The 72,089-nt window shown below is 41.3% G+C and overlaps 1 protein-coding gene across 1 annotated transcript; it reads right to left on the bottom strand.

Moving 5' to 3' along the window:
* Positions 1-10,148: 10,148 nt before the first annotated feature.
* samhd1.L (SAM domain and HD domain 1 L homeolog) lies at positions 10,149-45,086 on the bottom strand. Its single transcript, XM_018235243.2, has 16 exons — positions 44,810-45,086; positions 42,025-42,091; positions 39,823-39,895; positions 37,525-37,685; positions 35,211-35,326; positions 32,521-32,591; positions 32,049-32,228; positions 25,170-25,270; positions 23,157-23,265; positions 22,603-22,694; positions 20,447-20,562; positions 17,982-18,121; positions 16,893-16,988; positions 14,801-14,905; positions 14,277-14,414; positions 10,149-11,981 (listed from the first exon to the last, which is right to left on the bottom strand). Exons 1-16 carry the CDS (start codon positions 45,006-45,008, stop codon positions 11,847-11,849), a joined length of 1,899 nt encoding a protein of 632 aa, XP_018090732.1. The 5' UTR covers positions 45,009-45,086; the 3' UTR covers positions 10,149-11,846.
* Positions 45,087-72,089: the final 27,003 nt, after the last annotated feature.

Consider the following 72,089-nt stretch of genomic DNA (forward strand, 5'->3'; position numbering starts at 1 on the left):
GTGAATTGGTATATGGAGGTATGCATCTTTGATGTCTACTACCGCCAAAAATTCCTCGTAGGGGCATTAGTACAGACTGGATGGATTCCATCTTGAAGTGGCATCTCTTGACATGGTTGTTTAGCTCCTTGAGGTCTAGGACTGGATGATTGGAGCCGTCCTTTTTTTGGCACTATGAATAGATTCAAATAGAACCCTTGGCCCTTTTCCTTGGGAGGCACTGGTTCGACCACTCTGGAGGATGCGAGGTTGCACAGAACCTCCTGGAAGGCTGAGCCTTTGGGCTCTGCATGTGGGAACCTCCTTGGGGGGAGATGGGTGAACTCGATGAGGTAACCCTGGCTTATGATTTGAAGGACCCAGGTGTCCTGCATGTTTTGTGACCACACCTCCCGAAAGCTGTGAAGACGGCCGCCTAATCGAGTGCCCTCGGAAGTGGGCACCCCTTCATGTGGAGGTGGGCTTGTCCTGGGAGGGAATGGTGGATGTTTTGGATGAGTTCCAGTTGGCGCAGTGTCTGGATTGGAACCTTGAACGACCTGATGTCTGGTGCTTTTCCGTCTGTGCCCTTAGTATCTGGTCAAAAGGGACGAAAGAAGGGTCTTCTCTTGAAGGTGGGTCTTTTAGGTCTGTTCTGTGGTAGTAGGGTGCTTTTTCCACCAGTAGCTTGAGATTTTCTCCAGTTCCGTGCCAAAGAGTTGTTTTCCCAAGAAGGGAAGACTGACTAGGGACCTCTTAGAGTCGCCGACCAAGTTTTGAGCCATAAGAATCTTCTGGCCGCTATGGACTGGGCTGAGGCGACTAGCTTGGCTGCGTCCAGGGCTGCCTCGCATATGTATGTGTTTGAATCTGCTATCTGTGCCAGAAGTAAGTCAGTGGATGGGTCCTCAGACCCTATGAGTTGGGCTACCCGCTCTACCCAGACCTCCATTGCTCTGCAGACCCATGCAGTGGCGAATATAGGTCTGAGAGCCCCACCAGCTGCCATAAAGATGGCCTTGCAGAAACCTTCGAGCCATTTGTCAATAGGGTCTTTAAAGGAGGCTGCGTCTGGAATTGTGGTGGTTTTTGACAGTCTTGATACTGGAGGTCCATACATTCTTGTGGGAAGGGGTATGTCTGTGTGAATCTTCTAGACATTTGGACCTTTTGGTCTGTAGACTTCCATTGTGCCTTGACAATTTCGTCCAGCTGTTCGTAGGCTGGGAAGACGCAAGCTGACTTGCGTTGTCTCTTAAAAAGGTTTTTATTGGGTTCAGTGTTAGTGGGGGAATCTTCTAGACACAAGGCCTGGAGGACTGCTTAAATTAAATTATCTACCTCCTTCTACACTTGGGAGTGTCTTGTTCAGGGTCAGATTCCTCTTCAGAGAGGAGTTGTCCCTCTTCCCCAGAAAATTCCTCCTCCTGAGGGGGGGGGGAGGGAGCTGGCCGTTTTGGGGCAGAATGTTGTGTGCCCTGTCTCGGTGGTTGTGAGGAAATGTGTTCCAATACCCTGTCCAGGGTCTCTGGTATCTTGGCTAGGTTTTGGAGACCTGCCAATAACAGAGTTAGCGTATGCACCAATTCTGCGTCAGAGCGCGATTGAGTGAACGTGGCAGGTGCAGAGGAGGGTGGAGGGTCTGCCTTTGTTTTACAAGATCCACACAGGGAATCAGAGGAAGCATTGGAAACATTTTTCATACAGAAAGAGCATGCCCAATAGGTAACTAAGGCGTGGCGGGTGGTAGCCTGTGCCTTAGGAATGGGCTGATCTTGAGATTGGTTTAGCATGATGTCAGGGGTAACCTCACTTGCTGTGAAGGGGTGAAAACCCTAGTAGGGTAGGCAAGGGATAGGAACCCAGATTGTGAGGAGAAGCTGCTCCCCTTTAGTCTGGATGAGGCGCTATTGAGTTCTAGGGGGAGGTGCAGATGAGAGATAAGGATCATCGTGCAGAATTCCCCCCCTTTGCAATAAAAGTAAGGATTACCTAGTGCAGTAGGTTTGTGCGCTGGAATAATGAGTGTCAGCCGCGAGTGATGCAATCATCAGGCAGTTGCGAGTCCAAGATGGCCACCGGAGGAGTGCGCGTCAGTGGAGGCACCTGGTATTAAGGCGTGCAGTGTAAGTGCGCTGTGTCACCTTTACCAAGGTGGCCTCCGGCAGCTTCATGGAGCCTGCACGAGTGAATATGGGTGCGCGAAGAGAGGAAGGAAGGAGGCGAAGGCCTCTGAATCTAGAGTTTTTACTCCTGCATATCGCCTAACTGTGTTGGAGGGAGATGAAGTGTCCCTAGGCTACAGGGTAGGAGGGGAACAGAATCCCTTTGGGGGCTACGATTCCAGCAGAAAGAAGAGAGGGGGGTAGGGGTAAGTACTTACCTCCTATGCCAGCCATCTGTGCCCAAAGGTACTCGGCCCTGCCTTGGCAGCTGGTGCAGCCTCCGTGGAGCGGAAACCAGTTACCCAGGGGTGTTGGAGGAAGCTCTCCAGCCAATTCGATGAACAGACAGCACCACACGTGAGATATATTCTTAAAAGGCCTTTATTCCAAAAGGGCTTATTTTAAGACAGACAAACAGCAGCTGTTTGTCTTTCTTGAAATAAGCCCTTTTGGAATAAAGGCCTTTTAAGAATATATCTCACATGTGGTGCTGTCTGTTCATCGAATTGTCTACAGAACGGGTGGAAGTGGCCACCTCAGACTTGCACCTGCATCTAATATACCCTAAGGATGAGTGCTGACTTCTTATCTACATTTTGGAAGCTCTCCAGCCTGCACACCTCCGTGGAGCGGGAAGGCTAATGGCACTTGGAGTAATGGGAAAAAAATGTTCCCGTCTGGAGGGGCACTGGAACCAGAATCACTGACCCCTTGTTGTGGCTATGATACTTAGTACCACTGTTTCAGCCAATCCGTGGCAGTCCTCCTTCTGAGGACACTAAAAGAAAACTGAAGATTGAGGAAGTAGGCAGGGGATAAAGCCCAGAGCAGGAGGAGGAGCTTCTTTAACCTTTTAGTGTCCTTCTTCAAGCAACTGGATCTTATCCCCATGGTGCCTGTGTCCCCCAATCTAGGCAAGAGAAAGAAGGGGTTCGAAGGCACAACATTCAATCACATAAGTGGAGGGACTAATCCATACGGGACTCCCCATCAGAGGCACAAAGTCCTTGTAATCATTCCTAAAGTGAAGATTGCACACTCAAACGGCAAAAATTTAAATTTGTTTTATTCCATGAATAGTCCAAAATAGAAACATTAGCCCTACGTGTTACAACAGTAAGACGTCTACATCAGGGACAAGATATCAAAAATAATGCAATAGTAAACAATGAGAAAAAAAGCTGTTTTTTTCTCTTTGTTTATTATTGCATTATTTTTTCCCGTCTGGAACACAGGATTTTTTGATACTCACCGTTAAATCTGTTTCTCTGTAATCGATAGGGGGACACAGGGAACTCTTAGGGGTTTAAGCTCCACCCTCCAGGAGGCAGGATCCGGCTTAACCCCACACACTGTAACCATACCTCAGTTTGTACCAAAGAGACTGCTGAATAACATAACATAATAACTCAACTGGCAGCACTGGTAAACCAAGGAAACATTTCCGTAAGACCAACAGGTCAGCATTTCGCTAGGGACGGGAAGCCCTGTGTCCCCCTATCGATTACAGAGAAACAGATTTAACGGTGAGTATCAAAAAATCCTGTTTTCTCTGTCATCTCAGGGGGACACAGGGAACTCTAGGGGACTTAAAGCAGCCCCAGAACAGCAGGGAGGGAGCGAAACAAGGTAAGATAGCAGACAGAGACACGTTACTGCACAACAGATTGCAGTACTTTGCGGCCAAAGGCGGCTTCCGCTGAAGAAAATGTTTGGAATTTTAGCCACCAGAGAAGAGTTTTTTGTAGTAGGGAAATTCTTTGTGTTAGAGGACCTCCTTTCCAAGCTAACAGGATGTTGGCCTGCAGTGGGCGTAGATGTATCTGAGCAAATGGCACCGCTTCGATGATGAAACCATCAGTCCTAGTACCCTCATAGCTAAGTGGAATGTGGGTCGCTGACCGTTCTGGCCTTCAGAAGCAGATCGTCGAGATACAGAGTCACCGAGATTCCCTGAAGGCGCAAGGTTGCAGCCGTTACTGCCATTAGTTTGATGAATACCCGAATGGGAGTGCCACAAACTGGAAGTGGCGGTTCTTGAAGGCAAATCTGAGGAAACGGTGGTGAGGAGGCCAAATAGGGACGTGGAGATATGCATCCTTGATGTCCAGGGACATAAGTAGTTGTCCTGGCTCCATCCCTCGGATGACTGATCGTAGGGTTTCCATCTTGAATCGTACTGAACGTATGTGTTTGTGGAGGAATTTCAGATCCAGTACTGGTCGGAATGAGCCGTCCTTTTTGGGGACCAGGAACAGGTTGGAGTAAAAACCGGAGAATGTCTCTGACGGGAACAGGTATGATCACTCCATTCTGTTCCATGTTTGCAATACAGTCCAGGAAGGCCCGAGCCTTGTTGGAATTGGATGGAACTCTGGAAATGAGGAATTTTCTGGGGGGAGGGGAAGAAAAATCCAGATGGTAACCTTCGGAGATGATTTCGTTGACCCAAGCGTCTGACGAATATTGTTTCCACGCCTCCCCGAATCCTAGCAATCTGCCCCCTATTGGTTGCTGTGACCCCGGAAGGAGTAACCCATCAGCCCGATGTGGACTTGTCGACCGAAGACTTATTGTGGAACTTGTTGGATTTCCATGGTGTGCGCCCCTTATCACCTGGCTTTGAGCGAAACTGGGAGCGGTGAGGAGGGCTGTTTCTTCTGGAGGATCTTCCGCTGTGGCCACGAAAAGGCTTTCCTCGTCTGGAAGATGTTGTATTTCTGTGCTTGTTTTTCCCTCCTGTGGCCTGGGAAATGATCTTTTCAAGTTCTCCCCCAAAGAGTCGTTGTCCGTTGAAGGGTAGTGATGTGCGGGATTTCTTGGAGCTATCAGCTGTCCAGTTTTTCAGCCATAGAGTTGGCTGCCACAGATAGTGCTGAAGTGCGTGCGGTAATCTGAGTTACCTGCGCCTCCGCGATGGACTGAGCGGATGACATGAGATCAGTTCTGGGAACACCCTCTTGAATGTCCGCAATTAGTAATTCAGACCAAGTCTGTATGGCTTGGGCTACCCAGGCTGAAGCCAGGGCTGGCCGGAAGGTTGATCCTGCGGATGAGTACACTGCCCTCAGGAATTCTCTAGACGTAGATCAGATGGGTCCTTTAAGGCTGTGGCATCTGTGACTGGCAAGGTAGTGGACTTCGAGAGTCTGGAGACAGGTGCGTCTACTGATGGGGGCATGGACCATTTTTCCACCAAATCCTTGGGGAACGGATAGGACTTGGAAAATTTTCGCGTAGCCTGAAACTTACGTTCAGGGGAGTTCCATTTGTCGTGTATTATACTGGTTAGTTGATCACGTGATGGGAAACATGCAGAGGATGTGTGTTTACTCTTGAATAAATTGGTAGATGAAGTTTGTTGCCCTGTTGTCTGTGTGATTTTTACAATGTCCATCACACCCTTGATTATGTTGTCCACATCATGAGGAACCTCTCTGCTCTTGGTCTCCTCATTTTCCCCCTCTTCCTCTGAGGAAACATCAGATGGGGCAAGTTCGCCCTCTGAGTGAGAAGCATCCCCTCCCGCTGAAGACCCATCAGAGAAAGTATGGGTGTCATCATCAGCTTTGGGGCTGGGATGTCTTTTGCGCTTTCCGCTGGGTCTTTGACCTAACTTGGCGATGGCCCTGCCCAGATTATCAGCAATGGAAGGTAGACTCTGTAATGATGCCAGAGACTGTGAAAGCTGAATGGCCCATAAAGGGGCTGGGGGGTCAGATGATGCCTGCAGCCCCATCCTGTGTCACAATATCTTGTGAAGACTCTCCAAATTGAGCAATTGTGGGAGGGGTGAGTTCCTGAGAAGGTGCTGACCCCTGTCCCTTGGAGCAAGATCTGCAGAGGGACACAGCCTGGCCCCCAGGAATTTTTGACTGGTAATTTTCGCAGGCAAAGTAGGTGACCTGTGCTGCTGGTGCTCTCCCCCCTCCCTTGGGAAAAGTCCCCCTGACTTACCTTCTGCCATGTGTGCAGTGTCTGTGGTACCTGCTGAGGAATGGCTGGTTGGAAGGTGGTTTGAATCCCTGACCCTTTAAGGAGCGGCTGTTTTTGAAGGTGCCTCCTGAAGGGAGAGAGTGGTACCCAAAGGATAGGGTCGACCTCCACTAGGTGTAAGGGAGACGAGGTAGTTATGCCTGCCAGGCAGGAGAGGCTTTGCAGAGTGAGATTCTCCCCCTCAGAATGTGCAGGGATGGTGCGCGGGATCTCCCGTGCAGCGCGGCACTTCCTCCTGCGTTCCTGCCGAAGACAATATGGCGCTGATGAAAATGTCGCCTGGAACGCATCATATGCGATGCGTTCCAAGAGCGGCGCGGAGGAAGGTGCTGTGCGCGGGAGCCGCCTAATGCTGTTGTGCTGTCCCAGTGTGCGGAAGGAAGGCGCAGAGAGGACACATCGAGAAAGGCATGAGGCAGAGGGCTCCACTTGTAGTAAGGGCCTGTGAGTGGCGCAAGGAGCACAGGGGCCATGATTACATGGTACTCTCCCATAGTTAGACAGACACGTTTTTTATCTATGTGTCCTGCCTCCTGGAGGGTGGAGCTTAAACCGCTAGAGTTCCCTGTGTCCCCCTGAGATGACAGAGAAAAATCACTAGTCCCCAAGGTGTTTTATTTAAGCATGAGCCAAAGTGCTGGCGTTCGGTAAAGCTCTAGATGGATCCAATTCTTATTCCCCCATAACGGGGTCCACTTAGACCAGGTATTTAATTTCTGGTTGGCCAATACTACGGTTTTCTGAAATACTTGGGTTACTTTTTTTTCATAGGGGGGGGGGCATCAGTAAATACACAGACAAGGGGCCCTCTATGTAATTGGTTCATTAGCGCTTCAAAAGAGGAAATCACTTCGGCCTCTAATACCGTAGCTGGATTATTAGGGTCTGGGTTAAGCCACCACCAGGCATGCTCTAGCGGACTAGTGTAGTAGCGCAGTAAAAGATTAGGGGGGGGGGGGACCGCCTTTCTTAACTGGGGCTTGGAGCATCTGCATACAGCTGAGATTTTTAAATGAGTTTACAAGACATATGGATGCTTAAAAAAAAATAAAATTGGATTTCATGTTTAATTTGAAAAGGACTTTTATTATTCATATTTTCATGTCTGGGTAACAGGTCCGCTTTAACTACAACTTCCCATTTAAAGGGATACTGTCATGAGAATTTTTTTTTTCAAAATGAATCAGTTAATAGTGCTACTCCAGCAGAATTCTGCCCTGAAATCCATTTCTCAAAAGAGCAAACAGATTTTTTTATATTCAATTTTGAAATCTGACATGGGGCTAGACATACTGTACATGCTTTTTATCCAGCAAACCATAAACTCAATAAAACGCAAATGAAATAAGTAAATAAATACACAGCAAACTTGATATGGGGGGATTCAGCCTACGTTCTTTATTTCCTATCTCACACAGGGCTTTTAAACTGAAAAAGATATGAACCCTCAGCAGATCCATGGACACAACCAAACATACAAATAAAACAATCCACTCTAGAAATATATATTAGAAATTTGCATAAAATGTAATTGTAGGGAGGAAGCAATAAAGTGTACAATTGTGTCAAATACTGAAAAAAATTTAGGGATGCACTGAATCCACTATTTTGGATTGGGCCGAACCCCGAATCCTTCACAAACGTTTCAGCCGAATACTGAACCCTAATTTGCATATGCAAATTAGGGATGGAAGGGGAAAACATTTTTTTACTTCCTTGTTTTGTGACAAAAAGTCACGCAATTTACCTCCACACCCCTAATTTGCATATGCTAATTAGGATTTGGATTTGGTTGGACCGGGCAGAAGGATTCAGCCGAATCCGAATCCTGCTGAAAAAGCCCGAATCCCGGATTCGTTGCATCCCTAGAAAATGCAAGTATTTTAAAGCCCAGAGCTGGTTACACTGTGTTTGTTTCTAATTTCAATATTGACTGCTCTCCATAAGCCTCACCATTGTCCTCCCATTTACACACAAACACAATGGAGGCCGTTCATTCTCATTCTGTGCATATGAGAGAAACACATTCACAATGTCACACTGTTGCAGCTGGGGTGCTAATTCTGATTTACAGTCAAACACGGTCATTTTTTTAACTTTTGGGTTGTCACCCCTTTGAGGGGTTAATAAGTCCAGCAAATAGGCTTTCCCTTTAGATCCCACCCAAACGGAGATACAGGATGAGCCAGACTGGGAACCTCTGGGAAATGGAATCCAATGATGCTGCTGTGACATGAAGAAGTCCCACTCTCTGTACTGTATATTATATACATTGTAAGAAAGGATGATGTCTACAGAATAGATTCATAGGCCAAAAATGGAGAGCAAAGTCTTAATGCCAACACAATAAGGCCAACCCAAATGTAGGGACTGCACGTAATACTTGCAACTAAGGTCAAGGATAGACCCCTCTTGGAACCGGAGATCAGGAAGGCTCGGAGTAGGGGCATGTGTGGGGTCAGCAGAAAAACCCTGCTATTTAAAGGATAAGTAAACGTTTAAAATAAGTGAATGTACAATTGATGATGGTGCTATTCTAAGCACTTTTGTCATTCACATTCATTATTTATTTTTCTTTCATTCCAAGATATTAAGGAAGTCTGTTAAAGAACCCGTAACATCATTTTTTTTTAAAAAAAAATAAAAAATTCATTAGTATACATAAAAAAAAAGACAAATTGAACATTAAAATCAGTCTTTATTAAGAAATAACATCGCAACTCTGCTTGCGGTCCATCGTGCGGACCTCTATTTCTCCTCCATGCTTTCCTTATAGGAGATAGCCAGGGAGGAGAAATCGAGTGCCGCACAATGGATCATCGCCTGAAGAGGAGTTTCGATTAGTTATTTCTTAATAAAGGCTTTGCGATTTTAAAGGGTTTCCCCCCCCATGTATACTATAAATTTTTTGATGTTACTGTTTTTTTAAAATGAATGAATCTGGTTACAACAGCACCACCTACTGGTCTGACCACCAAGTAGTCAAGGAAGTTGTCAGGACAAAGAAAGAGGCTGCTCTGATGTTCTTCTGGTTAGGAAATAACCTTTCTCAAATCTTCCCTAAGCAGAAGAACATCAGAGCAGCCTCTTTCTTTCTCCTGACAACTTCCTTGACTACTTGCTGGTCAGACTGGTGGCGCTGTTGCAACAAAATTCATACATATTAACAGCACGTGTATCCTTTGATATCGTGGAATTAAAAAAAAAAAAATAATGAATGTAAATCACAAAAGTGCTTAGAATAGCGCCCTCCTCATTTTTACATTCACTTATTTTCAAAGTTTACTTATCCTTTAACTGCCCAGCCTACTAATGGTAGAAGCTACGGCCAGCCTGAACAAGTGTCTGCAAATGAACATTTTAGATACTTCAGATTTTAATACTCTGGTGTTACATTAAACTGCACACTCTCTGTTACATGATGTGATTATGGCAGAATATACAAGAAAAGCAGATGTGTAAGTCATATCCTTCAGCGTGAGCTACAGAATTCTGTAAGCATTTGTATATTACACTGAGAAGGGCAGCCATTACTATACAACGGCATTAGGTAATTGATGCAAGTAGCAGAGACAAAATTACTTGTACAGGTATGGAATCCATTATCCGGAAACCTCTGAATTACAGAAAGGCCTCTCCTATAGACTCCACTTTATCCAATTTTTTAATAATTTCTTTTCTCTGTAATAATAAAACAGTAGCTTGTACTTGATCCAAACTAAACATTAAATAAGTTGGTTTTGCTTCCAATAAGGATTATTTCTTAAACAATTTTCTAGTAGACAAGCAATGAAGATCCAAATTACAGAAAGACCTGTATCCGGAAAACCCCAGCATTCTGGATAACAGGTCCCATACCTGTACAATGTTATAATGTATAATAAAGTTCTTTTCATAAGTAGGCTGCACAGTACTATACCTGTACAACTGAAATAACTAATGTCACACACACACTATGTATAAATGAGTCGAATTAGAAGCTGCTCAGAATCAAGTTGGATCATTTCCAATGTCACACTAGCAACGACCATAAAAACGACATCCCTAAATTAACTGGAGTGTGTGTGTAAATACTTTATACAGTATTTATTAGGCATCAAAACAAAAAACAAACAACCCAACGTTTTGGCCTTTGTCCAAAATGAATGTTTTTTTAACCCTAAAATTTGGTTTCATTTTTAAAAGGGATGCACCGAATCCACTATTTTAGATTCAGCCGAATCCTTTGCAAAAGGTTTGGCCAAATACCGAACCGAAGCCTAATTTGCATATGCAAATTAGACGTGGGAAGGGGAAACCATTTTTTCACTTCCTTGTTTTGTGTCTAATAGTCATGCGATTTCCCTCCCTGCCCCTAATTTGCATATGCAAATTAGAATTCAGATTCGGTTCAGGCCGAATCCAAATCCTGCTGAAAAAGGCTGAATCCTGGATTCAGTGCATCCCTAATTTTTAATGCGTGCAAAGCTGAGAGTGCACCTCTATGTATGTGAATATAACTTTTTCTTCCCCCGTAATGTTCTACTCTGCATGAACTAGGGATGAACCGAATCCAGGAATCGGGGATTCGACCAGGACACAGCCTTTTTCAGCAGGATTCGGCTTTTTCGGCTTTTTCGACTTTTTGTCACAAAACAAGGAAGTAAAATAAATTTCCCCTTCTCACCCCTAATTTGCATATACAAATTAGGATTAGGTATTCGGCCTAATCTTTCAAGAAAGATTCAGGGGTTCGGCCGAATCCAAAAGAGTGGATTTGGTACATCCCTAGAATGAACTGAAATGCAAGACTTTCATCGTACACCGCCGCATTTGCACAGGGCAAATAAATGACGAATTCCATATAGATATTTTCCCTTACTCCCTTTATAATTTTAAAATTAAATAATATTTTTTCTTTCAAAAAAAAAAAAAAAAAAAAGATTTGTTCTGGGTGTTGTGAGTTGAACTGAATGATTTAAAGGGTCACTTCCGATAAAGAGAGTCATGATGCACGGCCACTGTGTATAAGCCTATTGGTTATCGATTGATTAAAATAATAATGATAAAAAACCTAAACCACACAAATATTAAAATAAAGAACCAAGCAAACAATAACAGGGGGTGCCCATAGTAAGACACTCCCACATTATAGAACACTGGTTAGGAACAAGCCTGGAGCCCCAGAAGTCTCATACAAAATAAAAAAAAAGCACAAACATTATTTAGACTAAGGAAAGCAGCGGTGGGCAACTTCTACAATTCCAGATGTTCTTGAACTGTAATCCTCGGATGTGAGAGTTGTAGTTCAAAGCCACCTGATAGGAAGTTGTTCCCATGCCCAATATTACCTTTGCTTTTGAGCAGTGAGTACTGTGATTCTTCAGGTTTCCATGATAAACACGGAGCTGTTCCGGAGCTGTGAGTAAAATCAAGGAGTACATTCAGAGATGGAGTAAAACCGATTTCAGCATCGATTCTTACTGCAGGAGGAAACACTGGCACTTACTCCATGACATTCACTCTGTCGTATTGGAGGAGGTAAAAGGAACACATTTGAGGTCCTGGAAATAGGGGGGAAGGAACAATAGACTTCAACTGGGACTGAGAGTGCAGCATTTGTGATAGTCTAGGTGCAAGTTCTATGTAGGACAACAGAATCCAGGCATGAACTTTCCGGTGCATGAAAATGGATATTTAAAAGCAGCTTGCCCCATACACAGGCTATTAGTTAGTAAACAGCTTCACTCTGGATTTGTGCAGAAGCTCTGTCTGTTGTGGGCCTTCATTATCTTCATCATCATCGTCATCAACCCAACTGGCTTTCAGGGGAGTCATATCTGGAGCTACAACATCCCCATCCTGCAAAAGAGAACAAAAAAAAGGCTCTTACATCAATTTCACCCTTAAGGCTTCATCTCAAACAACCTTCCCTGTAATATCGATACTAAACTAAGGGAGTAGAGGAGTGAAAGGGGTGGTTCACTTTTATGTTTCAATAGTTTTTTTAAAAAAGTTTTCCCGAAAAGTTTCTTTTTTTTACTAATAAAGTTGCATATAGCCGTTATGTTAACAGAAAAAAAAATAAGCAGTTTTAACTTCAAGGGGCAGATTTACATAGGGTCGAATATCGAGGGTTAATTAACCGTCGATATTCGACTGGGGAATGTAAATCGAATATCGAAGGATTTACCGCAAATAGTTCAATCGAACGATTAAATCCTTCGAATCAAATGATTCAGCACCAATCCTCCTTTTAGGCTTATCAATAGGTCAACATGGAACGATCAAATCCACTTGGATAGTGATACTGGATCCCAAACCTTCATGCTACACTAGTTAATTTTTCCATAATGAATACTTTATCTATTCTTGCCTTGACCTCCGGAAAACACAGGCGAGGGGTGTGCCAGGCCTTTCCGATTACTTGATTGGTGCCAGTAAAAAGAAGTGTGTAATTAAGGTACATTGTGCTCTGGAAATTGCATCGATTATTTTATTTAAGAGGGCCTCCTCTGGACATTTGGGTATAATAACCTGTAATACTGTGTAAATTAATTGGTAAACCCTGATCCATGGGGTGGTTCACCTTTTAAGTAAAAGAATCAGTAGTATAAAAAAAAAAAAAAATGTAAAACATTTTTTTGTATACTATGAAAAAAAAAAAACCCAACACATTAAATTTTAAAATTGCAAAGTCTTTAATTAGAAATAATTTACAGAATCTCCGCTTGCGCTCCTCTTCAGAAAAGGTGATCTGGTGATCCATCGTGCAGTGCTGGATTTCTCGAGATAGCCAGGGAGGAGAAATCGAGCGCCGCACAATGGATTGTTGCCCTGTCGTAGTATACATACAAATTTTTTTAATGTTACCGGTCCTTTAACTTTTAGTATGTTATAGAATGGCCGGTTCTAAGCAACTTTTTAATTGGTCTTCATTTTTAAAGTTTCTGATTTCTGATCTGATTTCTGATTTTTAAAGTTTCTGATTTCTCTTTCCAGCTTTCAAATTGGGGTCCTTATCTAGAAACAAATGCTCTGTAAAGCTACAAATGGATTGTTTTTGTTACGTTTCATTACTCATCCTGGCCTCTCCTATTCATATTCCAGTCACCTATTCAAATCAATTCATTGTTGTTGGGCTAATTTGGACCGGATTGCTGAAATTGCTGAATAAAACGCTTAATAACGCAAAAAACCCCACAAATAATAAAAAATGAAAACCAATTGCAAATTGTCTCAGAATATCACCCTCTACATCATACTAAAAGTTAACTTAAAGGTGAACAACCCATTTAAATATATTTTGTTGTACCATGTGACACACAAATAAAATAATGGATAATTGAGTGGACACTGAAATGAGTCATTTATAAGATATACTGCTCATTACTAATAGTAAGTGGCAACATATCCTGGAGTAAAGTACAATAGAATTGTGTATAAATCAAACATACAAATACTAATGGATACAGGAAGGGCCCTGCTTATTACAGCTCAAGCTCATACCTAGGCTAGTGGTGTTTTCTTTATCAATTCATGCAACAAAATAGGGTTATTGGGTGAGCGGATTCTTTAAAGAGAATCACCCCATTCCCCCCCAAAAAAAAACAAACTGTGGATAAAGACAACGAAAGGATGTAATTTTAAGCATCATTTTGATATAAATTAATTAGAAATGTTCAAAAGTGAATGTTATCAAAAGTAGTGTGCTACACCATTTCAGGAGTTAGAACCAGCAGTGCAGAGAATATCAACAGCAAGAAAGACAATCATTTCAGTAGGAACTTCACCCCCCCCCCCACACACACACACTTGGGGGTTTTAAGTAACGTATGAATGAACGGGGAGATACATGGGGATACGCCTTTATTCACGTCCGTGATGTCAGTGGAGGTTTGTACCAAACCAGGTATTTAGCAGGATGGATGTATATACTTTTTGTATTTTGGAAAAGGCTGAAGGAGCAGCACGAAACGTCTGTATGTGCCAAATAAAAATACATTATTTTTTTTTTATAAGTCCTGAGATGTGCAGTTTGTGTAACTGTAGGTTGATGGAACCTTTTGAAAACGGAATGTTTATATATGCACCAGCCGACAAGCAAAGCTGAACGAATGCTAGCACAGAGAAAGGTGTCAGAAGTCACATACAAACCTGTGGTTTAGAGAAATCCTTGTTCATGCACCACTGAATAAAGTATCTTTTTGCAGTCTCCAAGCTCTTTTCGTCAGTTTTCTTGCAATAAACACGGATAATCTGCTCAGCAAATTTCTCTGGCAGGAGCTGGGAAACCTGATATAGAGATAAGATAGGAGGTTGGTAGATGTGAAATATATACTGTATACTGTACGAAGCACACGGACTGGCCATTTATTCGATTTCGACACATCAGTAAAAAACCGGAAGAGATAACATTGTCTACTGGACTGGAATTTTGATCAGTTCTCATTCTGCTCCCTTTGCACAGAGATAGCTGGTTGGTCAGAAATAACCAGACTGGCCACATCATACTGGGAATAGTATGGAAAAATAGAATCCATTTGGGAATTTATAAGAAGTTCCACACAGTCCAGACCTAAGTGCATCTCATTCCTGCCTCATCGGGTTCCCACAACGGCAACACAATCCCATTTATCCACATGGCTCGATGCAAAGAAGATCCACTGGACTTTACTTACCTGATCTCTTCTGATCTTAATTGCTTTGCGTGGATCAGCCTTGCAGTAGAAGCGCACGTTGTTTATCGGATTCTGCTCTTTCATTCCATAGTCCATATGGATTACCTACAAAAATGCAATAAACACCTTTAAGGCTAACTAAACTGACACATGGTCTCAAATACAGGGGGGCAGTACAGGTATGGGATCAGTTATCCTGAAATCCGTTATCCAGAAAGAATAACGAATATGGAAAGTTTGTCTCCTATAGACTAAATTTTTTAAAATTAATTTTCCTTTTTCTCTGTAATAATAAAACAGTATCTTGTACTTGATCCAAACTAAGATATAATTCATCCTTATTGGAACCAAAACCAGCCTATTGGGTTTATTTAATATTTACACGTTTTTCTAGTAGACTTAGGGGCAGATTCACTAAGGGTCGAATTTCAAAGTAAAAAATACTTCGAAATTCGACCCTCGAATTGAAATCCTTCGACTTCGAATATCGAAGTCGAAGGATTTAGCGCTAATCCTTCGATCGAAGGATTTTTCGTTCGATCGAACGATTAAATCCTTCGAATCGAACGATTCGAAGGATTTTAATCCAAAGATCGAACGAAAATCCTTCGATCAAAAAAAGGTTAGCAAGCCTATGGGGACCTTCCCCATAGGCTAACATTGACTTCGGTAGCTTTTAGCTGCCGAAGTAGGGGGTCGAAGTTTTTTTTAAAGGGCAAGTACTTCGACTATCGAATGGTCGAATAGTCGAACGATTTTTCGTTCGATTTCGTTCGACTTCGATCGAATTTAACCAATTCGATGGTCGAAGTACCCAAAAAATACTTCGAAATTCAAAGTATTTTTCATTCGAATCCTTCACTCGAGCTTAGTGAATCTGCCCCTTAAGGTATGAAGATTCAAATTATGGAAAGATCTGTTATCCGGAAAACCCCAGGTCCCGAGCATTCTGTATAACAGGTCCCATACCTGTATTTTTAAAAGTACATATTTATAAGTTGCACATGGAATACAAGTATCATGATGCTTTAGTCAAATAACGCTGATATATGATGCAGAGCTTTAATGAGAACTTTCAATCACTGACATCAGTCCGTGGCCTCAGTGGAGCTCTCAGTCTCTGTGTTTTCCACAAAAAACATTTGCAGTTGGGTGGGATGAAAAAGTATACAGATAGGGAGGAAGTAAAAAACACTGGTCTTTTCCCAGCATATTAGTGAATAAAAGGTGGTTCAAAGCCTGCTTTTAAGCTTGCCATCTGTTGTAATAGAGATCTTTTTACAGAAACATACCTCCCAACATTTGAAACCAGGCCAACAACAGGTTAATATACAATAAAGGCAGTCACACTTTGGCCAATCCGGCTCCGCCTACTGCTGGGGGTATAGCCAGAGGAGGAGTCACATTTTTATTCTGTTGTGTCCTGCCTCCTAGTGGCATTAGCTATACCCCCCGTCTCCTGTGCCCCCCCCAAGCCGACATGGAGAAAAGAAGGTGCATTTCTTTGGCTCTTCTTGTTCCAGTCATTTGTAGAGTCAGTGTTAATAAATGAAATAGAAAGCTGGCTGTGCATGTGTATGGCTCATATTATAGTTTCAGTTCATTTGGACTATGGGCCAATTGGTCAGATATCATACTGGTCAGGTCTGTGTGTGGCCACCTTTACCCAGCAGCTCCCATGGATGGATAGGGGACATCCCTTTGACTAATTCCGTAGGCATATTTTGCACAATAAAAAGTAGGGATGCACCGAATCCACTATTTCGGATTCGCCCGAATCCTCGCAAAAGATTCAGCCAAATACCGAACTGAATCCTAATTTGCATATGCAAATTAGGGGTCGGATTCGGCCGAATCTGAATCCAGCTGAAAATGGTTGAATTCCGAACCGAATCCTGGATTCAGTGCATCCCTAATAAAGACACTTTTATCAGGTATGAGACTGCACATTGTGTATTTTCAAGCATGCTGCAACTGACATAAACTTATATAGTAAACCTCTTAATGTTAATCCCCATGACATGAGCAGCCTTCCTTTTCATTATCCAATCAATTAATTCAGTACACAATCCAATACAACAAAGCTACTTACATCTACTATGAAATCCTCTGCGTGAAGTTCTACATCTTTTGCTGATGTTTGTGGAACTGAACTTGCCAGATCAGCTGGTAATTTATCATACTTATCCTGCGGAAGAAACGCACATACTGTAATTGTATTGTACAAAATGGAAACATCGGACACAATCGAAATCCTTCATCTGCATGAGACAGTTTCAATGGGCCAACTACCTGCAGTGTTCCCTGGCCCTGGTGATCCTCACTTGTAGATAGGATAAACTTTATAGTTAGTGCAGCACATAACTGACTCAAGGAAACAATGTAAAACAACATGGTGCTCACAGACTCTGTACTCTGCACTGAGATAGTGACATGCCACGCAGCTGTTTCTATTGTGATTAAAGGAACAGTAACATCAACAAATTTAAGTATTTTAAAGTAATAAAAATATCATGTAGTGTTGCCCTGCACTGGTAAAACTGGTGTGTTTGCTTCAGAAACACTACTATTATTTATATAAATAAGCTGCTGTGTAGCAATAGGGAAAGACATTCAAAGGAGAAAAGGCTCAGGTTACACAGCAGATAAGCTCTGTAGAATATAATGGTGTTATAGGTTATCCACTATTTAACCTGTGCCATATATATTTTACCAAATGCATTATTCACCCGACAACATCCTGCCCAATTTGACATCACTTTCTGTTTTACAGTGCTTTCAGCAACTACTTGACAATTTCAAGCATCTAAACAATAGCCAGAGGGTCCCACGCTGCCCTAAAAACAATGTCCCACCTTTCACAACAGTCATATGTATATAGTGTTGTCGCTTCTAGAGGACGAAGGGAGGTGCAAACCCCCCGAAATGTTGTGCTGTACTTGGAGTGGTAAAACTGGCTAAAATAAAGGATTATTTGCACAGTAAGAAGTGGTGAAGTGCTTGCCTTCCCTGGGAAATTTTGCCTTCTAGCTATAGGTAATAGCAAATACCAGTTCTGCCCTATGATTGTAATGGCTGAGCAAGCAACACCATTTACACTGACACAATCATACAAAAAAAAAAAAAAAAAAGCCAGTAGTAGTGCAGCATGCAGTTCCCAGCTGATTAGGTTAATCCTCACCGGTTCAATTCTGGAGTTGCTGTGCGGGTGCGTTTGTCCTATGTATTTGTACAGGTGTCGCCGTTCTACTTTTTGCAAGATTTCTCTGGCTTCCTTCAGATTGGGATCATTAGAATACAGGATCTGATGGTATATGTTATCTGGAAGAAAAGAGCAGCAATAGATTATTCATTTGCCCTTCAGTCGGCCTCAATTGAAAGTTGAAATAAAAGGCTCACTGATTTCAACATTACCCGGTACAATGAGTTTCCAAAAATCTCCCTAATATTAAATTTTAAAAAAGGCATCCTACATCCCTAAAGGGTAAGGAACAATCTTTGAACTGCCTGATTTATGAATGCCTCAAAGGGGAACTCCGGCTTCCAAACCAAAATTTGATAGAGAGGCCCACATAACGCAGAAACCCCTAATATACCCATCGCAGTTACCAGTTTCTCCCAAAAGTATGAATAAATGGCATTTTCTATGCTGAAATCCAGCTGTGTAACAGTTCTTCTCTTTCTGCATCATTTGAAATCCTGGCAGGGATGGAGGGACTAAACACTGATGTTACAAATTGTAACAATTACTGCACAGTTTACAGCAGGGGTGTCCAAACTTTTTGCAACGAGGGCCAGATTTGGTGAGGTTTTGGTGACCATTCAGCGTATGCACTTTAGATACCTTATTGAAGACGGTCAATTAATTGCACTAATAATTCATTGTTGATTGACAATCATATTAGCACAAGCTGCTTTAGAATTAATGATTGAAGTCTAATGAATTATTTATTGATTTAAGCTCTGGCACTTTAGATACCTCAATTAATTGAAGGAGGTTTAATTAATTGCACTAATAATAACGACCAACACCTCATTAATCAATTTACTTAAATATAAATCCCTTTTTTGGGGTTAAAATAATTTTAAGAATCATTAGTGCTCTATGATTCGACTCTCAATTAAAAAAAAGGAAATTGTGCCAACTGTATATTTTGCCAATATATCCCCAAAACGACCCAACAATGATTATTCGTGTTATCAGTAATTAATCAACAATGAATTAGTGATTAATGATTCTTAAAATTATTTTAACCCAAACAAGGGATTTATTAAGTAAATTGATTAATAAGGGGTTCCTTTTTCTAATCTACAATATACAAATCTCAATTGGCACGGACGTATGTTAGACCCTGGTAATCAATAATATTGAAAGTGGTTATTGCAGACAGATCTAAATTACACCAATTTAAATCACCTCTTTTGCCAAAAAGACTTTTGGTATCCAAAACACAGGAGTAGTTGTTGTACAGGTCTTGTATTCATTTGCGGTGCTGAAGGTGCAAATAATAGACTGTGCTACTTGCTGGCAGCGACGCGCCACTCTCACATACGCAGCACGTTATGGCATACATAAGACGTCTTTAACGTGCCTCTTTACTGCACTACTGGAACGTTAGTGCGTCTATTCAACTTCGGCCCTAAAGATGTATGGCTGCATATGTGAGCAGCGCGTCACTGCCAGCTGGTAGCACAGTCTATATTGAACCTTCAGCACCACAGGTCACAAGCGAGGTGGGGTGGGCCGCAATATTATGGGTTTCTGGAGAGACACTGTGGGCCGGTGCAAATTTGTCTGCAGACCGGACTTTGGACATGGCTGGCTTACAGACAGCATGCAGGAACTACATAACCCACAATGCATTGCACTGTGATGTTCTGTTCCTTATTGAAATCACATGTGCAGGGAATTGTGGGGTTTGGAGGAAGCAGTCTAAGGACAGCTGGCTGCTGATACAAAGTAACAGTAGTCAGCCAGCTCAGCAAAGTAGTTAGACAGATGAGAAGGGGGCTAGGATTAGGGAACTGTTCCAAACCATTAAAAATTATGAAAAGTCTGCATATTTTTTAATTAATGTATATTGCAAAGTTGCTTGAAATTATGTTTATTTTTCAAAAAGCTTAAGTTATGTTTATGTGGAGTTCACCTTTAAACTGAATAATATTGGATCATCTTTTACAAGGATAGTTGAACAAACTTTGGGCCATGTTCTGTTTGTAGGAAACAGTAACTCACACCCCAAGTTCCCTGCTGATCTCACTTTGTTGAGGGATACAGAGCACTTGATATGAACGCACTTCTGCTAAGGTGAAGAAGAGAGGGTGGGCCTCACCAGTGAAACCAAGTAGACAAGTGGGGGCAAACGAGGACTCAAGGGGATGCAATGTGTGCCTCGTAGCACAGCAGCCCTCTACCTTGTTTTAACTGCAGATGCATTGTTGTCATCATTAGGTCCCCCCTCAACATACAATACCAGCCTCTCCCATTCACAAGTTTGCCCACCCCGTTTTCTTTCTTTCTTTCTTTTATTATACCCATTTATATTAATGGATCATTCTAGCCCTCATTAGACAAGGAGGCTATTACCATCCAAACAAAACAGAGCAACAATCAGGCAAAGAGCCGAGTGGTAATTAATGGTTTACCTGTGAGTTTGGTATAAGCCACCATATCATCCACTGAACCAGAGATTGAATAATACTTTCCATTGGCCCCTTCTATTTTGATGTGAGGGTCTGCCTTTACAAAAGCATCTGTGATCCTGTTAAAAAAAAGGAACAGTCTATACAGTGAAATACAATAAAATGATGCTCGCATATGTATTCTTCTGTACAGGTATAGGATCCCTTATCCAGAAACCAGATATCCAGAAAGCTCCAAATTACGGAATGGCTGTCTCCCATAGACTACATTTTATCCAAATAATCCAAATTTTTAAAATTGATTTCCTTTTTCTCTGTAATAATAAAACAGTAGCTTGTACTTGATCCCAACTAAGATATAATTAATCCTTATTGGAAGCAAAACCAGCCTATTGGGTTTATTTAATGTTTAAATTAATTTCTAGTAGAGTTAAGGCATGAAGACCCAAATTATGGAAAGATCCGTTATCCGGAAAACCTCAGGTCCCGAGCATTCTGGATAACAGGTCCCATACCTGTAATAAGCACCGTTCTGCAGGGACAATCCTTGAAGTCTACTTAGGGTGGTGGCACACGGGGAGATTTAGAGGCCCATTTATCAGAGGTTGAATTTTGAATTCATGTGAATTTTTTGTTAATTCAAATATACTCACAATTTGACTGGGAGGTTATTTGTGAAAAAATTCTAATGTCTAATATTCGATCGAATGCTTCCGACCCGTAAATTCGTATCGTATTCAATTTGTACGAATCAAGTTTTTCTTCTGAAAATGGACTTGTGTCAGGAACGATATTAACATCTCGAAATGGCTCAACGGACCTCTGCCATTGACTTGTACATGAACTTGGCAGGATTTAGGTGCTGAATATTCGAATTAGTACGGTTTCCATGGTCAACGTGTAATACATCTCACATTCACATTCAAATAGGGGGATTAAAATTTGAATGTGTGAATTTTGACACTTGAAAATTAGAATTCAAATTTACTATTCGACCCTTAAATAAGTCTCCTGCGATAAATGGCACAAGGAAACTTCAGGCAACTTCAACTGAAGCAACACGTATGCCATCCTGCAGGTGATTCACATTGTTACCATCAGAAAGGCATTTTGGGGGGATTAGTTGCCCGCAGTATTGAAAATTTCCCTGTGTGCCAATGTCCTTATAGCCTGTACAAAAGATATCATAAAAACTAAAGCGGCAGTCTGGCTTTCTTTCAAAGCCAGACTGAAGGATGATAGCATTTTATATATACCCTCACATTGTATGAGAAAATGCATATTCATATAGGGGAACTATATGAATATGCATTTTCTCATACAATGTGAGGGTATATATAAAATGCTATCATCCTTCAGTCTGGCTTTGAAAGAAATGATTGCTTGCTTGGCTCAAGGAACCAAAGAGATTAAAATTTAAACAAAAAAGTTCCAGAACAATAAATGCAAGCAGTTTACAGTTTTAGTTTACAGCTGCTTATCCCAACAACTGGCCAAGCTATCAACAGAGATACTGTATCTGCCAGTGATCATTAAGATAAGGGGGGGGGGAGAAGCACAAGCCATAAGGGCAGACACACACGCTGAGATTCTGGGAGATTAGTCTTCTTCGGGGCGAAGCCTCCCCGCTGGCTAGAATGTAAATCCCAGGCGGGATGGCACTTAGATCGATACGTTTTCCAAAGTTATGAGGAAACTTCAGGCGACTTCGGAAAACGAAGAGCTCCGAGTTCCATCCCATCGGCGATTTACATTCTAGCCAGCGGAAGGCAGTTCGGAGGGATTAGTCGCCCCGAAGAAGAGATTTGTCGCCCGGGCGACTAAGGGTGAAGACACACTGAGCTACTAGTTGCAGCTACAAAATGCAAAAAATATGCTTGCCATAGACAATGCAGGTATAGGATCTGTTATCCAGAATGCTAGGGACCTGGGGTATTCCAGATAACAGATCTTTCCGTAATTTGGATCTTCATACCTTAAGTCTACTAGAAAATCATGGAAACATTAAATAAACCCAATAGGATTGTTTTGCTTCCAATAAGGATTGCCAAATAGCTGCTACTAGTAGTTCTCTGTGTCTTCTAAGGTGTGTGTTTGGAGGGTGCAAGAATACAATTCAATTCATGTCAAATTCAATTCCCACATTGTCCCTGTCTTACATTGTCTCAATGATGTTGCCCACTTTGTGCTGGTACGCCCGTCGGTGGAGACAATTGCGGGTATGGAACATGTCATACAGATTTCCAACTTCCTACATAGAGAATGGGAAAAAAAACGTTAATTTATGGCAGGTCTAATGATTAGGACACGTGTTGAGTTTTTACCACCGCTATACTAGAATGGAGAAGGCAGTGGTGAAACCAGCATTAATCCCTTGTTGTGGTTTCCCTCTGATTATAGAGACACTGATGGTGAAATGCCAACTTCATTGTTCCCTAGTTGTGTACACCTCTCATTTTCATAAAAACCCTTTATGTGCTTAACAATTAAAAGCAGCAACGGGTGAATAGAGGGATTTTTGTCATACTTGAAAAATCCTGTTCTCTCACCCCTGAAATGAAAGAGAAAAGGGCAACTCTCCCACAGATACTGCAGCTGTCAAAACAGAACTTGTGCCAAAACACACAATACATGAGACACAACTATAACAAGAACAAGCAAACAGGCCCTTAAGTTTACAGGAAGCACTGGCAACAAAAACAGGCGGCTTTACCTTGTCTCGGGTGCAGATGTGCTTCTTGCTGCCGACTTCACAAACTCGGGCAAATTTTAAAAATCGCTTGTAGTCAAAGTTGTTTTGAATGCCCAGATGGTGACAATCCCTGCGGAAAATGTCTAATTATTTTACAGGAAAAAAAAAAAAAACTGAAAAAGATGCAAAATGTAGATTTATAAAAATGATGCTATATTCCACGACGTGGCCAGCGTTTCTTTTTATGGCCGACAATATTCGCCCTTCACACCACTAGTTGACAGTAACATCAAAAAATTAAAGTGTTTTAAAGTAATGAAAATATTATGTACTGTTGCCCTGCACTGGTAAAACTGATGTGTTTGCTTCAGAAACACTACTATAGTTCATACAAACAAGCTGATGTGTAGCAATGGAGGCAGACATTCAAATAAGAAAAGGCTCAGGTTACACAGCAGATAAGCTCTGTAGAACATAATGGTGTTATCCACTATTTAAAGGGATACTGTCATGGGGAAAAAAAAAATTCCAAATGAATCAGTTAATAGTGCTGCTCCAGCAGAATTCTGCACTAAAATCCATTTCTCAAAAGAGCAAACAGATTTTTTTATATTCAATTTTGTAATCTGACATGGGGCTAGACATATTGTCAATTTCCCAGCTGCCCCAAGTCATGTGACTTGTGCTCTGATAAACTTCAATCACTCTTTACTGCAAGTCGGAGTGATATCACCCCCTCCCCTTTTCCCCCCAGCAGCCAAACAAAAGAACAATGGGAAGGTAACCAGATAGCAGCTCCCTAACACAATATAACAGCTGCCTGGTAGATCTAAGAACAACACTCAATAGTAAAAACCCATGTCCCACTGAGACACATTCAGTTACATTGAGAAGGAAAAACAGCAGCCTGCCAGAAAGCATTTCTCTCCTAAAGTGCAGGCACAAATCACATGACCAGGGGCAGCTGGGAAATTGACAAAATGTCTAGCCCCATGTCGGATTTCAAAACTGAATATAAAAAAATCTGTTTGCTCTTTTGAGAAATGGATTTCAGTACAGAATTCTGCTGGAGTAGCACTATTAACCGATGCATTTTGAAAAAAACGTTTTCTGATGACAGGATCCCTTTAACCTGTGCCATATAGCCTTTTTTTCAATTACCGCCATTGCTACACAGCAGCTTGTTTATATGAACTATAGTAGTGTTTCTGAAGCAACATCAGTTTTACCAGTGGAGGGCAACACTACATTATATTTTTATTACTCTTAAACACTTTAATTTTTTGGTGTTACTGTTCCTTTAAGCCTCTGTAATAATTCGATGTTGGTTCACAAACAGACTGAACAGACAAACCACCTGAGACTAGTAACAACATGGAACATGCAGACAACATTTTCACGATTGTATGGCAGCGGTGGCTCCTTTTCATAGTTCACAATGATTAAAATTTATTTTAGCTTAGCAATATGACTACACAGACAAATCATTAACAACATACAAAACAAGATACTGTATCGCTGCAAGAGATAACACTTTCTCTCAAGAATGAGCCCATTCTAGTTCTACACAAGCTTAAAGGTGCCGTACAACTTTCAGGATGTTATAGAATGGTCATTTATATGTTACTTTTCAATTGGTCTTCAGTATTTATTTTTTTTTAGTTATTGAATTATTTGCCTGTTTCTTCTGACTCTTTCCAGCTTTCAATGGGGGTCACTGATCCCATCTAAAAACAAAATGCTCTTTAAAGCTACAAATGTATTGTTATTTAACTTTTTTAACTCATCTTTCTTTTTTCAGGCCTCTCCTGTTTTTAATATTCCAGTCTTTAATTAAAATCGATGCATACAAGATACCTAAAATTTGCAAACTGGAGAGCCGCTGAATAAAAAGCTAAATAACTCAAAAACCACAAGTAATAAAAAATGAAAACCAATTGCAAATTGTCTCAGGATATCTCTCTCTACATCAGGGGTGTCCAACCTGTGGCCCTAGGGCTTGAACAAGAATATAAACTACTTCCAGACATGTACCTGGCAAAATAGTCCCACTTATCCACATCAATGCCATTTCTTTTGTTAGCCACAATTTCATAGAGGAAGCTTTTCTCTTCTGTCCGACCTCGATACGGCCACTGCAAGTTGTCAAAAATTAATAGAACAATTATAATTCAAATACCTGTTAAGCCCAAGCAAGGTGCATATATAATTAGATGCAACAGCAAATTTCTAGCCTGCATTAATGGAGGTGTCCACACTTACTTTAAATTGCAATATATACCCACACCAATATGGGACTTAACCTCCAAATGCAATTCTAACAATATTAGATAACCAATGGCCATACAAAGCAATTGAGTTAAAAGGCAATATTTATTTTCACCATGCCATATATACTAAAACCATTTAAAATAAAGAGCGCTGCTTAGGGGGTAGGGATCCCTCTACCCCATTTAAAGGAGAAGGAAACCTAGTCGGCGCAAAAACCCTCCCCTCCTCCCATGTGTTGCTTCCCCTCTCTCCTCCCCCCCTGGCCTACCCGTCCCTCTGGGCAAATGCGTCCCTCTGGGCAAATGCCCCTAACTTGTTACTTACCCTTCTGCGCAGGTCCAGTCCAGGGAGTTCACAGACGACATCTTCTTCCACGCGATCTTCTTCCTGCTTTGACCGGCGCATGCGCAATAGGAGCATTTCACCAGTACGATCTACTGCGCATGCGCCAAAAGTCACTAAGTGATATCGGAAAACTTTGTGACTTTTGGTGCATGCGCAGTAGATCCGTACCAGCGAAATGCTCCTACTGCGCATGCGGCAAAACGCTGTTCAAAGCAGGAAGAAGATCGCGTGGAAGAAGATGGTGCCTTTGAACTCCGTGGACTGGACCTGTGCAGAAGGGTAAGTAACAAGTTAGGGTCATTTGCCAACCGGGACGGGTAGGCCAGGGGGGAGGAGGGAGGGTGGGCAACACACGGGAGGGGGGGGGTTTGCGCCGACTAGGTTTCCTTCTCCTTTAACTCTCACTATTGAATGCAATTAGATATGTGGAACTATGTGCAAACTGTTAGTTGAAACCGCCAAGTTGTTCCCAATTGTAACGTGTTTTAGAGCGGTGCACAAAGCATCAGTCCAAACGAATCCGTGAGTGGATGCTCATATAAGGAGGATAACAGTGTGCCGTCACATCTGACATCAATATATGGAGACATCCAAAGTGGTTTATGTCGCCAATCCAATCCAAAGTGGTTTATGTCGCCTTACGGTGTAAAGGAGCGGTGACCAGGTGTGGGGGTTGAGTATTTATTCACCAATATAGTTCACGCTGTGCTATATGGATATTCAATGTAGAATGGTTCTTTAGCCAGTTATATGCATCCGGTGAAAAAACAAGATCACACAGCCTTCATGATATAGCGATCGCTACATAATCATGTTCGTCCAACCATAGCCTCATGTGCTGTGGCAAACTGGTTAAGTCCCATATTGGTGTGGGTATATATTACAATTATAATTCAGCTGATATAATACAGAGTGCATCTAATACCTGCTTCCCTGACTACCTGCTGTGGTCTAATGTTCGGTTTGCAGTAGTGATGTCCGGGCCGGCCCGATACTCGCAGGACCCACGGGTCGGTCGGGCCGAGCTTGCACCCCCAATTGTGGGTCGAGGGCTCTTCTTCCTACTCTCGCCGTCTGCCTCCTTAAACTGCTGGCGGGGCAGGTCTATAAAAGTAACCCAGAAGTCGGACTCGGGCAGACGGGGTTGTGTTTTACCCGATACGCACATCACTAGTCTGCAGTCATTTAAAGGAAACCTATACCCCCTTGGGAGTCTAGGATTCACGATGCACACAAGCAAACCGTACATGTTAGGTCACATGAGCCAATTAACAGACAGAGTTCTGTCTTTTGACAGAGGACTCAGAGCAGCATTACTTTGAGGGTTTATTGGATAAAGCTTACTTAGTTTTAGCCTTTCCTGCTAATCCATAGAGTGCATTCTTGCATTGGTATTTACAATAGGTATATTGCCGTTCAAAACGTTTAATAAACAATTAGAGGCAAAATGTAATGTAACATTTTTATGTATATCCCATTTATTTCCCCAAAGCACCAACTGTATTTTACACTGTCATAGTAACAGTTCTAGATTCTAGATGGGGCCCATGAATTATACTTTCATGCGAATATCCTGGACTCTGAATATTTATTTTCATTTAAATTTATTTAAAATTATTTTTTGTCACAGACTACAATGTTTCAAGACCTTTTATAAAGTCTGACCGTACACGGTCACATTACTCTAGGAATGTTACATTATTAAAGTTGAAGCTAGGGATAAATTTGGGCCCAAACTCCAGCACTGTACAGCATGGAAGAAAAGACAAGGATGGGAGCTGCAAAAGAATGCAGCCCAATTAAAGAGTGTGCACAATCAATGCCGCAAGTAATTGTATTGGGGTTATTTATGAGGAATTTTCTCTGTTTGCTACCACTCCACTCTTAGCTTATACTCCACTCAGTGACCCCACTAAGGGATCTATGCAGCAATAAGAAATCGTTTGCAGTTTCAGCAATCTGGTTGCTAGGGGTAGCAGTCTCTTATTCAAATCAATGCAGGTTTGCTAGGTTAATTGATTTGAATAAGACTGCTAACCCTAGCAACCAGATTGCTGAAACTGCAGAGCTGCTGAATAAAAAGCTAAATAACTCAAAAACTAAAAATTATATTTAAAAAATGGTCTTCAGTATTTATTTTTTTAAATCTTTTTTTAATGATTTGCCTGTGTTTTCTGACTCTTTCTAAATTTCCATGGGGGTCACTGACCCAATCTAAAAAACAAATGCTCTGTAAGGCTACAAACGTATTGTAATTGGTACTTTTTCAACTCATCATTCTTTTCAGGCCTCTCCTGTTCAAATGAATGCATGGTTGCTAGGGAAATGTAAACCCTAGCAATAAGATATCTAAAATTTGCAAACTGGAGAGCCGCTGAATAAAAAGCTAAAGAACTCAAAAACCACAAGTAAAGGTGGCCATACATGGGCAGATAATGCTGCCGATACCGGTCGTTTGGACCGATTTGACAGCTTATCTGCCTGTGTATGGGGGCTTCCCGATCGATATCTGGCCACGATATCGTTCGGGAAGGTTTGATTTTTACCCGACCGACCCGTCGGAGCCCCTTGGCGCATCGTAATTTGATCATTCGGCCATACGGCCGAACGTTCAAATTACCCCCGATATAGCCATGCCGTTAATGGCATATCGGGGAAAGATCCGTTCGTTTGCCGATGTCGCCAAATGAGCGGATTTTTGAGTCTATGGCCACCTTAACAGAAAATGAAAACCAGCTGCAAATTGACTGGGAATATCACGCTCTAAATCATACTAAAAGTTAATTTAAAGGTGAACAACCACTTTAATCAGCCTAGCTTTGGAACGGTTTATCCATCAGAGGCACCAGTACATAATAAACATACGTAAAGTAATTACATGCAGATTATTTCATTACAGTAAATTGAATCAGATCTCAACATTGAAAAACACTCCGTGCCAGATGGATTTTGTGCTCTCACTTTAGGGGCATTTCCTGGAGGGGATTTTTAGTTTACTTTAGGACAATGGCACAGGGGAAGATTTGTCGACTGCGATTTTATATGCGCGGCTGCAGGCGACAAATCTCCAGAAAATGTCTCTTTTTTTTTTTTTTTTTTGCGCATTGTATCGCTCAAGGTTGCAGAAACACATTCCATGGGGCCCAAATTTGCATATGTCTCTCTACCCTGTCTTCTAATACAGCTGTTAAATACAACATATTCTGTGTTTGAGTAATTTTTGCAGTGACAGCATGAATATCTATAGCGTGTTGTAGCCAGTGTTTCGCTAAATTGGTTCGTGCAGCAGCTAAGATTTGTTCTGGAGTTTCGTAAGGGCTTTGGATGGGCAGGCTAAAAGAGCCGTAGTCGCTTCAGGGACTATATGCGTTTGAAATACTCGCTCAAGTAATCTATAAACCTCTGCCCAATATTGTTTTGCCACCGGACATGTCCACCAGATATGTAGATAATCCCCAACTGCTGTACAACCCCTGAAGCAAGAATCGGGAGTGGAAGGATCAAAGCGATGTTTCCTAGCTGGTGTGAGGTGCCAACGCATCAGCACTTTATATGTAGATTCTCTAATGGCAGTGTTAGGGGACCATTCTTGTTGAGATATAGAACGCCCCAAATCTTTCTCCCAGTCCAGCATGTATTTAAGGGGCTTTTCCACATCTATAGAGACTAAATATTTATATAGTAAAGAAATGGTACCTCGCAGTTTCCCAGCTCGTTGAGAGCAGGTTTCCAACAGGGTTGGAGGTCTAGATTAAAAAGAGGGATCAACAGAACGAATGAAGTGTAGTAACTGTGAGTATCTATAAGTCTCGCTCTCTGGCATAGATTTTACAAATTGCAAATACTGAAATGATTTAATACCCATAGTCAGTAACATATCTTGTATTCTATTGATGCCATTTGCTTTCCACCATTGAAACGCCGGAGTAGCATAGCCAGGGAGAAAGAGCGGGTTATTGTGTAATGGAGTGAGAATACTAAGAGATCCGGCCGGTTGGAATTTCCCGCAGCTGTCGTGCCATGTCCAAATGGTGTGTTTCAGCTAAGCACGGGGACAGATTTAACCTGTGTTCTATCTGCCCACAAATAAAAAGACAGGTCAGTGGGGTGTGCTAAAAGTGTCTCTAACTGGACCCATCTATTCTCATGAGGCGGTAGATGCCATTGGGTGGTCTGGGAGATCCTCGCAGCCTTATAGTACAATAATAAATTCGGTAAACCTAGACCACCTTGTAATGGAGGCCTATACATAGTCCTCTTATTGATACGTGGTGGTTTATGGGTCCAAATGAATTTGTTAAGTTTAGTTTGAAGATAATTAATATCTCTTATCTTAATCGTCACCGGTAGTGTACGAAACCGATACAAAATTCTGGGTACTAAAGTCATTTTTACTGAGTGGATTCTCCCAAACCACGATATAGCGTACCTGGACCACTCCTCAAGGTCCTTTGCCAATTTTTTAATTAGGTTGGGGTAATTACATTTGTAAAGAGACGTATATACCGGTGTGATAGACCCCCAAGTATTCAATGAAGGAATGTCTCCAGATAAATGGGAAATTAAGTTCCAATAGTTTAAAGGGATACTGTCATGGGAAAAATTTTTTTTATCAAAATGAATCAGTTAATAGTGCTGCTCCAGCAGAATTGTGCACTGAAATCCATTTCTCAAAAGAGCAAACAGATTTTTTTATATTCAATTTTAAAATCTGACATGGGGCTAGACATTTTGTCAATTTCCCAGCTGCCCCTGGTCATGTGACTTGTGCCTGCACTTTAGGAGAGAAATGCTTTCTGGCAGGCTGCTGTTTTTCCTTCTCAATGTAACTGAATGTGTCTCAGTGGGACATGGGTTTTTACTATTGAGTGTTGTTCTTAGATCTACCAGGCAGCTGTTATCTTGTGTTAGGCAGCTGTTATCTTGTGTTAGGGAGCTGTTATCTGGTTACCTTCCCATTGTTCTTTTGTTTGGCTGCTGGGGGGAAAAAGGGAGGGGGTGATATCACTCTAACTTGCAGTACAGCAGTAAAGAGCGATTGAAGTTTATCAGAGCACATGACTTGGGGCAGCTGGGAAATTGAATATAAAAAAATCTGTTTGCTCTTTTGAGAAATGGATTTCAGTGCAGAATTCTACTGGAGCAGCACTATTAACTGATTCATTTTGAAAAAAAAATTTTTTCCCATGACAGTATCCCTTTAATCACATGTTTAGGGGTGTTTAAAGGTAAGGCCTGGGATTTAGAAATGTTTACAGACAAACCTGATACAGAAAATGTCTCTTCATTTCCGATAACTGAAATCGCTGGAGGAATGCCCAATTATCGCTAAATAGCCCAGGAAGGCTGGAGGAAGCAGATTTCTCAGTGATCTGGAGGAAGTCTGGGCAGCAGCACACACCTTAGCCATGCACTCCCCTGCTTTGCTTCACCCACTTTTGATTTTTCATATGTGAATTTTCATAAACTTGGATTTTTACTTTTATCCTTACCTATATGGTAATCTCTACCCCTACGATTAAAAAGAGCCAGTGAATGCTCTTTTGCTTTAACTGAATCGTTTGTACTACGTGACCAGAGTGGAACGACTGGACGGAGGGATAGAGCTCTCACCTTACCCCATATGTGGAGTTTGCCTGCACTCATTTGCTTCAGCAGCACACACCTGTTTGCTGTGCTTATGGGGCCCCTGGGCGTTCGTGCCGAAGGGGCCTCTCCCCCCTGCCGTTGCTTAAAATTAACTTTTAGTATAATGTAGAGTAATATTTAGAGAGAATTTGCACTTGTTTTTTTGTCGTTTTTGCATTATTTATCTTTTTTATTCAGCAGCTCTCCAGTTTGCAAATTAAACAATCTGGTTGCTAGGGTCCAAATAACCCTAGCAACCATGCACTTACTTGAATAAGAGACAAATAGAAATAGGAGGTGGGTCTGAATAGAAAAATGACTAGCGATAAAAATACATTTGGAGCTTTACAGAGTATTTATTCTTTAGATGGGGTCAGTGACCCCCAATTAAAAGCTGGAAAGAGGAAACAAAGAGCAAAAACTATAAAATATAAATAAGATCAATAGGGATTGGATATTCTATAACATACTAAAAGTGATCTCAAACGTGAACTACCCCTTTGGTGGCAATTCCCCCGGCAGATAAAAGCTGCAGAGAGACCAAGTTGGCAGTTTATTAGCCCGAGTACGAGTGCCATTTAATAACACGAGGAGCAGTCACAGGCAAAATTCTGCTGCTTTCAGCAAGCCAGTTAGTGTTTTCAATAATATATATTTCTAAATCCTTACCGAAGAGCTATTTGGGCTGGAGTTAAACTGCTGCTCAGCTTCTGATGACAGAGGCCCTGCTATTTGCTCTTTGATAAAGGTTAAGTCGTCGGGTAAGCAAAGTCCGTTCTCTTTCATCGCTTCCTCTAAACCATTGGATTGTATAAGGTGGTCAAACATTGCTACTGATGCAGACTCATGCTGAAAGAAATAAAACCCACGTCCTTCTATGAGCTTTGCAATAACATTTTACATGTATTAGTTATGGAATACATGCCTGTATGTTGGATTAGCTGGTGTATAGTTTACATGATACAAAACAGAGGTCAAAGGACTTACATAATTAAATATGGCTTTTCTATCTGGCCAAGAAATAAACAAACTTCAGACAATCTTCCATCTTTCCAAAGTAATTTATACATTGCTTCTGCAAGGGTCTGTGACGAGGATAGTAAGAAACACAATTCTGGATCAATTAAAAGAAAATACACACCTTAAACTTTTTTTGGGGGCAGGCAAGGGGCATAAATCTCCCATCAAACATATGGGAAAAGGGTCCATGTCCTGAAATAAACGGAAAAAAAAAAATATATTATATTGGAAAATGTCATCAGAAACATTATGAGGTTATAGCACAAACAACTTTAAAGGGGGTGGTTCACCTTGAAGTTAACAAAATGGCTAATTCGAACCAACTTTTCAGCTAGTCTTCATATTTTATTTTTTATAGTTTTTTAAATTATTTACATTCTTTCCATGTTTCAAATGGGGGTCACTGACCCCATCTAAACAACAAATGCTCTCTAAGGCTACCAATTTATTATTATTGCTTATTTTTATTACCAATTTTTCTATTCAGACCCTTTCCTATTTCAGTCTCTTATTCAAATCAGTGCATGGTTGCTAGGGTAACTTGGACCCTAGCAACCAGATTGCTGAAAATGCAAACTGGAGAGATGCTGAATAAAAACAACTAAATAACTCAAAAACCACAAATAAAAAATGAAAACCAATTGCAAATTGTCTTAGAATATCACTCTCTACATCATACTAAAAGTGAACAACCCCTTTATGGGGCAGAAAATCTGAAATTGCAGTTTTTCCATGTTTGAGAAAATGCAGGAAAAAAATGTGAATACTTGAATATATTTTTAAATATCGAAGAGCAAAAATTCACATAAAAAACCCAAGTAAAAGCTGGCAAATTTCTATATAAGTCGACTTTTTTTTTTTACAGTTTAATAAAACAGTCAAGATTTGTAACTTCATTGAAAATTAATGGAATAATGTGATATCTGTGGGGCCTTTTTTCCAGTAACAAAAGATGGTTACAACAATTCTTTTTTTCTTAAATATGCTAAAGAATAAAAAAAATATGATCATAGCAATTTATTTCCCCTCTGTACAAATCTGCCGATAGTGTGTAGAGACGGAGAGTAAGTGTCTCAGACCACAAATCCTTTGTAACATAAATGTGCTACTGGTGATGGCCAGAGCTCCAACCTTAGTTTCCCAGTGAAGTAGATTTAAAGGAACTATAACATCAAAAAATTTGTGTTTATATTAATTAAAATATAATGTGCTGTTGCTCTGCAATTGTAACAGCAGTGTGTTGGCGTCAGAAACCCAACTATAGTTTATATAAACAAGCTTCTGTGTAGCCATAGAGGCAGCCATTCAAGCTGAAAAAAAGAAGAAAAGGCACAGAATACACAGCGGATAAGAATTTCTGTAGTATACAATGGTATATTGTGCTTGAATACCTCCCCATGGCTACACAGCAGCTTGTTTATTTGAACTATAGTAGAGATTTAGAAGCAAACAGGCTATTTTTAGGGTGGGGGCACATGGGGAGAGGCGCCTTCAATAAATCTTCGCTACTGTTGGCTACAAAATCTACCCAAAATGCTTTCCCACCGGCAAGAATGTGAATCACTGGCAGGATGGCAAATACGTTGCCTCACAAGGAAACCTCTGGCGACTTTGGAAAAGTGAAGCAACGCTTATGCCATCCCACCAGCTAGAAAGTGAACCGCCGGTGGGATGGCATAAGCATTTCTCGCACAAGACAATCTCCCCATGTGCCACCACCCTTACCAGTGCAGGGCAACAGCACATTATATTGGTATTCCTTTTAAACACTTTCCTTTTTGGTGTTACTGTTCCTTTAAAAGGCCAGTGGTTCCCAAGCTGTGGGACACAAGAAATTAACCCTTTTTTCATATTATCACAATATTGTCCTTGCATGCTATCTATAATTTAATCAAAAGCCTATTATTAAGGGAGTTGCTCCCGAAATGCATCAGGCGATGTTGGTTTGTGACCTGTTGCAATAAACCACCTTCTTTTTTACCGGAGTGCCGCCTTTCTATCCTCTTGCATGTCTAATTACAGTGGGAACGCCGATAGCTGAGCAGCCGGTACACCAAAATGGAGCTGCACCAATTTAAACACACACGGGGTAAGTCTGGAGCGGCCATACCTTCCTTCTACATTGTATGTCTATCTATAATTTTGCCATAAAAAAGTATTTGCAGAAGCTTTTACATTACCCATCTGATCCCACATGTTCCTCTATAAGGGGGCTGCCATATTTGAGATTCAGCAGTCCGTTAGCATTAGAAACTCAGGTTGGCAAAACAGTCAGGTTTAGGAACTTAAAGTAACAATTACTTTCAAAAGCAGCCCTATCAGTGAAAAACGATCAACATGAGCTATAGGTAAATTTTGATGTACATTAATATTTTGAATAATAATTTTTCAGGGTCAGTATCACTTTAAAGAAGAATGCCTATGTGCTCTCCTAAATACAGCTAAAAGCTCAGTTAGGGTGATATTTAGCATGGAAACCTATTTACTGTCCTAGATATTTATGGAACTATGGCTGATACACTAAGGTATTCTTTCATATCCAACCTTGTTATGAGAGAATGAAAGAAGGGGTGCACTGGTTAAGTTTGGGCCTGCAAAGTGGGGAGGCTAAAATGAAAAAAAAAAAAAAAAGTCCAACAATGAACATTTTGAGGGAACTGTCAAATATAGCATGAAGTGTTTGAATAAAGACGAACTGATGACTTCACTTTTTAGTCAAGGTTAGGGCATAATAAAATGGGGCAGCTTTGATGACAACAAAAGGCAATGGCCATAAGTAGCAGTTGGTCTATTGTTTGCACTGATATTTACCAAGGTCATGACAAAGTCCAGCTATCTGAACACAGAGCATGTCTCTCATGTCAATCTGAAGGTCTGGCTGTCTCTCGTGCAATGCCTGAACTAGACATCCGGCCAGGTATCCCACTCTGTAAAGTAAATCAAGAAATATTAGACGGTTCTTCTGAAATAATTAGCACAAGAGCATTTTGTTTCATCCTTACGGAAACCAAACACACTTATTCACAGATTATTCTGTTCTTTGGCAACAATAGCACAAACATATTTTTAACTAGGCAGGAAGTGGCCACCAGAGTAGCAGGAAATGCGGCTTCATTGTGCAATAATCCACACTTTAAACTGCAATCGTTTGCAAAACACCACCTCCTGTTGATTTATAGCACATTTTTCTCCAAGCAGCACAGTGCAGCAATAATTCTCTCAGCATCATCTAGCAGAGCCTACACATATTGTATCTTGAGAACACAAAAGGAGTTATTCAGGCTCCCATTCTCTTAGGACTAATAGAAAGGTTCTGCCATTCTCTTTCGTTTCATTCTGGGTTCTGTTCCCCTATTCTGTTGCTTCCTTACCTGCTGCTCACAGAAACACTATCACAGCATCATGTTGCAGGTAGCAATTGAAAATAAGAACACACCATAACGAGGCCCCTTGAGTACTTTTGGGCCAAGGCTGGGAGCACGTGAAGTACAAGCCGAGAGCAGTGTAGCAAACTCTCCATGTGCCCTCAGCCTAATGCCACACGGGTTACAAAAATGCACCTGGGTACATTGCGTTGGCTCAGGGGTGGGTGCAAGTGAGTTAAAGGGAAACTATACCCCCCCAAACAATGTAGGTCTCTATAAAAAGATATTGCATAACACAGCTCATATGTAAAACCCCTGCTTCATGTAAATAAACCATTTTCATAACAATAAACTTATTTAGTAGTATGTGCCATTGGGTAATCATAAAAAGAAAATTCACAGTGCACACAAACATACTAAACAAACCATACATGTTATGGTCACATGAGACAATTAACAGACAGAGTTCCACTTCTTTCTATTACAGTTAGAGCTGTAGTATTTCTTGTCAGGTGATCACTGAGGCAGCACACAGATCATCACAAAATGGTGGATCAAGGGACGTAAAAAGGCAATATTTACTTGTTGCTTAAATATTCATCTTGGGGGGTAAAGTTTTTATTTAAGGGTCTATTTCCAGCAATTCGGCTGATTCTCATTCATCGTTTTTCAGCAGGCCAAGTTTCAGCCCCATGTGACATTAGCCTAAAAGGTGTACAAAGCCTTTGCATAGAGACTGCTGAACAGACTTTTAGGGTATGGGCACACAGAGCGAAGGCTGCAGCTCCAGCGGGGTGCACACACGCGCGCGCGCACACACACACACACACACACACCAGAGGTCAGCCCAAATATGCAAATGGAACTAAAGAGAACTAAAGCTTAACTAAAGAAGTAGCTAGAAAGGTTATACATTATGTTTTGGGCTTCTGTACCAGCCCAAGGCAACCACAGCCCTTTAGCAGTAAAGATCTGTGTCTCCAAAGGTGCTCCAGTAGCTCCCCATCTTCTTTTCTGCTGATTCACTGCACATGCTTTGTGCTATGGTCCCTTACTGAGCTTAGGGAACCACTCACAATATACAGTACACATAGAATATAAATATCACAATATATGGCTGATTAGTAATTAATACAGATAATTACTACATGGCAGCACAGAAACCAGTGCAACCCTAATTTTCTGCTGGATAATTAGTGACGACCCCTAAGCTTAGCTTCTCAACAGCTGCTCAGAGCCCACTGAGCATGTGAGTGTCACAGACACTTTCCAAGATGGTGACCTCCTGTGACAAGTTTGAAGTTCTGGATCATTGCTGCTGTTGAGAAGCTGAAACTTTAGGCTGGGGCAATATATATAGTTCAGTATATAAAATGACATTTTTAGCCACATTCATTTGTAGGGGTTAGCACCTTTTTGGTTCTATTTAGGGTTTTTAATGAGCAGCTTATGTGATTTACATAATCTGTCAACCAGTGGCTTGGGTACCCCTGGGGTACATTCAACATAATATTTAAGAAAGAGCAGATACATCACAGTATTATCAGGAGGGCACCCTAAAATTCCTGAAGTCCAGTGCCACTGCACAGACTTCACTATGTATACTTCCACTCTTGGTTCTCACACAAGACAGCAGCAGCAGAGAAAAGGCTGCTGTCAACAAAGGGAAAGTAACAAAATGCATTTTTTCTCAAAATTATTGAAAAAAAATCTATATATATTTAATCATAACAGGCCAAAAGAGTTAATCATTATCATACCCAATGGAGTGCTCAAATCTGTTGTGAGAAGCCCCAGGAAAGACATAATAGGATCCTCCGAGCTGTTTGATGTATCTCAGGCGCTGAAACTCAGGGGTGTCAATGATACGGACTAGCAGAGGGTGCAACTCAATGTGACCATGTATTGGGTCATTGAACACCTGGACAAACAGGAAATAAGATATTAAAAAAATCAGTAAACAAAAAAAAGGCAGGAAACACATTTTCCAAAAAGAGCTAGATAAAAGATATTTGTTCATTAAGTTGAAAAGGTCTTTGTTCCAAGCAACGGCAGAATTTAACAAAAACAATCTAAAATTCCATTGCCTTCCTTCTGAATGACGCATCCATGTGATTTGCCAAATAATAAAAGCAGTTGGCTGCATTTGGTCATCTCAACCCGTTAACAGCCAAGAACATAGAATCACTGGCAAAAAAATGAACAACTGCAACACAGATTGATTTTTTGCATTTTTTGCCAAACTAACTATATTGAAAATTTTATTTTGCACAGCCTATCTATTTACACAGTTTGTACACTGAACAACTCCTTTAAAGGGGAGGTTCACCTTGAAGTTAATTTCTAGTATTTTACAGAGTAGCCAATTCTAAGCATCTTTAGAATTGCCCTTCATTTTTTTTAAAAATGTTTTTTTGAATCATTTGCCTTCTTCTTCTGACTCTTTTAAACAGTAGTCACTGACCCCATCTAAAAAAACAAATGCTCAGTTCGGCTACAACTGTATTGTTATCGATAATTTTTATTACTCATCTTTCCTCTCCTATTCCAAATGCTATTCTCTCATTCAAACCAATGCCAGGTTGCCAGGATAAATTGGAAGCCAGGTATCTGATGAAATTCCGAAATGTAGAGCTGCTGAATAAAAAGCTAAATAACTCAAAAATCATAAAAAATGGCAACCAAAATGGCTGCACCGATTGCAGATTGTCTCAGAATGTTACCCCCAACACCAAGCTAAAGTTAATTTAAAGGTTAACAACCTTAAACTTACTGAAGTGATTGTATACTGCTTGTAGCATATAGTTGCCCACATTATAAAATACATTATAGATTATGTAATAAAAGGCATTAGGTTTGCCCAGGAGCAGTAACCCATAGCAACCAATAAGATGTTTGCATTTAAACAGGTGACCAATACATGCTACCTGCTTATTGGTTGTTATGAGTTACTGCTCCTGGGCAACCAGTGTATTTTAATACTTAACCCCCAAAGTCTTTAAGTAAATACTGTCAGTTATGTAATAACCTCCTGCTTGTCTTATTACTGTAAACCTGCTACACCAGTCTTTGCACTCTCGCTTGAATATTAATCGATGGGCTCTGTCATGTGCTGCTTTGACCGCAGCGGTGTTCTCATGGTGAAATCTTGGCAGAATACAATGAGTATTTCCATTGACTATCATAAGCATATTTACAAAAAGCAGCCCAGGCAAACAAATTCAAACAAAAATCAAACATTTTTTTGTTCCAAGAATTACAATAGAGTTGGGCTCTGCTCCAAATAAATGATGTTGCTGTATTTCCCACAGGTATGACTGGCTAATGTACACTCATGGGTCCATAGTCAGAATCGCTCCCTGCATTAATCTTCCTGCTGCAACCTCCCTTTTTGGGCAAGTCATGGTAAAAATAAAGTCCCTGTGGGCCCCGAAAGAGCAGCACCCGTGGGCCCCCCAGTCAGACCCTGCATGGGTCTCGCAGGAGCAGAGCCATGAAAGCATACCAGATCACTTCTTTATTTGGAAAGAATCAGATACAACTATATAATTTAATCTGTTTCAAAAAAAAAAAAAAAAAGGTAAAAATATGTTTTCAGAAACAAAAATCTGTTTACCCCAAAGACCAGGCAACAACCAAATTATGCGTGAAAATTCTATATTCAGCAGGTTGCTGTAGGCACCGGTGTATGAGAACATTACACTGCTTTCATTTAAGCAAAGGGTTACAGGGGTCAAATAAGCTGCGAGGCCTTGTAATTACAGACCAGTAGACAGGGCAGGAGTCACATTTTGATGACCTTGCACACTCTAAAGCTGCACCTTTAATCTTTTAAAGTACTTCACAGCTAGATAATAACACTGACCCGTAGAAGAGCATTCCAAGATTGCCTGTTCTGCTCGTAAAATCACTTTAAAGACCCTGAGCTGTATTTGTTCATGTGGGGAGGAGTCGGTCTATCGCTTTCTGTTATGTTTTAAATGAATAGGAATGTCCCTTTCTGTCAACATTTCGGACAGCCTGAGACTGCTGGTGTAATGAGAAGAGACAGAACGTACCTTCATGATACTGGGTGAGTTCTGGCACAGCATTCGCAAACAGGACAGAAGATCCAACCTTAAAGCAACAGAACTGGGAAACAAAGGATTTGATATTAGGAATCGGCTGTATAAACAAATTCAAAAGATACTAAGACATAGATTACATTTTACCACCCACAAACCTCAGAAGGCCAAACAAAATAAGTAAAACTAAAGAATGGTAATTATTTACAGTCCAGTTAGGAAGCATGCTACAACCCGGCATTTTCACCAACTCTCACCATGGAGTCACAGGTCTCACCTAGGCTAATGGCATATAGGGACGAGTGCAAGTGTGATCTACAAAGTACAATGTCACCTGCAGGGCTCAGTGTTTTTAACCCACAATTAAGTGTTTTCCCATAATTTCAGAGTAATTGTGGTTGTGGGATGGCAACACAAAATCTGTGAATGTATTAAAGGGGTGGGTCACCTTCAAGTTAACTTTTAGCATGTTATACAATGGCCAACTCTAAGCAGCTTTTCAATTTGTCTTCATTATTTTTTTTTTTTATTATAGTTTTATAATAACCTGCTTTTCTACTGACTAGTTCCAGTTTTCAAATAGGGGATCACTAACCCCATGTAAAAAGAAATGCTTTGTCAATCGGCAAATGTATTGCTATTTCTTTCTATTCAGGCCTCTCCTATTCATATTCCAGTCTCATGGTGCATGGTTGCTAGGGTAATTTGAAAAGATTGCTGAAATTGCAAACTGGAAAGCTAAATAACTCAAAAAACCACAAATAGAATGCATCTGTAAAAAAGAAGATTGTGCTAAAAGAGTTTCTTCAGAAATACCCAGTTTTAGTTGAAAGGAACACCAGCCCAGGGCATCAGGTAAGTGATTCTAATCACTGGAGGGAGGCACAGATTTTGGAACGCTCGAAGATCAAAGTACTGGCACTCAATAGCAAATGCAAAGGGGTGATCCCCTACGTGTTTATTAGGTCATACAAAAACACAACGTTTCGGGGGCTTGCCCCTTCGTCACCACAAAAGAGCAAACAGAATTTTTTTTATATTCAATTTTGAAATCTGACATGGGGCTAGACATTTTGTCAGTTTCCCAGCTGCCCCAGTCATATGACTTGTGTCTGCACTTTAGGATGGAATTACTTTCTGGCAGACTTTTCTCTCCTACTTAATGTAACTGAATGTGTCTCAGTGGGACTTAAGCTGGCCATAGACGCAAAGATCCGATCGTGCAAATCGTGGATTCGTACAATTTTCGGACCATGTGTGGAGAATCCCGGCATTTTTCGTCCGTCGGAGATCGGTCGTTTGGTCGATCGGACAGGTTAGAAAATTTCTGTCGCCTGCCGATAATATCTCTGCGTGTATTGCCGATCGTACGATTTTCAGAGGGAGACTGTCACTAGTGTTGTCAGACATAAGTATCGTACGATTGCTGTCAGGGGCAGAACATTGGCTGATCTGTTCTTATTTGATTGGAATGGTAAAGACTTTGATCTGAATGGTTAGTGGAGGGTCGGGAGATGGGAAAGTCCGATCGTACGTTGATTCGTACGATCGGATCTTTGCGTCTATGGCCAGCTTTAGTTTTTACTATTTAGTTACTATTTTATCTTCCAGGGAGCTGTTATCTCGTTACCTTCCCATTGTTCTTTTGTTTGGCTGCTGGGGGGGGGGGGTGATATCACACCAACTTGCAGTACAGCAGTAAAGAGTGACTAAAGTTTATCAGAGCACAAGTCACATGACTGGGGCAGCTGGGAAACTGACAGTATGTCTAGCCCCATGTCAGATTTCAAAATTGAATATAAAAAAATCTGTTTGCTCTTTTGAGAATTGGATTTCAGTGCAGAACTCTGCTGGAGTAGCACTATTAACTGATGCGTTTTGAAAACAACATGTTTTCCCATGACAGTATCCCTTTAAATTAGATCCACTTGCATGCACTCACGTACAGCGGAGGTCAGCCCAAATACGCCAAAGCAGGCATTTTCAGGCCAAGCTCCACTGCATCTGCAAGCAAGTGGATCTAATTGAAATCAGCGGAGACGAGGAATGGATCAGATCCGCTTGTCTCAGCCTGAAAACAATATGCAGGCCGAGAGCACCAGAGCCAACACTCTGTCTGCCCATAGCCTTAGGGATCTGCAGCAGGCAGCCATAAATAAAAAACAAACAAGAAAAGAAAAACCAAAGTATTCCTACCTTATCTGGAGATCTTTTAAATGCGAGTCTGTAAGATATTCCAGTATTCGCCCCTTTATCTTGTTTTCTTTAGAAAAGAAAAAAAAATAAATTGAAAACATTTTTTTTCCCTAACATAAAACCATAAAAACACGCAGACCAAAATAAGGGTGGCCTTGTCTGGCAAGGTCCCCAAATGAGCAGATCTTTCCCCAATATGCCCACCTATGTGGACAGTGTTTGGCTCTTATTCAATCATTGGACCTAGAGCCAAAGGGCTGTATCAGAAGCTTAAATCTGCCTTAAATCAGCCACCTTAGGTTTGAGAAGGCTCATGGGTAGGTGTCCGGTCATTTACTTTCATGGAAACTGCCAGCCATGGAAGCTTAACATTAACAGTACACTGATAATATTCACAAAATGCTAGCCGATACCCCACTGAAAGAAAGTAATCAAATTATGACTTGCAACCTAAAAATATCTCTCTCAATGAAACAAGGTTACAGGATTTATTTACTACCTGGCTGAACCTAAACCAAACACTAAAGGCTCCATACACGGGCCCATAAAAGCTGCTGACAGACCTAGTCGGCAGCTTATTGGCCCATGTGTGGGGCCCTCCAAAGGGCTTCCCCGATCGATATCTGGGCGAAAGTCGGCCAGATAACGATTGGGCAGTTGGATCGCGGCAGCATCTGTTTGTTGATGCAGTCCCGCTATCTGACCGCCCGTATTGCCTCCATTCTGATCCGGTCGTTGAGCCCAATGATTGGATCAGCCTATCGCCCACCTCAATGTTGGCAAATTGGGGAGAGATCTGCTTGTTCGGTGACATCCCCAAACACCCTGTGTACGGCCACCTTTACAGCAACGGCATGCGGGTGATTCTCCAGTCATTCCTATAGGAATTGCCTGCACCGTAGCTGCACTCATGGGTCAGACTATTATCTTGCAACAACACCAGCATTTTGGTGAGATAATCACCCGACTCACAGATTCACTCTGCATTTGCGGTTCCCATATAGGCAGCAAAGTAACTAGAGGGGGGCCGCCCTGGAGCAGGACTTGCAGCTGCCGCCCCCCCGTACGCCCGGAATCACCCAAAGTCAGTGGCACGCGAGCTGCCGGGGGCCCTGACCCAATCACACCCCCTGCTCCCCTGGTAGTTACGCCACTGCATATAGGGGGTGGGCAAGGCCTAGCAATTTGTTGCCCAACAATCTCTAAAATATGCAGATACTTATATAATACACAAAAGCCATGAATATCTTGTAAATTATATCCTTATAAATGGTGAGTTCTGATGTCATCAGTTATAAACGGTGAGTTGTGATGTCATTTCTGTCACATGATTCACTGAAACTTGTGTATTATAATAAATGAAGTACCCCCAGTTGCAAAATATGAGGATATTAGAAGTTACCTCGGCGTTCCATGACCTGTATAAAAACACACTACCTTCGGCCTCGTGTTTTTATATGGTCATGAAACTCCTCGGTAACTTATAATATCCTTATATTTTACAAGAGGGGGTACTTTATTCACTATATAATACACAAAAGCTTGTAAATTATATCCTTATAAACGGTGAGTTCTGATGGTCATTTCTGTCACATGACTCACTGAAACTTATAATAAATAAAGTACCCCCAGTTTCAAAATATGAGGATATTAGAAGTCACCTCGGAGTTCCATGACCTTTGGCCTCGTGTTTTTATATGGTCATGAAACTCCTTGGTAACTTATAACACCCTTGTATGTTAAAAGAGGGGGTACTTTATTCACTATATTATAGGGATGCACTGAATCCAGGATTTGGTCTTTTTCAGCAGGATTCGGTGGAATCCTTCTGGTCGGCCGAACCAAATCCTAATTTGCATATGCAAATTAGGGGTGGGGAGGAAAAATGTGTGACTTTTTGTCAGAAAACAAGGAAGTAAAAAATAGTTTCCCCTTCTCACACCTAATTTGCATATGCAAATGAGGGTTCGGATTCGGTTTGGCCGAATCTTTCGCGAAGGATTCGGGCCGAATCCAAAAAGTGGATTCGGTGCATCCCTACTATATTATCATACTATGCTGTACGATTATACTTAATGCCAACTGATTCTGCCAACTTGTTTTCAGATGATACTGTGCTCTAATTTTAATGCTGACCTGGATTTAGTACCGTATTCAGCAGAGTCCTTTGTTTAGGGATTGGCTATTCAGCCACATCCACATTATTTTGGATTCAGACTATATCTAGAAATAATGCACCCCTTATTTAAGATCAAATAACGTCACTCTGGAAGGATCAGCTCCCTGTGTTGGAGACCCAGCCTTCTGCCTAATAGCAGTATTGCACTGCCCATATAGTCAGCTGTCCCACTTCACTCTAGTCTATGACCCTAATGTCAGCTTCAACTGCCAGCTAGACTGACAGGTCTCATCCCACACAGCAGCAATCCAGCACAACAAACACCAGTTCTTACAGCACTTCTTTACTAAATGGCGCAGTTTTAGACTTTGATATGTTTGCACTGGAGCTGCTGCTATAGAGATATATAGATATACCTTCCCTGGGTTGTAGCCTTCAGCAGTAAACAGAGACTGCACTTGAAAGAAAGGAAAGGTGTGAGTGGTTGCTATGGGTTACAGCAGTGGTGCACTCTTGCTCAAGCATCCTGTTCCCTTAGGATAAGAACATTGGCGGCAACACATTCAACTCAGTGACACAGATGATGGTGAAACCAAGTAGCACGTGGGAAGTGTCCCTTACAAAGGATTGGCTGCAGCAGTAAGTCAGTGGCCCCGGGCTACCTACCTCTGAAGATCACCTCCAGCTCTCCGAGCCCATGGCTAGCCAGAAACAAGCACACCTCCTCCACGTCCCATTCCCGGTAATTGGCAGCGGTCTGGCCGCCGCTCCAACGTTTCACTCGCTTCTCCGGGGTCACGTAACCATCCTGGGCAGTGGGGGAGGCGTCGTGGCGGACTCGTTTGGCCCCGTTGATGCCTTTCATTGTACAAGATGTTGCCGCACAGACGTCCCGAGCAAAAATGACCGCGCAATGAGATTGAGAGAGAGTGACGTGTAGACTACAGGCCCGCCCACTGCCTTCCCAAGTAAGCGCAGCTCAGGGGTGAGGTCAGCAGTGCGGCCCCGCCCACCGTGTGTACTTTCACTCAGAAGTGATAGTGCTGCTGAGGGGGGTCATTGTCGTTTAAAAACGTCACTTGTGCAACACTTTGTTTAGTATTTATACTGTACACAGATAGTGTCCCACCAGCTATTGTTTCACTGCCATTCTCTATCAATTCTCTTCGCCAAAGAGACTCCACATTAACAACAAGGGGCCTTAAAGGAAAACTACACCTCCAAAAATGAATACTTGAGCAACAGACAGTTTATTTCAATTAAGTGGCATATTAAAAAAATCTTATCAAACTGGAATATATATTTAAGTAAATATTGCCCTTTTAGGGTAGGGGCAGATTCAGGAGATTTAGTCACCTGGCGACTAAACGCCTCTTCTGCTGTTCGACAATATCCCCAAACTGCCTTCTGCCTGCTTGAATGAGAAAACGCCAGCGCAATGCACTCGTGGTGATTCGATTTCCAAAATTGCCCGAAGCTTGCATCTTCGGACGATTTCAGAAACCGGAAGGCCGTGAGAAATAATGCAACTCTAACTCGATTTCCGATATCGCCCGAAGTTTGCATTTTCGGGCGATTGCAGAATTTGAAACACCGCGAGTGCATTGCAATGGTGTTTTCTCATTCAACAGGCGGAAGGCAGGAAGAAGGCAGTTCGGGGAGATTGTCGCCCCGCAGAAGAGGCAATTAGTCGGCAGGCAACTAAATCTCCCCGTCTGCCCCCAGCCTTACATCTCTTGCCTTGAACCACCATTTCAGGATGGCCTGTGTGCTGCATCAGAGATCACCTGACCAGAAATACTACAGCTCTAACTGTAACAGGAAAAAATGTGGAAGCGAAAGACAGAACTCTGTCTGTTAATTGGCTCTTGTGACCTAATAAGTATGGTTTGTTTGGTATGTTTGTGTGAACCATGAATCCTACGATCCCAGGGCTTTATTTTTTAAAATGGCAATTTTCTATTTAGGAGTACCCAATGACACATACTACTAAAAATATATATTATTATGAAAATGGTTTATTTACATGAAGCAGGGTTTTACATATGAGCTGTTTTATGCAATATCTTTTTATAGAGACCTACATTGTTTGGGGAGTATAGTTTTCCTTTAAGGTTAGTGGTACTCATGATGCCTCTATGCGATGCTGCTGCCTATTACTCACATGAATGGAAAGGCCTGTTGAATTGGGTTCATGGCTTCATCTCTTCTCTGTCTTTTGGCGAATATCAAGTTTTATAGACCTATGTTGAGCAAAGAACACTTAAATATTTGAATTTTGCATTGGTGTGCGATGACATCACACATCGCGTGTCATTACTGTTTAGAGGCGAGGGAGCGCGCATCGGCACGCAGGGGGGAGAACGCGGCCAGTGTCCCCGTTGCACCCCCACTACACCACCAGGTACTCTCCTTACAGAGGGAAATGTGGATGCTCTTTCAAATAGGGTAGACTTCCTTGGTCCTCTGGCCAAAGGGCCAGCAGCATGAAATCCCAAGAAGGGAGTAGTGACCATAGGGTGCCGGAACTTCAGTCAGATTGTTGCTCACTGTACATTGATGCGGCACAATCGCTGCGTGAATCTAGAGGAATCCTGCCCGGGCAGTTTTGACTAACACAGCCCTTTAAAAAAACAGACAGGTGGCAATCCTAGTTTTGAGGGTGCAATCGGCCCATTAGGGAGCTGCTCCACAGACCTAGGGGAGGACAGTGTGTCCGTTAGGTACCGATCCTCCCCGAACGAAAAAAGAAACCCTGAGGGAAGCTTTGGCCAAACCTGGAGGATAGGGACTCTTCCTCCCCCAAGAGTCTCAAGACCCTTGCCTTTTTGTGCCTTTTCACTCGAGGGTCAAAGATAAAGTGGCCCTCTCTAGCCTTGGTGAAGGAGGGCTTGAAGACTCATTTTGTTTTTTCACATAAGGCTTTTGGCCTGCATGCAGTGGCGTAACTAGATGTTATTGGACCCCACAGCAAATTAATTTTATGGCCCCCCTAAATATCCAGAGGTTTTCTGTTTTACCAATTGTTTTGATTGAGGTTCTTTGAGTCTCTCGAAAATAATTCACAGATCACACTTAGAATACTAAGCGGGCTTTATTTCCAATAAGATTAGTAGCATAATCAAGACACCTGCTTAATTAGCAATACAATCAGTAACATAATCAAGAATGCATCAGTCAACAATAAATCAGCAAAACAATCAAGAATCCATCACTGTTTGAGTCAGCATCATCATCTGCTCCAAGTGACTGGGAGATCCCATTTAAGACGGCAGAGAGGTCTTAAGCAGGAATCAAGGTCCTGGGCAGTACGTGAGTTTACTCCACAGGAATGATCTCAGCGAACAAAATGGAGACCCCCAATTTTATATGCTCAAACATTAAAATACTTGGTCAACAACAGATCTCGCTTCCCATGCGCTCATCTAAATCTGGCCAGACTCCCAACAAGCACATTGAATAAATTAGTAGTTCTTGAGTATTTATTCTGCCCCTGGCTATAATAAAGGAAGGCCCCATAAGAACTTCCAGAAGCCATAAACATTACAAACAAATACGAATATTAGGTCATCGACTAATTGAGTTCAATAGTTTCTCTCTTACAAAGCTTCTTTATACAAGATTATAGGTTATAAAGCTGTCTTGCATACCATATTGGGTTCAGCAGTTGAACAGTTCTTTGTCTTATATTTCTATCAAAGTATTACCATGAGCCACCATTGATAACAGTTATTTGTCTTATATTTCTATCAAAGTCTTATATTTGTATCAAAGCATGACGATGAGCTATCATTGATAAAACTCCTCTCATTGCATTGCACTCTTTGGCTCTTGGTAATACATATCAGAACACACTCCTTGTCCCCACCCTTTTTTTTAAGGAAAATATGCTACATGTTGGCTATTGAAAATACATGCTTTGATAATAAATGGAATCCTCTGGGGTGTTAGTATCATTATAATAAACAGATGTGCTGTCATTATAGGTGACAGAGCTCACAGGGGTATTCTCAGGATTATTATAGGAAATAGAGGGAATGTCATTATAGTAGACAGAACTTTCCTTGGCTATTATTGAGACAGGCATTGCTTGGATATTAATAGAACATTCCCTGTATATATATAGGGCTGGCAGACATTGTATCATGCAACACATTAGCAGATGTAATACAATTATTATGTAAATGATTCCAAAGCTATATCTTAATTACCCAAAATCAGGTAACTACGCAAATAACCAATCCAACCAACCTTGTGACTATATCTGAGTTGTATGTTCCTCTAAATCTAGTAGTTTATCAATATTAGAATGAATGTTCATAGAGTAATCACTCAAATTAAAGCAACACATTCCTTCAAAATCCTGACACCCATTATTATACTCCAACAGTATATAATCAATTGTAGTACGACTTTGAAACACTGCTTTACATATTCCCTGAAAATCTAGCAATTAATCACTTAAAACATGACTCGATTTTAATATTCCTACCTCTTTAGATTAAAACTTTATTAGAAACTTTTATCAAAATATTACTCTGAGCAACTAATATATGTCATTAAATTTCACCCCTTGGCTCAGATTAATACATTTCATATCAAACAGGCATCTGCTGTTTGTTTATTCTGTTACCCAACAATATACATGAAACAAAAATATTGTACCTTGAATATTGGACAATAGCTGTCCTAAAATCTGGTGCTTTTAACTGAACTTGATTCATTCAGATATATATTGTAAATCATTATGACCAATTATCAACATTAGTTTTCACCCCTTGATTTATAATATTTACTGATTTGATAATAGTAACCAACAATTTACAACAACAATTTACTAATAAGATCTCATACACTGATATTCCCACAATTACATCCAGATAAATAATCAATGTACTGAAGTTAATAACTAATTCTGATTGAAGGACACTACATTTAGCAAAATATTAAACAAATCTCACCTACATCCCAAATCATAAAATACATCTACAATGATTCCCATCCAGTGATAAAATCTATGTCCATCCATAGACAGTAATCTTGCAGGCAAACATGTATAATCATCCCTCTTGCTCTGCATGTATATTGTAGGCTGCTCCAAACAATTAGACTGAGGGCAAGTTACCTTGCAGGCTTTACAAAATTAAAGTATCAGTTACACATCAGTTAATAGTGCAGCTCTAGCAGAATTCTGCACCAAAATCTGTTTCTCAAAAGAACAAATAGATTTTTTTATATTATTAATTTTGAAATCTGACATGGGGCTAGACATATTGTCAGTTTCCAGATACCCCCAGTCTTTACTGCTGTACTGCAAGTTGGAGTGATATCACCCCTCTTCCTCGCCCCCCCAGAAGCCTAACAACAGAACAATGGGAAGGGAACCAGATAGCAGCTCCCTAACACAAGATAACAGCTGCTGGGTAGATATAAGAACAGCACTCAATAGAAAAATCCAGGTCCCACTGTGACATGTTCAGCAGTTCCATCCTGGCTCTTTCTGAAATCTGACTGGCTCTTTCTGAAAGCACATGACCAGGCAAATGACCTGAGATGGCTGGCTACACACCAATATTACAACTAAAATAAATACACTTGCTGGTTCAGGAATGTAATTTTATATTGTAGAGTGAATTATTTGCAGTGTAAACAGTGTAATTTAGAAATAAAAACTGCCATAAAAAATCATGACAGAATCCCTTTAAACAGTGCACCTATGGGAAGCATTATGTTTACCATGTTATCTTCCATGCATTTTCTTACAAACCCGCCTTCATACAGACCATTGGCAACTGGGTTAATTTCAGCAGAATTTTAGTCCCAATACACATTCTGCCACTGCTTTTCCAAGACACCAATCCATCACTAGTGTCCACAAATTCCAACCCAAAAGGGCATAAATAACTTAGAGCATTCAAATCACTTGGGATGATACTATCAAGTCTAACAGTGACTTCTTTTAAACTACTATGTCCTTCAGCAGAATTATATATACTTTCCTGTTCATTCCAGTATTATGCACTTCAGTCATCTAGAGTTGTCTCCTTTACAACCATCTCCATTAACATGACATAGTTAAGTTGGGTTAAATAAAAAAAATTCAATTAAATTCAACCCCTCCAAGTGAAACCCAGCTTACACACAAACACGCACACTCACATGAACTATACAGTATATACCAATATCTATACTAATTGTAGATTTTAGTATAAGAATAGCTTTGGATATTATGCTTGTTCAGGAAATCATCCAAGCCACTCTTAAAGGCATAAATAGAATCAGCCATCACAACATCATCCAGCAGTGCATTCCACAACCTCACTGTCCTCACTGTGAAGAACCACCTATGCTGCTTCAAATGAAAGTTCTTTTCCTCTAGTCTGAAGGGGTGATCTCTGGTGCAATAATCCTCTTTATTGGAAAAAAAGGTCCTCTGCTATTAGTCTATAATGTCCTCTAATGTACTTAATAATATAAAGTTGTCATGTCCTCTCACAAGTGCCTTTTTTTTTCCAAGGAAAAAAAACCCAACCATGACAGTCTCCCTAATGATTTAAGTATTCCATCCCACTTATCAGTTTAGTTGCACGTCTCTGTACCAATAATGCATGTGAGTTTCAATTTGTAGAACCAGTTGAAGCAAAAGGCATTCAAATAGTCATTTGTATTATCCATGTTGATGATAACTTATTTTAAAATAAACAAATGTCCATTGACGTTTGCCATCCACCTTGAAATAAATCCCAGAATCTTAAGAACTGATGTCTGTTGAAGATTAACTGTCACGGCCGGCACCCAACACCAGAACAAGTGCTCGAATCCTGGTTCTGAGCTAAGCTTCACCAGTGGTGTGACCACCTTTGAGCTTCGGGAGGAGCCCTCAGCCTAATCGGGTGCCACCTGGTCTTACGAGAGGTTCAAGCAAGTGTTCTGGCAGGCAATGGGGCACGGCTGGTAGCTAGAGTCTTTGGGACCGAGGATCACGGTAACAGACAAGGATAAGGCAGAAGGATCGTCAGACAGGCTGGGTCGTGGCAGGCAGAAAGCAAGGGTCGTCAGGCAGGCAAGGGTCAAAACCGGGTATCAAGCAGGAAGGGTACAAGCAGAAGAGTAGTCGGATATCAGGCACAGGTCAGGATACAGAATTCAGGATGGTCAAGGTACAGGCTGGGTCAAACACGGATAATCAGATTCAAACAGGCAAAATAGCACAAGGCTTCAGAACAGAGCACCAGAAACAAGTTCTATCACGGGCAGTTTGCTGGGAGTGGAAGTGGCCTATTTATACCCTGTTTGGGCGCCAAGGTTTTCGCGCCAAAATCGACGCACACGCGTCAGGATCGACGCGCGCGCGTCCGCGTCAAAATAAAGGAAACGAGACGCGGGCGCGCGCGTCCTAAGGAGGCAAGATGGTGGAACCACGAGGCGGGCGTCCCCGCGGCCGGCGTGGCGGGCGTCCCCGCGGCCGACTTACAGCACCCCCAATCCCAGGTAAAACAGATTTCCTTACATTACCCCCCTCTCTAGGGGGGGACACCGGACCCCCAGGCTTCCCAGGAAACTTTAAATGGAACTGCTTCCTAAGACGATCAGCCTTGATGTCATCAACTGAGACCCAGGAGTTCTCCTCAGGACCGAATCCTTTCCACCTAGTGAGGTACTGGAGTTTGTTACGTACCATTCGGGAATCAAGGAACTCCTGGATCTCAAATTCAGGCTGACCGTCAACTTGCACTGGAGGGGGAACAGAAGTAAGGCGAGTATTAGCGGCAGGTTTAAGTAAAGAAACATGAAAAGAATCAGAAATCTTGAAATTAACAGGCAATTTAAGGCGAACAGACGAAGGGTTGATAACAGTAGTGATGGGGTAAGGACCAATGAAACGGGGACCCAGCTTAAGGGAAGGAACCTTTAGCTTGATGTTTTTGGTAGAGAGCCACACCAAGTCTCCCACTTTATACTGGGGTGCTTCTCTACGTCTTTTATCAGCAGCCCTTTTCTGAGCAGAGGTAGCAGTAGACAAGGAATCATGTACCTGGGACCAAATCAAGGAAAATTGTTCGACAGAGGAATTAGCGGAAGGGACAGAAGAACCAGAATTAGAGAAGGAAAAGGCTTTTGGGTGTAACCCATTAACAACAAAAAATGGAGACTCCCCAGTGGAGGAGTGGGTAGCGTTATTGTAGGCAAATTCTGCCCAGGGTAACAGTTCTGCCCAGGAAGATTGATTTTCGGACACAAAACATCTTAAAAATTGCTCTAAAGACTGGTTCACTCTTTCGGTTTGCCCATTGGTTTGTGGGTGATAGGCGGTTGAAAAAGAAAGATCGATCCCCACTAACGAGCAAAATGCGCGCCAGAACTTAGAGATAAATTGAACACCTCTGTCTGAAACAATATTACTGGGAAACCCATGCAACTTAAATATATGTTGAATAAAAAGTTCGGACAAAGTTTTGGCAGATGGGAGGTGGGGAAGAGCAATAAAATGACCCATCTTACTGAATCTATCCACCACCACCCAAATTACTGTTTTCCCCTGGGACACAGGCAACTCCACAATAAAATCCATAGAAAGATGGGTCCATGGTCTTTCAGGAATAGGGAGGGGAATCAGTAACCCTTGGGACAAATTTCTAGAAGTCTTGGAGCGTTGGCAGACAGGACAAGAATCCACAAAAGATTTAACATCTTGTTTACAGGTCGGCCACCAAGCACTTCGAGTAAGTAATGAAATAGTTTTACTTACACCAGGATGTCCTGCCATCTTGGAATCATGAACCTCTCTTAGAACCTGTTCTCTAAGATCTTCAGGAACAAAAAATCTCCCAACAGGAGTGTTAGAGGGAGCGTCTGTCTGAACAGGGGATAACAAAGAAGAGAGGTCAGATTCCAAAGTAGCCACAATGACTTCACCCGGAATAATTGTACTACAGTCATCAGTTTCAGAATATATTGAGTCAAAGCTTCTGGAAAGAGCATCTGCCTTGACGTTCTTTGTACCAGGCCTAAACGTCAAGGTAAAGTTAAACCTAGAAAAGAACAAAGCCCACCTTGCCTTTCTGGGATTTAGACGCTTTGCTGACTCAATATACAACAGATTTTTATGGTCAGTGTAGACCGTAACCTGGTGTTTAGCCCCTTCTAATAGATGCCGCCATTCTTCAAAGGCCCACTTGACAGCTAATAGTTCTCTATTCCCTATGTCATAATTTGCCTCTGCAGGAAGAAATTTTCTAGAGAAAAATGCACAGGGATGTAACCTATTAGTAGTCGGGTGCCTTTGAGAGAGAATTGCCCCTGCTCCCACCTCAGAAGCATCTACCTCAACTATAAAAGGTAGTGTTGTATCGGGATGGCGGAGGATTGGGGCAGAACTAAACTCCCTTTTGAGGAACTCGAAAGCTTGGATAGCTTCCGGAGGCCACATACTGGGGTCAGCACCTTTTTTAGTAAGATTTGTGATAGGAGCCACAATAAGTGAAAAATTTTTAATGAATTGCCTATAATAGTTGGCAAAACCTAGGAACCTTTGGGTTGCACGTAAAGAATATGGTTGGGTCCACTCCAGGACAGCTCTTACTTTGTCTGGATCCATTTCGAGACCCTTGGAAGAAATATTAAATCCCAAGAACTGTACGGAAGCAACCTCAAAAATACATTTTTCCAATTTTGCATACAGGTTATTAGCTCTAAGCCTACGCAATACCTCACAAACATGAAGACGATGATCAGACAGATTGGCAGAGAAGATGAGGATGTCATCTAGGTAGACCACTACGTATATCCCCAGCAGGTCCCGAAAGATGTCATTGACAAACTCCTGAAACACTGCTGGGGCGTTACATAGACCAAACGGCATAACAAGGTACTCGTAGTGGCCATCCCTAGTATTAAAAGCCGTTTTCCACTCATCCCCCTCCCTGATCCGAATGAGGTTATAGGCACCCCTCAAGTCAAGCTTGGAGAAGATCTTAGCATCCTTGACCTGGTCAAATAGTTCGGAGATTAATGGTAAGGGGTAGCGATTTTTACAGTGATTTTGTTAAGCCCCCTGTAATCAATACAGGGGCGTAAACCACCGTCTTTCTTACCCACAAAAAAGAACCCTGCCCCCGCAGGGGAACAGGAGGGCCTAATGAAGCCCCTGTCAAGATTTTCTTGTATATACTCTTTCATTGCCTGGGCTTCGGGCAATGAAAGAGGGTAGGTTCTACCACGTGGAGGAATTGACCCAGGAACTAAATCAATAGGACAGTCATACTGCCGATGCGGAGGTAAGGTCTCAGCTGCTTTTTTGGAGAAAACATCAGAAAAAACAGAATATGCTGTGGGTAACCCCTCAAAAGAAGTAGTGGCTACTACAGAGGGAAAACAAACCCCACTACATCCTGTACCCCATTGAGTCACCCCCTTAGAAACCCAGTCTATCAGAGGGTTATGCCTCTGGAGCCATGGTAAACCAAGAATAAGAGGAGAGGAAGCTCCCTCAATGAGGTATAGAGCTATCTCCTCACAGTGTAGATCATTTGCACACATGGAAAGATTTGTGGTCTTTTGGGAAACCACCCCTGATCCCAAGGGTCTTTTATCGACAGCCAGAATTCTCAAAGGAGGATTGAGGGCAACCAAAGGAATTTTATTTTTAGCAGCGAATGCTGCGTCCAAGAAATTACCCTCCGCCCCAGAATCAATGAAGGCTGACAATTTAACAGTGCCCGTAGGCCAGGTTAATTTAACAGATAATAGGACCTTGGAGGCAGATTGGGGAGAGGAAACGCCTGCACCCAAATGGAGCTCCCCTTCTCCATTTAGGCTAGAGCGTTTCCCGGCCTCTTGGAACATTGATTGAGGAAGTGACCCTTCTCCCCACAATACAAACACAACCCAAGAGACCGCCTCCGTGCCTTTTCCTCAGGAGAGAGGTGAAAGATGCCCAGCTGCATAGGCTCCTCCTGAGGTTGAGACACAGAGGGGTTTGACAACTTAGCACTAAAATTATGCTTATACAAAGAAGAAGTACCCTGTTCCTCCCGATTTTCCCTCTGTCTCCTATCTACCTGGATAACCAGAGACATAAGGTCATCCAGACTGGTAGATAGGGGGTAATTGACCAGGCTGTCTTTGACAGATTTGGCTAGACCGATGCGAAACTGGCTCCTTAGAGCTGCATCGTTCCAGCCAGTCTCCACCGCCCACCTACGAAACTCTGTGCAGTAAATTTCCACCTCCCGTTTACCCTGGCGTAGTTTGCGAATAGCGGAATCGGCCGAAGAGGCGCGATCCGGGTCATCGTAAAGAATGGCCATAGAGCGGAAGAAAATATCTAAAGAGAAACGGGCAGGGTCGGTGGCTGGCAATCTAAGTGCCCAGACTTGGGGGTCACCCACTAATAGGGTCATTACGAACCTGACCTTTTCCTCGTCAGAGGGAAATGAGTGGGGGAAAAAGCTGAGGTACAGCTTACAGGCTTCTTGAAAAACAAAAAACTGGGTTCTGTCCCCACCAAACTTGGCCGGAAATGCAATCTTGGGTTCCTGAGGTCTGAATACAGCACCCCTATCAGGCAGGGAACCCACTGAAGGAGTAGGAACAGAACTGGCTGGCTGCTGCGAGGGTTCCAGCTGGCGTGTTAGGTTATGAAACCCCTGGAGTAGATAGTTCTGCTTTTGCTCCTGCTCCTCCATGCGTTCCAGCAGCGTAGTTAGCAACAGCTCGGAAGAAGATGGAAGTGGAGCAGCGGCAGCAGCTTCGGTGTGATCGTCGTCCTCCATGGCCCGTGATAATGTCACGGCCGGCACCCAACACCAGAACAAGTGCTCGAATCCTGGTTCTGAGCTAAGCTTCACCAGTGGTGTGACCACCTTTGAGCTTCGGGAGGAGCCCTCAGCCTAATCGGGTGCCACCTGGTCTTACGAGAGGTTCAAGCAAGTGTTCTGGCAGGCAATGGGGCACGGCTGGTAGCTAGAGTCTTTGGGACCGAGGATCACGGTAACAGACAAGGATAAGGCAGAAGGATCGTCAGACAGGCTGGGTCGTGGCAGGCAGAAAGCAAGGGTCGTCAGGCAGGCAAGGGTCAAAACCGGGTATCAAGCAGGAAGGGTACAAGCAGAAGAGTAGTCGGATATCAGGCACAGGTCAGGATACAGAATTCAGGATGGTCAAGGTACAGGCTGGGTCAAACACGGATAATCAGATTCAAACAGGCAAAATAGCACAAGGCTTCAGAACAGAGCACCAGAAACAAGTTCTATCACGGGCAGTTTGCTGGGAGTGGAAGTGGCCTATTTATACCCTGTTTGGGCGCCAAGGTTTTCGCGCCAAAATCGACGCACACGCGTCAGGATCGACGCGCGCGCGTCCGCGTCAAAATAAAGGAAACGAGACGCGGGCGCGCGCGTCCTAAGGAGGCAAGATGGTGGAACCACGAGGCGGGCGTCCCCGCGGCCGGCGTGGCGGGCGTCCCCGCGGCCGACTTACAGCACCCCCAATCCCAGGTAAAACAGATTTCCTTACATTAACAATGTCAAAATATTTGTGTGCTGTTCATTGTTTGGCAATCAACTGGTCTCAGTTAATGCAGCTGTTGCAGCTATGTTAACCATCTATAAAACAAAAGTTCAAAGCAGTGTCAGTTCTTAGTTTTTAAGATCTGTTTTGTCACTTTTTATCAACTTTCTAAATGTTTTAAAATTTTATCAAGAATTTTATCAGTCTCTTGCTTTGAAGTTGCTGTCACATTTAAGGGCAGCGCTACAAGTGCCATCCCGCTGACGATTTCCATTCTAGCCGGCGGGAAGACAGGGGAGGCAGTTTGGGGAGATTAGTTGCCCCAAAGAAGAGGAGATTTTTCACCGGGTGACTAAGCTTCCCGAAACGCAGCGTGTGTCTCTGCCCTAAGACAAGACAAAACATATCAAACATAACTCAGTCAGGTGGGCCCATGCACACAAAAATGTTTTGTAACTTGCAAGTTTCATTGTTAGTTGTTCAAAAATTGCCATTTCGTAAAGGTCCTACAAAAAAATCTGTAAGCTTGAAAACAAACAAAAAATGGATCAAAAATAATGGATCCAAGCAAAAAATAAACAAAACTCTTAATGCCTGTAATTAAAAAACTGTATTAACAGAAAATGGTCAGATTCTTTAATCCTGAAACAATGAATGAAAACAAAAATTGTACATATTACATAAAAGTACACTACAATGTAACACAATTTAAGATTTATTTTGTTTCTTTGTCTAGAGCAGGGGTCCCCAACCTTTTTTACCCATGAGCCACATTCAAATGTAGAAAGAGTTGGGGAGAAACACAAGCTTGTTAAAGTCCCTGGGAGTGCCAAATAAGGGCTCTGATTGGCTATTTGCTAGCCCCTTTGTGGACTGGGAGCCTACAGGAGGCTCTACTTGGCACTATACTTAGTTTTTATGCAATTAAAACTTGCCTCCAAGCCAGGAATTCAAAAATAATCACCTGCTTTGAGGCCACTGAGAGCAACATCTAAGGGGTTGGAGAGCAACATGTTGCTCACTAGCTACTGGTTGGGGATGACTGGTCTAGAGTTTGGAATCACTCCCTCCCTGCCTCTGCCCCTCTCTCAAACTGACAAGGAAAGGGGTAGAGAGTATGTGTAATCCTGACAAAGAGAGCTCTCAGCATACTCGTTCTTCACTATTACATTATGTATTCAAACATTTTCCTCTGCCCTGCTGCATAAGATACCACTGATCATGGCTCCGCAGGCCCCGCGGAGGTGCGTGTGCAAACTCTCACCCCCTGGCACCCCCCGATAGTCACTCTATTGGCCTAAAGCAAACACAGAAAGTAACTATACAGAGAGAGGTGTCTATTTAGCTATACAGTTGGTCATAGCAGTAGAAACCTGAACCTCTAAAAATAGAAAATGTGATGTGCCAAAGTGCAAAGAGTTCTGCAGCAAGGTTGGCAGACACCTTATTTGGACCCAAAAAAAACAGGGATTGCTCTTGTAGTTTCTCAAATTATCACTAGGTTGAATCAGAGTCTTTCAGCAACTCATAAAGCAGTTGTTTCTAACATACATTATAACATCAAATACCAAACAAAAAACATATAAAGAGTATGATATATAATTTATTACATTGTATGTTATAACCAAAAAAAAGAAATAATTGTTATAACACACCGAGGACACTTTTTAATATATCTTTTTCATTACTACTGATTTTATATTTGCAAAAACCTATATAATTGCATTTGTAAATTTATTGTTTTAGCTGTAATATTGGTGTGTAGGCAGCCATCATGGGTCATTTTGTCTGATCATGTGCTTTCAGAAAGAGCCAGCACTTCATAATGGAACTGAGTCCAGATAAGCTATTGTTTCTCCTACTGTGAAGGAGTCACAATGGGACTTGGATTTTTCTACTGAGTGCTGTTCTCATATCTACCAGGAAGCTGTTATCTTGTGTCAGGGAGCTGTTTTCTGGTTACATTGCCATTATTCTGTTATTAGGCTGCTGGGGGAGCGGTAGGGGCATGATATCATTCCTACTTGTAGTACAGCAGTAAAGAGTGACTGAAGTTTATCAGAGTACAAGTCACATGACTGAGGGCACCTGGCAAATTGTCTTGCCTCGTGTCAGATTTCAAAATTCTTTATAAAAAAAAACCTGTTTGCTCTTTTGAAAAATGGATTTCAATGCAGAATTCTGCTGACAGAGTGCCTTTTGTAAAAAACAAACAAACAAGAGAATGTCTTTAATTATAGTACATGGCTGCAGAAATGTTCCATTAACAGTTGGGCTTGTAAACTAGAGGAAATACAGCTTTCTGTTCCCATGAACATTATTTTATATTATAGAATATTTTTGGTTGACACAAACTCTTTTCTTGTACACAGTTCACATTTTTATTCAAGAATGTTGCTGTTGTTCCCAAGCATTTTTTGGCCCAGTTTTCCGATGACAATTATTGTATCCAAGTATACGTCAGTAAAGCTAAGTATTTGATTTATTTGCTGGTCTGTGTAATCATTTGCACACATGACACAGAAAGCTAAAAAGAATTATACTGTGCGTGCATAAGTCTTCAACAGTATGTCTGTCTCACAAGCCATGTATAAAGTACATTTATTATTTATTACTCCCTATTGCACTATGCAGGTATGGAAACACTCTGCATCAGATGTCTCTAGTAGTATAGGTATGGGGCCTGTTATCCAGAATGCTCGGGACCTGTTATCCAGAATGCTCGGGACCTAGGGTTTTCTGGTTACATACCTCCCAACTGTCCCTTTTTGAGCGGGACAGTCCCTCTTTTGATAGCTCAACCCACAGTCCTGCGTTTGTACTGGAAAGTCTCAATTTCTCTGCGCCGAACAGCCAAAAAAGATAAAATGTTTCTAACTAAATTGGCTCTGGGCAGAGAGCCGAGTATAGATAATTAAGATACATTTGTAACAGTTTTGTCCCTTGGGAGAAGTTAGACTCACAGCTTAAAGGACAATTTACCTTCATTAGTAAAACTGTAATGAAACATAAAAACTACAGAAATGTGTTGACTGAATCCCTTTAAAGGACCAGTAACATCTCAAAAAAAATTTAAAAAATTCGTTAGTATTCAACGAAAAATAAACACCAAGACAAATTAAACTTTTAAATTTCAAAGCCTTTATTAAGAAATAACTTACCGAAACTTCACTTCCTGTCCTCTGCAAAAAAGGCGATACGGCGACACCAGCGCTTCCCCTATTCCCAGCAGCAGTAGCAGGTACTGGGAGAGCTGGATCAGTGGGGTGTGCATGCCACCTGCTCCTCATCGAGTGTGCCTGGGGCTGGCAGTGCCCGCTGCTGAATCCTCCCAACAGAAAACGGCACCTCGTCTCCTCCTCAGTCCATGTCTCATGCCCTTTGCAGAGGACAGGAAGTGAAGTTTTGGTAAGTTATTTCTTAATAAAGGCTTTGAAATTTAAAAGTTTAATTTTTCTTGGTGTTTATTTTTCGTTGAATACTAACGAATTTTTTTAAAATTTTTTTTGATGTTACTGGTCCTTTAAGTAGCATTTTAAAGACATCACACTTTTATTCTGTGTTTAACCATGTGAAAAGCCTTTCCCAGTCAATATGTTGCAGAGATGCCCCTTATACTGGCAACGTTTGCATGGCTAAAATGAAGTGTTTTAGTTCCTCCCTTATGGAGTTGTCTCTATAAGATAAGCTCAAAGGAGACCATGTTATGATCATTATTCCCTAAATTCTCACCCACGCAAATGCTAGAGATGAGTTTGTTAAAAAAATAATCATTCCTAGTAGGTTCTTGAACAAGCTGAAATAAAAAAGTTTCAGCTTTAAAATAAAAGTTGTGATTCAGCATATTTACAAACCTACTAGCTTTTTCTGACTTGGCAAACACATAACCCCAATATGGATAATTGAAGTCACCCATAATAATAACCTGACCTATTTGTGAAGCAGCCTTCATTTGTAATAGTAGTTGGGCATCATTCTCTTCACTTGTACAAAGTGGTTTGTAGCATACAACAATGATAATTCTCTTTGTAACCTTTTGCTCAGTTGAAATCTCTACCCAGAGGGATTCCACTCCCTCGCCGGTGCTTTAATTCAGGCTTTACATACAAACACACTCCTCCATTTTAATCCCTCTGTCCCTCTTAAAAAGGTGTAACCATTTAAATTCACAGTCCAGACACATGTTTCAGTGATACCCATTATATCATAATTTTTAGAGCATGCAATTAACTCTAGCTCTCTTATTTTATCTGAAAAACAATGTGCATTTGCCAACATCCAGAAGAGGTTTCTACTTTTCCCTTTGAAATGTACATTATTTTATGGAGAATTATATGTTAAGTTAGTATTAGGCTTTTTTCCTTATAACAGAGGGACCTCCTTAGCTGGTAAACTGTATGCCCCACACTCCTCCCCCATGACCCCTTACTAATCCCTCTACCTACTCTACCCTAGCTTCCCCATAATTCTTCAGCACACCCCTCTTGCCTAATTTAAACACTCCTCCAACCTCTCCATCTGCTACAACTATATATGTTGTACCTCATGGAAAAATCAGGCCAGTACTCTAGAAACCCTTCCTTCCTACACCAAGACTTTGGCTCCCTCATCTTAATAAACTAGCATACGGCACAGGAAAAAAATTCTGAAAAAATTATATTGGAAGACTTTCCCTTAATCTTAGAGCCTAGATGCCTGAACTCACTGTTTATCACTCACTTTTCATTTACTATTACTTTTGTTGTTAGTAGCAATATGTACCAAGACATTTTTGTCTAACATATATGTATATTATCATTAATTACACTTAATATATTTCCCATAGATACAATTTTCCCATAGATACAAAAAAAAAAAAAGTTAAAAAGCAATTCAACTGTGACACAATATTAAAGCCACATGGAGCCAGGGGCGCTCCACCAATGAGGCGAGTTGAGACACTCGCCTCAGGCGGCAGCGCCCCCCTGGTTACCAGGGGCGGCAAAAATGCCGCTCCTGGTAACTAAGAGCCGAATTTCCGGTTTTCAACCCGGAAATTTGGCTCTTCTAGTGCAGAGAGCGCAATCGCGCTCTCTGCACTAGCGTCGTGCAGCGCCCCGACCCCCTCCTGCGCAGAAAATGTGAGCGCCGTGAGGAGGGGTCGGGGCGGCAACGGAAGGCCGCCTCAGGCGGCATAAAGGCGCGGATCGGCGCTGCATGGAGCTATACAATCCAGTTCAAAAGTCCAGAAAGCTTTCTTTCACTTATATTGGATATACAGTATGTATTCTATAACTTGAATCATTTATCACTTGTATATTATAACTAAGCAATTTAATGTTCCACTGGTCACTTTATATAAGCATTTTGCATTGTTGATTAGAATGTATGTCACTACATAATTTCTTTAAATTCACAGTGATGTCATTTCCTCAATTGGCAGGTTAATCAGGACTATTTATACTTGAAGCGGAGTGCCACCCTATGAATATATATATATTATACAGGCACAATGTGTAGCATATTAGCTTAACTCTTAGAAGACTCAGCTTCCATGTGGTCATCTTCAGCCTCAACTTGATCACTCTACAAGAAAAAAGGTTCAGTCAATTAATTTGAAATAAAAAGAGCATCAATAATTGTGAACATTCTAAAGCACATTGGGTTCCTAAAAAAAATTTGGCAAATAAAGGGGGGAGGATGGGGGCGATGAATGGCAGTGGGCCTAAGGGCGCCCATTATGTAAATCTGGCCCTGGAGATACTAACAAAATGGCAGCATGCATAGGGCCTTTGCAAAAAAAGACCATGCACAATTTTCCCCATATCTCAGTGAACAACACCCCATTTTTCAAGTACGACCCCAATGAACAGTAAAGATAAATAAGCAGTAGCCCTCCAGCTTTTGGAAAACTACAACTAAAATTAGTCTCAGATGAAGCCCACTGAATGACTTTGGACATGTGAGGATGCTGGGAGCTGTAGTTTAACACCTATTTGTGGTCTAGAGGGTGAATCCTTGAAGCAGCGGACATTGTCTTGTAGGATAAGATTATAGTACGAGAAAAGGTAATAGAATTCCATTGCCAGCACCTAATAAAGTGAAAACAATTACGTATTGGACCTATTATCCAGAATGCTCGGGACCTGGGATTTTCCATAGAAAACATTTAAACATTAAATAAACCCAATAGGCTGGTTTTGCCTCCAATAAGGAATAATTATATCTTAGTTTGGATAAAGTACAATGTAATGTTTTATTATTACAGAGAAAAAGGAAATCATTTTTAAAAATTTTGATTATTTGGATAAAATGGAGTGTATGGGAGACGACCTTTCTGTAATTCGGAGCATTCTGGATATTGGGTTTCCGGATAACGGATCCCACACCTGTAAAGATAGCATAGCCAGCACATTGTTCAGTCAAATTGGATGCAAGCACTAGAAGCACATTATACTGTTTACACTGAAAGGCATTGGGTAGTGGCACCCCAGGAATGTTATTACAATTTGAGGCAGTGGGAAATTAGAGTTATGATATATGCAGGATAAAAGCAAATTTGGCATAACAGCACTGTACACAAGGAAAGATAATGGTGTAATGGTAAATTTTTATAGCAGGCCTGACTCAGTAGACACAGAGTCCACCCGCAGATTCATGCCCCTCCTTCAGTAGTCATCACTGTTCTAAGTCACCCATCAAGGACACAGTGAAGCGTTTACAAATAACCTCTTCATTGCTGCACCACTGGCGTAATATCTCCATAGTGGGTTCTTATCAGTTACTGTGTTTGGTTTAATTGTTTCATGTTTGTAGGGCCAGATTGGAAGGTACAACTCCCTACAAGTCTTCAAGGTTTCCTATGTACGGCTCCCACATCATTGTTTTTTCATCAGTTTTTCTGTCTTTGCATATCTTGTAACAATGCGCTGTGTGAAAGGGTATAAAACCCCCAGCCTGTTCTGTATTCTGCCTCTTGCAAGTACAGAATCCATGGCAGGTACAAAACAAGCCAGGGAATAGACATATTACCAAATATCATCATCATTATTTAGTTATGTATATAGCACCAGCAAGTTACTCAGCGCTGTATAATTATTTATAATATATATTTAATAGCAGCGTCCTCTCTGCCGTTGAACCGCCCCTCTCCGCGTCGTATCTTTTTACTGAGTGTCAGCGAGGGAGGTAAGGAGAGGGAGTGCAGGGAGTGAGTTTGGGGCTTAAAAGAACCGGGCCCACTGTTTTTTTTCGCGCCCAATCCAACCCTGTTTAAAAGGAATATAAATATGCACAGTATCCTACTCACCTGTTTTATATTAGTACCTAATAACACATGGGAGCTATGATACTGTAAACTGAAAATGCTGAAAATCGAGTTGTGCTTTTCTGAAAATGTATTTTACTGCCAGGGTTTTTGACCTACACAAGGCAAAAATCTCTAAGACTATGCATATTTGGTACCAAGTTTGGACTGGCTTTAGGATGTATAGTTTTCCTAGGTATATGTTTTAAATGGCCTCTAGGGAAGATGGACTTTCTGGATAATGGGTTTCTGATAAAGCATCCCATACCTGTATTTTTTTTAATGTTTTAATAATGAATGCCATGATGAAAAATACCCACAACTAATGTGTCACAATTGGCTCGAGAGGCTGCCATGTGGGAGCAGGACTAAGGGGCACATTTACTTAGCTCGAGTGAAGGAATAGAATAAAAAATACTTTGAATTAAGTATTTTTTCGGCTACTTTGACCATTGAATTGGCTACTTCGACCACGACTGCGACTTCGAATCGAACGATTCAAACTAAAAACCGTTCTTCTATTCGACCATTCAAAAGTCGAAGTACGGTCTCTTTAAAAAAAACTTCGACCACCTACTTCGCCACCTAAAACCTACCGAGCACCAATGTTAGCCTATGGGGAAGGTCCCCATGGGCTTTCTTAGCTTTTTTTGATCGAAGGAAAATCGTTCGATCGATGGATTAAAATCTTTCGAATCGTCGGATTCGAAGGATTTAATCGTTCGATCGAACGATTTTTCCTTCGATCGTACGAACAAAGGAAATGCGGTAAATCCTTCGACTTCGATATTCGAAGTCGAAGGGTTTTACTTTGAATATCGAGGGTTAATTAACGATATTCTACCCTAAGTAAATGTGCCCCTAAATGTCATCATTAGGGTTGCCACATTTTCTGGAAAAAATACAGGCCTTTCTTATAGATTTATCCTTTTTCCTTATTAATAACATTGGGATCCGCCATAATTTTTACCGGCCAGGCCTGTAAAATGCCTGCCAGGTGGCAAGTAACCTTAAGCATCACTGATTGTTAGGGAGATATTTTAGAGACAAGTAAGGAAATAAAATGTCCTTCTATGTTTTATGACTACTCTTTGCTTTTTTCTTCTTTCACTTCTGAGTTCCCTTCAGGGGTTGTATTGGCAAAGAAGAGTTGAGAGTTCTTAGCAGGGGTATTACTACAAGGGATGCAGGGGTGTTATGATTGATGGCCTGTGTGTACTGTCCCGACCAGTGGGGCCACAATGGAGTCTCAGGGACCAGTGGTCATAGTAGTAGTAGTAGTAATAGTAGGGACCAAGAAGAAAGATGACTGGTAAAAAAACATGGCATATGCTTGGCTTTAGTACAAGGTAAGCAAGGCAAGGCAAAATATTGGCACTGGTACACAGAGGATAAACACACATGTCCAGGCAAGAAGTAATAGCAGGAAGAGAACAAGCTGGGTGATAAACATGCAAAAGTGTTTAATAGAGATATGAAGACTGGAACAGGTTGATATCAATATAAATAAACCCACCTATAACTTCCCTTTAGGACATAGGCAGGGCAAAAGGCTGCAAAGTACCCGGTCTCAGGCTCAAACCCAGTAGAGAACAACAGAACAGGGCAAAATACCTTACAAAAGGGCACTGGTTGGATTTGCAAAAATTTATACTAGTACTAAATTGCACATACAGTACTTTATTTAAAGGTGTACTTCCCCTTAAAGTTAACTTTTAGTATATTACAAAATACCCTCTTATGATAACTTTTCAACTGGTGTTAATTTTTTTATCGTTTTGGGTGGGGCTACGTCTTTAATGTCAACAAAAAGTATGTGCATTTATCAATAAAAAACATTTTTAGTCTAATGACAAAGATATATTTTTCCACACTAACAACCGACAACCAGAGAAACACCTAAACTTAAATAGATATACAGTATGTAAAAAAAAACAGTGAAGTAAATGCACAGCTTGCTACACCTACCTCTTGATTATGCGTTTTTTTCTCTCCTCGCTCTTCCTTTAATTTTCATTCCTTTTAATGTTTGTACAGTCTGTTAAACAAGAAGAAAAGCAATATTTTTCTTGCATAAGTGGATGGGTGTGAACGGACTTGCCAAAGCAGTTGCAAAGCTGTCTGTATATAAACAGAGCAGCAAGGTCTTTTATTATCAACACTTTCTTACCATAAACGCCTCCAGGTCTGATTATGACCTTAAAAAATATCTGTAAAGGAAATCTACTCCAAAAGAAGTAGATAATGTTGGAAACCTTTGTAATAATGCCATTCAGCAAAGGTTTTCAGAGATGCCAACCCAAGTACATCTGGCCATGCCCACTCCGCCAACAATCATGCTCCTAAAAATTTTGGGTAAGTCGATATGTCTAGATTTTAATATTTCATGCTCCACATACTGACAGAATAAAAAGAATACTAGGAAAAGCACTAGAAATGCTATTTATATCATTATTTTTCCTGAAATTGGTCCCTATGCATCAAACTGGGCATTACATCATGATAATTCAACTTATAACTTACACACTATGCAATCATCCTAATAATGCAAACAAGTGATGCAAGCTGATTCTTTTGTTAAAACAAAAAATGTCAGTGTTGCATCTTAAGTGCATCTTTAGTGCTAGGGGAACTTACCCCGTGTATTATGCCAGTTAAACCACAGTATCAAGATTATAGGGGTAACCTTTCCTTCATTAGGTTTAAGACAGACTTTTATACCTTCATTTCATAGAAAATTATCAAAGCCATGTCCACACACACCTGTATTCCTACAGACCTTAAAGGAACACTTTAGTGTGAAAATAAAAACTGATAAATAGAAAGAAAAAGGAAAAATTGTGATAAATAGATAGCCTGTCCAAAAGAATAAATGTTTCTAATCTAGCTAGTTAGGTAAAAATGTAATCTATAAAGGCTGGAGGTACTGGATGTCTAACATAATATGCAGAACTCTACTTCCTGCTTCTCTAACTCTGAGTTAGCGACTTGAAGTGGGGCCACATGGGACATAATTGTTCTGTGAGTTTGCAATTTATCCTCAGCATTCAGCTCAGATTCAAAAGCAACAATTATGACCCATGTGACCCTCCCAAGTCCCTGATTGGTTATTGCCTGGTAACCAATCAGTGAAAACCAAGAGAGCTGCAAAGCAGGAAGTAGTGTTCTGGTTATTATGTTACACATCCAGTTACTCCAGCCTTTATATATTACATTTTTGCCTAACTAACTATATTAGAAACATTTTTTATTTTGGACAGGCTATCTATTTATCCAGTTTTTATTCTTATACTGAACAATTCCTTTAACACTACCAATTTATAGTGGGGTTCTCTTGGTTGGCTTTCTAGGGTGAAAAACAATTGTTTTATTTTAGTACATTCATAAAAAAACATTCGCCATACTGCACATGATGCAAGTGTATTAATTGAATAATTGAAAAACACTCTAGAGTTAGAAGCAGCCAGTTTAAGGGATATTGTCATGGGAAAACATGTTTTTTTTCCAAAACACATCAGTTAATAGTGCTACTCCAGCAGACTTCTGCACTGAAATCCAATTCTCAAAAGAGCAAACAGATGTTTTTTATATTTAATTTTAAATCTGACATGCGGCTAGACATATTGTTAGTTTCTCAGCTGCCCCAGTCATGTGACTTGTGCCTGCACTTTAGGATGGAACTACTTTCTGGCAGGCTGTTTTTTTTTCTACTTAATGTAAGTGAATCAGTCTCAGTGGGACTTGTGTTAGGGAGCTGTTATCTTGTGTTAGGGAGCTGTTATCTGGTTACCTTCCTATTGTTCTTTTGTTTGGCTGCTGGGAGGGGGGGGAAGAGAGGGGGGGTGATATCACTCCAACTTGCAGTACAGCAGTAAAGAGTGACTGAAGTTTATCAGAGCACAAGTCACATGACTGGAGCAGCTAAAAAGTGCACAATAAGAGTGAAAGAAGAAAGAGAATCAAAGAGCGCTGCATAATGACTGGTTGAAGGTACTATCATTTTTCTAAATTTATGCTAGACAGAATTTAAAAACAAGTAACAGTAATATACTACAAAAGGACTATGAATGTATGTGGGTTTGGCTGACTAAATATTGCTCATGAAAGGGGGCCTTAGCAAAAATCTTGTTATTATTTTTATTCATACTGTTTGTTTGATTTATTCATCTATTTATAGTTGAATATGTTTTACATATGTTTTAAAGATCACCAACATCTTTTCTCAATCCTCCTTGTCGCCAGTGGTGTAACTATAGAGGAAGCAGACCTCGCAGTCACTCTGGACTGCGGGGTCTGCTTCCTCTATAGCTAATTAAAAAAAAATCTCCTCCCCAGCTGATATCTTACTAGCGAGAAAGAGGACGCAAGTTTGGGTGGGACATGGGGGAGTCGGGTGGGACATGGGCGGAGTTGGGGTGGGACATGGGTGGAGTTGGGGTGGGACATGGGCGGAGTTGGGATATAGGCGGGAAGTGGGCGGGATGATGGGGAAGTGCCACTGCTTGTCACATCTCATGTTTGAGCAAGGCCTGCTGCTAACTCTTATGAGACCCAATGAATGCTAATATACATGGCTAATGAGGCCCTGATACCTGCACAATAGATGAAGAGAGAAGACTCTACCCAGACTTTGTGTTAAGGACTGACAAATTATGCCAGTGATTATCTGTCTCTAAAATGGATCGTTAGAAATGCTTATTGCGATTCATTGGGAATTAGCCAGTTGACTATCTCCTGAACCATTTATTTTCATTAATGCATATACACTATACAGGCATGGGGCCTGCTATGCAGAATGCTCAGGGACCTTTGGTTTTCGTATAACGGATCTTACATAATTTGGTTTACCATTAAGTTAACTTTTAGGATGTTGTAGAATGAATAATTCTAAGCAACTTCTCAATTGATCTTCATTATTTATTTAGTTTTTAAATTTCCTTCTTCTTCTGACTCTTCCCAGCTTTCAAATGGGGGTCAAAGACCCCATCTAAAAAAAACAAATGCTCTGTAAGGCTACAAATGTATTGTTATTGCTACTTGTTATTACTCATCTTTCTATTCAGGCCTCTCCTATTCATATTCCTTGACTTACCTGAAACCCCGGGCCTATGCTCCTATCAGCAGAAAACTGCACCGGCCCGGGGTTATACCAGTGAGCACCACGGAGCAATCATCTTCCATCGTCCTCCTTCTTCTCGCGACTGCGCATGCACAGTAGAACGAAAAGCCGAACTTTAACAAAAAAGTCGGTTATTTCGTTCACCTGCGCATGCGTTTCTCCCAGGAAATTTGAAGATAGAGGAAGTCGGAAGAGGATCGCTCCGTGGTGCTCACTGGTATAACCTGGGCCGGTGCAGTTTTCTGCTGATAGGAGCACCGGCCCGGGGTTTCATGTAAGTCACTACAATCACTTGGGGGTGCCTAACATTTGACACCCCCAAGTGCACCAAGCCTTTCCTTCTCCTTTAAAAGTTATTTTAAATGTAATTGCTATTGAATGTAGAATTTGCAGAACTCCTGGTTGTTACTTTTTTTAAACAATATTGCAAAAGCCAATCTCCTCCAGCAAGACAGGTCTTTTAATTGTTTGGCTTATGTTATATTGTTTCAAAAGCCAGAGCCACCAGGGCAGAGAATAGAAATACAAAATCTTAAAAACCATAGAAACTGTGTTATAGATGTATAATGCAATGTTGCTTAGAATAATGTTTTCTTTTATCAGGGAAAACATTTTTATTGGGGTTGACATGTCTTTTAAGAAAATAACAACCCTCTCTCCTGTATCTACTGAATCTATATCAGTGCCGTTTATTCTGTACTTATGTAACTTTCGTCAGATATGAATTTGGAAGAAACCATACAGTTTCACTACTCCATGCAGGGAAGCTGATGCAAAGCTACTAGGAATGCAGTTCGTGAAGACTAATTCCAGCCTTTCAAATGAATCTGGCCAAACCAAATCCAATCGCTGGACAACTGAAGGTGCCAAATTTTTATTGTATGCTGCAGGTTTTTATAGGGAGACGGGGTTGCTCATTTCAATATGGAAATTAGTAATTAGATTTGGTTTTGGATTCAGCTTAATCTTTTGTGATGGATTTATAATTTGAACAAATCCTAAAACTGAGCATCCCTAATAACTACTGTATATTAATATGGATGTAGATATTTTAAAAAGCCGCAAGTTTAGCAAATGTACAGTACGATCTACTAAAGAGAAGCAGAACCTTCTCAGAAAAACATAATACAGGTATAGGATCCGTTTCTCTGTAATATAATAGAACAGTAGCGTGTACTTGATCCAAACTAAGATATAATTAATCCTTATTGAAAGCAAAACCAGCCTATTGGGTTTATTTAATGTTTATATGATTTGCTAGTAGTTATAAGGTATGAAGATCCATATTACAGAAAGATCCGTTACCCGGAAAACTCCAGGTCCCGAGCATTCTGGATAACAGGTCCCATACCTGTAAAGGGTTTGGTTAGTTAAACCAAAAGAGAAATCAATCAGTAAATCTGGTGAACACAGTGGCAGTAAGGTGTATTTGATGGGTTTTTTCTCCTGCTGAATCTCTGGGATCCAAGAAATAAGAAAACTGCTCCCCAGAAAAACATAATAAAATGCATTTAGTTACAACAGAAGCAAAACCTACCAAACGAGTATGTCTGAAACTGTTGAGCACAGGGGCAGTAGGTACCAGATGGGTTTTCCTCTTGTAGAATCTTCAGGACCTAAAATGCAGAGGCAAAAGTAAACAGCTCTTTAGAGTAATACAATACAGGACATTTCGTTACACCAAATAGTAAAGCAACCTACCAAATGAGAAAGTCTAAGAACTCTGAGCACAATGGCAAGAAGATATACCAGATGTTGTTTTTCTCCTGATGAACTTCTGGGATAAAAAATGCCAACGACCCAAGGAAAAAGGTTTGATATTGGTGGTTTTAGATCTCAATGGGAGCAGGAAAGGGCAGAAATGGAGATCGTCTTGCCTTCTGAGTCTCACTAAGCACCAAAAATCGACTCTGTATAAAAACGGCCCACCATTTGTCTTCTACCTTCAACACAAGACAAACAAATTTAGACAACTAGAAATGTAATAGTCCTTTTTATGGGGGGGGGGTTGCATGAAGGTGTCCTGGCTCCTAAACACGCCCTGTTATATTGCATCGATAGGTGGGGTTGAGACACAAACACATTACAGCTAAGAGTGAGCACTGTTAGTCTATCAGTGTGTGTCTTGTATATACAGCAATAGGATCTATTTTCCAGAATGCTTGCACCTGGGATTTTCCAGATAAGTGGTCTTTCTGTAATTAGTGGTGTCATAATACCTTCCCAAGAAACCAACAGGGTGTGGGTTTATGATCTGAGTCAATGGCCCTTTGGTGGCAGTGGTGGGTACATGTAGAAAAAACACAGCATAGCAGCAGAAACAAAAAAACAAACCTAAACCCAAATGTAAAGAAGGCATAAAAATACTGGGGTGGGACAAACCTTGCACAAAAAAATTAAGGGGCGGGGATTTTACCCAAATAACGACTTTCCTGTAAGTAGGAAACATTCAAAATAGTGGATTGTAAGGGACTTATGGGTATACTGAGAAAATAGTAGAAGTATCCCGTGGCATGTGGGGATGGCATGTTAGGTAGAGCCTAAAATTGCAGTAACTCCTTATTAACTTCCTTTTAGCCATTAAAGAATATTTTCTGTCAAGACAGATAACCCAGAATTGCAGGATTTACTAAAGGTCAAGTTTTATTTACTAGAAAAATAAAAGATTTATTATGACCCAAATGTTTATGACCCAATGTTTTTTGCCTTTAAGATTTTCAGGTGTTTTGGGGTGTTTGACACTGGTTTTAGCTCGAAAACTCGATAAATTCAAAGAGTTTTTTCATGATTGCATTCAAAAGAGTTCTTTGCATTTGGATATAAGGGCTGTGATTGGCCATTTGGTAGCCCCTATGTGGACTGGCAGCTTACAGGAGACTCTGTTTGGCAGTACACCTGATTTTTATGAAACCAAAACTTGCCTTCAAGCCAATTCAATAATAAGCACCTGCTCTGAGGACTCAGGGAGCAACATCCAAGGGGTTGGAGAGCAACATGTTGATCAAGAGCCACTGGTTGGGGATCACTGATAT

Source organism: Xenopus laevis, chromosome 9_10L (assembly GCF_017654675.1).
Source record: "Xenopus laevis strain J_2021 chromosome 9_10L, Xenopus_laevis_v10.1, whole genome shotgun sequence".
In the NCBI taxonomy this organism is placed as follows: Eukaryota; Metazoa; Chordata; class Amphibia; order Anura; family Pipidae; genus Xenopus; species Xenopus laevis.

What these genes read in the sequence shown, in the direction of transcription:
- samhd1.L (XM_018235243.2), bottom strand. Translation starts at nt 45,008, where the DNA reads ATGAAAGGCATCAACGGGGCCAAACGAGTCCGCCACGACGCCTCCCCC. An exon ending in GCTGGAGGTGATCTTCAGAG is followed by an intron (nt 42,092 to 44,809) that starts GTAGGTAGCCCG and finishes TCTTTTCTAAAG; the next exon opens with AAAACAAGATAAAGGGGCGA. An exon ending in ACTCACCCAGTATCATGAAG is followed by an intron (nt 37,686 to 39,822) that starts GTACGTTCTGTC and finishes CTGTTTGTCCAG; the next exon opens with GTGTTCAATGACCCAATACA.